Genomic DNA, 72,089 nt, shown 5'->3' with positions numbered 1-72,089 from the left:
ACCCGGGATCGAATCCCACATCGGGCTTCGGGTGCATGGAGCCTGCTTCTCCCTCTGCCTATGTCTCTGCCTCTCTCTTTCTCTCTCTGTGACTATCATAAATAAATAAACATTTAAAAAAAAAAAAAGATTTGTAGAGGTTCATTATTACCTAGAAATGGGGAGAAGGCAATGATCAGAAAGTTCTTTAAAATCACCACAAGAGGGTGGTAAGGAATTATGCTTTACATGTGCACAACAGCAGCATGGTTGTCTTTTTCTTCACCCACCCACAAAAAATATTATAAGATGGAGCACTGACTTTTTTTTTCTTTCTCATTTACATTCGTTAATCATATTTAACATAGCATTGTTTGGCGTCCTCGGAGTGTGTTGGCTGACAGCTGGACATCTTCAATGCAGAGAACAAGGCTTATAAGCACATATCTCCATCTTCCATGTGTGCTTGTACACACTTAAAATGCAACAGCTTCATACATAAATTATGAGCACCTCGTCACTGTCAAACTTCTAATCTGTGATGATGAATTAAATAGAATTTTAAATGGATAAATCTCTATTTTAAATCCATCTCCTCTTCTTGTTTATGAAATGAAATATTGAAGTGAATTGAAGGGAGTGGTCCTGTGGTTCATGCTTGAATGTTGGTTAGTCAAGCTCCTACTGTTTACTGTTCCCAGTGACCTTGATCAAATTGCTCAACTCAGCTGGGAACTCAGTTGTGTGTTTAAAGGATTAAGCAGTGCTCCCCGACATTTGGGAGTCAGACACACCTACCATTCTTGCTATGGCATTAACACTGTGTCCCTTTCGGATTAAAGTAAGAATCTCCGTTCTGCAAAGGGAAGGTCTCAGGGGCTTGAAACCATGTTTACTCCATCCTTCTTGTGTTGATTTCCCTTTTCTTTCTTCATTTCTCTTTTTTAAACTTAAAAATTTCCAGTTATTAATAGACATGTATTTAATTTCTCTAGAATTTTCTGATTGTTGTTCTGTGCCCCCGTGTGGGTGACTGTATTGGTATGTGGGTCTGTGAGAACGTGTGCATGTGAGTATATACATATGTGTGCGTATGTGATGTGTATGTGGGTGCTTGCTTAACACATGTGTGTGCATCTGTGTTAGCATTTTTCCATGTGTCTGCGTGTGTGAATTATGTAAGTGTGAATATTTCATGCATGAGTGTGTATGTGTGCCTATATGAAGTGTGTGTGTGTGCATGTGTATGCACATGCATGGATATGCATTGTGTGGTATTCACCAGTATACCTGTATTTATATGTGCGAGCATGGGATATGCAATACAATGAGCTTATGGGTGATGTGTGTGCATGTGGTACCTGTGTTTGTACATATGCATGTTCTTGATGTGTATGTGTGTGTGCCTATCTGTGTATTTGTGGCATTTGGGTGGGTAGGTAAGAAGACTGCAAGTTGTGTTTGTGTGTGTGTGTCTGTACATAAAGATAAGGAGCTAGACAAATTGTCTATTGTTATAAGAACACAGTTTGCAGTTAGATATTTTTCTGAGCCAAGAGAAGGCAGTGTGCTGCTGGCACTAATCTTTGAGTTCAACAAGAAAAAGCTCTGAAATCTAATGACCTGTTATTGCTTTGCCTCTTCCTCTGTCTCCCGCATAGCATTTCATTTTACTGTATTGTGTGAGAATCCATTTTAAGTCTCACCAACCCTACCCTCAATTTTCATTTCACCTGTGTGAAAGCCTTGTACTTGAAATTAAGAGCACTTCAGAATAAGAATACAAGTGATTTATCAGGGTATGAAAGCAATGATTCATGTATTTGTTTCTGTCACTTCAAAGTCTGACTTCCTTTGATACTTTACAGTTTCTGCTTTTGGGTAACATCATAAAAGACTTTGAGTTTCTGGAGAAAAGAGAGGTGTAAACTATCTTTTCACTAATAATGACCTTTCATTAACCTCAGCAGATTCTTAAAAAGAAATATTTTCAGCTAACCTTTCTAAAGCTCAGTTTATGTCTGTGTTTAACGTAAAACTCAGTAGTTTTTGCCAAAAATGCCAGAATAGACTTTACAAGTTCTTCATCTTTGCTCACCTTTAAGATTTGTCTTGAAAATGTGTCCTCTGGCTTCAGTGCTTGGTACTTACTCATTTATTTTTCCCTCTTCCTTCCTGGTTAAGTTAGTTTTCTAAGTCAGCTTTTTCTAATTTCAGAGTATTGTAAAAAGAGCAATGATGTTGCAATCAGAGAAGCCCAAGATCAAATCTGGGACCATCCACATATCAAGTTAAATTCCTGAACTTTATTTATTATTATTATTATTATTATTATTATTATTGAAGATTTTATTTATTTATTCAAGAAAGACACAGAGAGAGAGAGGCAGAGGCATAGGCAGAGGGAGAAGGCGGTTCCTTGGGGGAGCCCAATGTGGGACTCAATCCCAGGACCCCAAGGATCACCACCTGAGCCAAAGGCAGACGCTTAACCACTGAGCCACCCAGGTGTCCCATTCTTGGACTTTATAACTATTTCTCATCATATCTTCTGAACATCTAAAAAAATTTGGCCTGCACTATAAAATAAAGAGTTAAATCGTGTACTATTTTGCATTTTTCTTTTTTTTTCCACAGAAGTAGCTTTGACTTCTTTTTTACTATATCCTGCCTACCACTAAGTTATATAGTTCAGTTTGCCATATACTCATTGTCAATGAAACTTTATGAAGGAAACTTTTTTAAAACTGACCATTTCAGACAGATTACTTTTGAAATTTGTTAATGTAGTTGATTTTCTGCATAAGAGCCAGAACATTTTAATTACACAAGATCCAAAATAGTGAATTTTGTTCTTCAAAAGAACACTAAAATCTCTGAATTTAAAAGTATATAGACGACATAACAATGTTTAGCAATGTTTTTCCGATAAATAATTATCAGTACTTATTGGCCTCATAAGGGGCAAGATTTGGGTGGTGAGATATGACTTAACCACCAGAAGTTTCTAAAGATGGCCAAGATTCTTATATTACTGTAATTACTCCAGGAGCATAAAAGTTCAGATCTTCTTTTAATTCATTTTCAATAGGAATATGAGCTATCTCTTTGAAGGAGATGCTGGCAGATTATGTTTCTTGATTAACAATGCCAAAACCAAGTGTCAGAAATTCTAATGACATGGTTAGGTCAATTGATCAACAAGATACTTTCATTGTGAACTTGTTTGGTTCTTCTTGATCCACGGCTATTCTCTCTGTTCCTCTGATCTCAATTCAAGATTTATCAATACACATTTCTTACTTTAGATTGATTCATCTTTGATCTCATTGCCTTCTTACCCTACTCTAGCTAACGGACTATGGTGATCTCTACTACCTAAGAAGATTAGGGGACACCACCCTGATCTATATGCATTTTTCAAACTCAGTTCAAGTCAACTGATATTTGAGCATCTTCTTATATGCAAAACAGTTTCAAACTCTAAAGATTCACAAAGACAATGCTCTTTCCTTTATCTAATATAAGCCTGTAGGTGCAGCCAGAAAAAACTAAAAGATATAGGACTTCTTCCTCACCATAAGACTCAGATGCTTAGTGTAGTACAAATGCAAAAATAAAAACAAAGTTTTCTTTTTTTTTTTTAAGATTTTATGTATTTATTCACGAGAGAGACACAGAGAGACAGGCAGAGACACAGGGCGAGGGAGGAAAAGCAGGCACCATGTAGAGAGCCCGATGTGGGACTCAGAACTCCTTCCCAGAACTCCGGGGTCATGCCCTGAGCCAAAGGCTGACTGACGCTCAACCCCTGAGCCACCCAGGCATCCCAAACAAAGTATTTTTAATAAAGAAAAATTTCCAAAAAAAATAAATAAAGGAAAAATTATTCATTTATTTCACTACTCTTGAGATTGCCTATTCCTACTGTTTCATTTTATAGATTGGGTGATCAAAACAAGAGTGAGAGTAAATTAGTCATGTTGTATGTTGTGTTGTTGTTCATCTACCCTTAACTAATTCTATGTAGTCATTACTGCATCCAGATGGGAGCATGACCTTGTGCCATATTGAGTCCAGTTTTTCAAGAGCTATGCAATCTTCTCTAACTCGAATTCACTCTTCTGCTTTAGGAATTGAAAGAACAATGAGAAATTCTATCACAAGATGTAAAAATAAGGGTAGATAGCTTTCCTGATTGCAGAAACACAGTATTACTGATAAGATACGAAGGGCAGCCTGGGTGGCTCAGTGATTTAGTGCCTGCCTTTGGCCCAGGGTGCAATCCTGGAGTCCTGGGATTGAGTTCCACATCAGGCTCCCTGCATGGAGCCTGCTTCTCCCTCTGCCTGTGTTTCTGCCTCTCTTTCTCTCTCTCTGTGTCTCTCATGAATAAATAAATAAAATCTTTTAAAAAATAAATAAATAAGATAAGGAGAAAAGTGTAGATACAGAAGAGACCCATGGCTTATTACACAGGCACCTTACCTGGGCTTTTCTTCCCTTCTTTCTGACCTATTTCAGCCTTATTCTCTTTATACCATTAATCTTCAAGCAATTTTATTTAGTAAACATCTGTTGACCAACTATGAAATCCCAGAAGCTGTAAGTTTAAGGCATCAGCTAACAGTCTGGTAAACAGTAATATGTAATAAATAGTCGAGCTCAACGACTGAATAAAAAGCTAAATGAAAGAATGCAGAATTTTTCCTACATAGAGATATTCTCCTTTTTCACTTTCACTGATTTCTGGGTATAACAAACATCGGTGGGCCCACCGGACCTTTCACTGATGGTGCTATTTATGCTTGTTGACTCAGGACCCTCTCTGCCTATGCAGCACTTGCTGCCTGCCCACTGCCCCTTCTGCTTAGCTGGAATTCCACGCCACAATCTTACTGACCAAATGATTGTGTAGTCTCCAAAGTTTTCAAATTTAGTGCGCAATGCAAAAAGGACTGAACCACTCATTTATTCATTCTTACATTCTAGAAAAACAATGAACATCTACCAAATTCTAGGCCATGCTACACAAAGAGGATCCCACATTCAATAAACAGCATTTCCTACCCAGAAAATACACAGAATGACAAAGAATCTGATAATTACCAAAAGACAGACCAGCTTGAGCACTAAAAACCTATATTATGTAAAAACCCATTCTTAAAGTCTCCAAAATGGCCAAAGTTTGGAAAGTGCCCAATGAAAATTTTTTTTGATATGACATGTCAGTGGGCACTTGCCAAAGACCATTCTATTTTTTAGATTAACAGAAATCCATTGTATTAAGTCAATATAGAATAAATTGCATCAAACAAAGGGATGATATTGACTGGAATTACAAGAATAAAAACAAAATGATCATTTATAACATAAATTAACTAAACTAAGCTAATAGCCCTGGTAAGTAGAAAGTTCTAGAAGACCTGCTTAAAAGGGGAGCAACTTATTTTTCTAATTAGTTTATCAGCCTTTAAAATTGTGCCTCTAAAGTGGTTACACATGCTTTTAAAGAGTCTGCTTTCCTCAATTGCTTTTACAGAACTCTTGGTAGGTAGGTAGTACCCTGTTAAAGGTCACTACAGCTATTGCCACATGATCATAAACTCCAAATGAATGCCTTCTAAATGAATGAAATTTTACTGCAAAATAATTCTACTCATTTCTGCCAGGCTCCATAAATGCTTTGAAAAATTTCAGGAACCCAATCCTCATAAGCTACTAGGAACTCAACTTCACTATGCAGTTATGGTCACCAATTTTTCCCAGAAATGACATATAAAACCTCTCATCTGAGCAAAACGAGGCAGATTAATGTTGCATAAAACATATACAGTCTGGATTACAAAATCACAAAAGCTATCTCTTGGATAGAAAAGCCAGCCCTCTTTAGATGTCTGTAATTACAAGACAAATTTCCCTATAGCCTAATATTTCTTACTCTTTCAAAGAGAAAATTCTACATAAGAGAAATAAGCCTTGGTATAGGGAAATTTTAGTAAACTTTACTTGCTGGCTAGGAGACATAAATAAGAATTGTCATTGTTGAGACACCCGGGTGGCTCAGCGGCTGAGTTGCAGGTTGTGATCCCGGGGTCCAGGATCCAATCCTATATCGGGCTCCTTGCAGGGAGCCTGGTTCTTCCTCTGCCCAAGATCACAACCTGAGCCAATGGCAGATGCTCAACCACGGAGCCACCCAGGTGTCCCTCCCCACCGATCCCCTTTGAATTGAGTTTTTATCCTGTGACTCTCCTACTAAAACTGTTTCAACCCTACTGAAAGGGTATATTCTGAGCTTCTTCTGCTTATGTGCTTAAACATCTTTCTGAGGAGAGAATTGGTCTGTATGGCCAACCATTCAGGGATGAAAAGCCTAAGTATAGGCAGTAAGGGGCTGCATCTTATTTAGAAGCCACACATACTGACAAGCTACTGCAACCTTAGCTTTCCAATTCCAGGATAGCAGGGAGGATCACTGGAGGGCGTGCTGAACAATGGCAGTTACAGCGCCCTCCCCCCTCTCAACTCCATCTCTGGGGAGGTGCTAACAAGCATGTAAATGCTCCCTGCAGGCAAGAAGCTGTAGGGGGCTGAAGAGGCTGCAAGTCTTCAAAAAACCCACAAATTGGATTATCAATTCCTAAATAATCAGGAGCTGGTCATTTTAACAAAACATGCCTCAAGGCATAGAGTTCAAATGCCACTCAAAGCAGAAGTGAAGAAAATATTTCACAAGCATTCCTTTTGAGGGGCGGCAGTAGGTACACAGTGCTGAGAGCATAGACGGTGTTAGCACACTGTTTGGGTTTGCGTCTCAGGTACCACTTGAGCTAGCAGTCTGGCCCTGGACAAGTTATTTAAATTCTCTACCTTTTAGTTTCCTCATCTATTTAATGTGAATAATAATGGTAGCTATATCATAGTGAATATATAAAAGGCTTAGAACAAAGCCTGGCACATACTGAGCAGTACATAATTATTTGATATTGTTGGAAAATATTTGTTCAACACACACATTATTACAAGCACTGAGCTAGAAACTGGGGAGAAATTCAGATTTTCTTCCTAAAGATTTCTACGGTAATTAGACACAGTACAAGATGGGAGACACTGTGCTTCAGGAGGTGGGCACAGGATGCTATGGAAGCTCAGTGATGCTGAAAGGAGGTTACTGGGAAGAGGAAAGTGGGAAAGGACCACTTGAATGTGACTTGGAGGGACAGGCAAATTTGCCATGATGCTAAGGAAGCTTCAGCTCTCCAGCGCCTCCCTTGAGAAGGTTCCTAGGAAGGCTGGGGTTGTACAAGGGGGGGTGGGGGGTGGGGAGGGGAAGCCAAGACACAACAGGATATCATTTCCCTTTGAACATTACTAAATTCTCTAAGATCTTGGAAGAGGGTGGCTTCAATATCAAGCCTGCAATAATTTGTTTGACTACTCCTCCTTAATCATTGTTTACTTCCAATATACCTTTTGTATTTGTAATTTTATATATTTTTTCTTAAAGTAAGCCCCAATCTATATAAGCTTCAGACCCCACAAAATCTGACCTATATAAACTTCAGACCCCACTTCTATTCAAAAGATAATTGGGATTTAGCTAAGGTAAGGGTCCCACGGGTTCAAGTTGGTAAATAAGCAGTAGAAGAAGAGATAACCAGCTTGAGTAAAAGTTCCTAGGTGAAATAGCCCCAACCTCGAGTAATCCCAAAGAATTTCACAGAGCGTCTGCAGTAGGGCATTTGAAGTTTCTTCCTTTCCTTTGCTCCCATTCAGTTGTGTAAGAACTTAATTGTACAGAGATTTGGACCTTTCTTTTAATTAATGTTCAAGTCACCATATCTTGGCCTCTTTTCTTTCACTTTTGGAAGACTCATACAGGAAAAGTAGGTTCAGTCTGTGGCTCTATGTTTTATGCAATGGAATCTTAAATAAGTAGCACAGAACCTTAAAAAAAAAGAGGGCAGGGATCCCTGGGTGGCGCAGCGGTTTGGCGCCTGCCTTTGGCCCAGGGCGCGATCCTGGAGACCTGGAATCGAATCCCACGTCGGGCTCCCGATGCATGGAGCCTGCTTCTCCCTCTGCCTGTGTCTCTGCCTCTCTCTCTCTCTCTGTGTGTGACTATCATAAATAAATAAAAATTAAAAAAAAAAAAAAGAGAGCATAAGGAAGTCTCCCCGTAGACATCAACTAAACAAAAAGTCCTCTCCAGCTTTTTATGTTGAACACAGTAACAAATGGATATATGTATGCATATACAATTATATACAGTGGTGTACATATAATAATACTTCTGAGCCTAAGTATTTGTTTATCTTATTTTTCTAAGATTTTATTTATTTATGTATTTGAAAGAGAAAGAGAGAGAGAGCGATGGGGAGAGGGAGAAGTAGAGTCCCTGCTGAGCAGGAAGCCCACTGGGGGGCTTGACCCCAGACTCTGGGATCATGACCTGAGCCAGAGGCAGATGTTTAACCCACTGAGCCACCCAGGAGCCCCTAAGTAGTTTCTTAAGTAGACCAGAGTGAAATAATAGAAAAGCTTGTTGTTCATATGGATCCATTAGTCTTGTTTATGTTTGTCAAGGCTTTTTAAATATGGGAGATTTGGATGCATGCATGTTAGTAATACTACCTGATATATATATATATATATATATATATATATATATATATAATTACTTTTTAAGGAAACAAGGAAAAATAATATGCAAATACTAAATCTTTGTAAGGGGTAAACTTCAAAAGGAGAAACCCAGCATATTAAACGTGAACCCTTTCAGAACAATATGTTGTGGTCACAGATGTTACACATTTCATTTTCCTAAGAAGGAAAAAGAAAAGGAATGAGAAAAACAAACTAACAAATGTCATGACATTAAAAATCAATAGAGGTTAGTATGTTCTGTGCTTTTAAACCTCTAGTTACTCCACTGGATTATAACAGAGCATTTTTGCACTAGTGTAGCCTGAAATAAGCCACAGAGACAGGTCAGAGTCAGGTGCACTCAGAGGCCATACACATTCTCAATTGATTACAGAGAGACCAAACAACTTCTTCCCTTTCAAATGAGCTTGAGAAAAATTGGGTTGTTTTCCCAAAATGGAGGAAGTAGATGAGAATTGCTCATTCTCTGAAAAGGAATCAAGTTAATGAAATGACAAAGAGAGCTTTGTTCATTTAAATACCATAAGGTCCATCAGAATTGGTAATAGAGCACATAATTGTCTCTTTTATATCTCAGTCAAATCTTTGCAAAGGGGCTGGTCTCTCCAGTCCTAAAGAGAAAGAAAACTGGAAGGGACTCAGTTTCATATTTAAAATCCTCCCCAAGGGCACTCAGGCTTCATAACAACCACAAAAATCAATTACAAGATTAATATAATTCTTTGAATTGTAAAGCAAACAAATAGAAATAACAGAAATAACAAATATATATCAGCAAAATATTTTGCTTAATAAAAAAAACAATGTTTATCTTACTTAACTGTAGTTTTCCAATTAGTTTGCCATGACTATGTAATATTAATTGGTTAATTACTTTTTTAATGAATGTGTTATCAATTCATCCAATCCCATGTAATGTTTGACTACATCTCTGTCGATCTATATGCAGAAATAGAATGAAAAATCATACTCATATTTCTGTGTATTGAAATTTTTATCTTTTCCATAATTTGTACATTTTCCATAATGATATTTTGTTTGTGGGATAGCTAGCTCTGATTTAACTTTAAAATCTAGAACATCATTAATATTATTTATCAAAATATATACCAGGATAAAAGTCATTTTTAGCAGAATATTCCTAAGTGCTGTTTCATTACATAAAATGTAACCTGGGCATGAGAAGGTTTGCCCAGGTTATTTTTTTAATTATCTAACCACAGGGTGAATGTGGCTCATGAAAATTAATTGGGAGCACCTGTTCCTAGGTACCTTTCTGACAGAGGAACATTAATCTTCCCATTGTATGTAATTCTTCTTCTAAAGAGACAAAAAATATCTCTTTTTTGGTGAAGTCAACATATCTGGTCATGGAACCAGGCCTTTCTTTCCAATAGCCTCCTCTAGTGCTTCTAGCTTCATGTGACAAAGGGATGGGTCGATCAAAGTATTTTTAAATGTGAATCAACTGGGCAGCATTGTTGAGGAAATCCATTCAGAATCTGCAGTTGTATTCTCCTGCATTTGAAGTGGGCCTGCGGGATTCAGATGTGATAATGGCAAAGTGGATAAATGACAGCTCTGGGCATCAGTTTCAAGGAAGTGTTTCACTGAATATAGAAATCAAATGGAAGAAAACAAATAGCACTTTGTGGATCCTCTTCTCCCAAGCTTGAATTGTTCCTTGCTGTTCTATGCTTCCCGAAAGAAGGCAAAAGGTCAACTGGTAACCTTCTATTGCCCTCGGCGTTGGGTGATATTCTTCTCAGTTTATACACACACACAATCTCTCCCATACTATATGCACACAGCTCTAAAAGGCTTGTTTATCATTCCAAAAATACCTGGTCATTTCACTGGGGCTGAATTGTTGTTTGCCACTTCACCCATGAGCAGAATTTTTAAAAAGAAATACAGCTCAATTCTTCGGAAAACTGATTTGAAATCCCCGTCTGGCTAATGAGCTTTTTAACTTCATGTCCAGCTTACTCATTTGCAGAATGAGATCACAGAACTAGAATCTTTCTAAAACCCTCGTAGTTCTCCATTTTAGAAGATGCATTTGTGACTAAGATAGTGTGATTACACAAATTCCGCTAGATAGAGACATCATTATAGTATGAGAAGGCAGAGAAGTGGGCTCCAATTCTGACTTTTCCACTTAGCTGTGTGAGGGGACAATTTATTTATTTATTTATTTTTAAAGATTTTATTTATTCTTGAGAGACACAGAGAGAGAGGCAGAGACATAGGTAGAGGTAGGAGCAGGCTCTCTTTGGGGAGCTTGATGTGGGACTCCATCCCAGGACTCTGGTGTCACACCCTCAACCGAAGCAGATGTTCAGCCACTGAGCCACCCAGGCGTCCCAAGATGGGGCAATTTATTTAAGTTTCCTCATCTGTTAATCAAGATAGCACTTCTCATTTCATGGGGTCATTGTAAGAATAAAATAAAATAAAGTAAAATGACAGCATAAGAGAACTGTTCAACGGATAATTTATTATTATTATTATTATTATTATTATTATTATGTCATCATATCATTGATTCTTAACTTTGCTAAGTATCAATTTCCTTGTCTATAAAGTGAGAAAAATCATGATTTTCTCCTATGGTTATTTGACAATTAAATTAAATGATCTAATTCTATATACTAAGTACTGTTTTGTATTTTTATTGGGACTATTATTTGAAGACTTTCAAACCAGCATTTCCCACAGTTTGCTCTATGTGCTATCATTTGTTTATAGAAGGAAAAATCTAGTGAATCTAAATATTAATAGTGCCATACTTATATTACATATGTGAAATGAAAAATGACTGCCAAAAAAAATACCTGTATAATCAAATTTTCTGTTGTAACACACTTATTTAATTAAAAGAGGTGAGTCACTTTGGACAAACAGATATAAGAAAATAATGGTTCCAGAGGGACTCATTCTTTCATCCATTTTCTAAGTGCCAACAATGTGCCAAGCACTGTGCCATTGCTATGTCTGAGAACTTGTCTGCCTGACTGTTGTATTTACCACCTCAAACCTGCATACTGGATTTCACACAATAGCACGAGAATCCTTAGTGTGCAAGCTGAACTGATCATTTTATTGCCATAACAGCACACACCCTGCTAACAAAGCTGAAATTGCCAATTAGTAGATTTCCAACATCATATTCTAATAAAGATCAAAGTGAAAGAATATGACCAATATTCCTCACTTTTCTACAATCTGGTGCTATAGGGAAACACAGAATTATTACAATGCAAACAAATCCAATCCAATCAGTGTATCAGAAATGCAGAGCCGACTTCCACACAAGGGAAGGTTTAGAATATTATGGCACTTGGCCAGGGTAGCCTTATGATCTTTGTCACCACTGTGTTTGGCTTACTGTCTAGGGGAAACGAAAGAGTTAAGATGAAAGAAAATGCTATCCTAATATTAGACAAGGGAGTTTCACTAAGGAAAACAATACACGGGGTAGTTATAATTGCTTTTGGCTTCAGTGAAAGGTAAGCCTTAGCATGTTTTTTTTTTCCTTAAAGAAATGAATTACAATTACCTATCATTATAAGAGTAAACAGGGTGGGCTTGGTTTTGCACATCATTTGTGAATAAATAGACAAGAACTAGAGCAAAGACTTGTAGCCTTTCTCTTTCCAGCTCCTTTGTCTGAAAGAGCACTGCACAGCACAGCTTGTCTTATGCAGAATGACACAGAAGCAGAGGAAAGCTCTTACCAAAAATGCAGACTTCAGTTACAGTGTCATTTGATTTTGCTTCTCAAGATACTCTTTTTGAAAATGTCCTTGCAGTTCAGTCCCGCATCAGTAAAAGAAAATCCTGTACACAAAAGCCAAATCTATATCCAGGCAGCTATATGTGTAGCTGTGAAAAATTGCTAAATGTGTTAAAAAAAATCTTGATGTAAATTAACCTAAACTTCCTCCATGGATATTATCAATTATTCATGGCATAAATTATGCAACAGAGCTGACAGTTAGTACTTGATAGAATATACAGAATGAGATATGTGTATACATACATACACAAATATACATGCATACATATATGTGTTAATGCACACACATTCACATACAAATATTCATGAATATATATGCATAATTATGCATATGCACATACACATACATAAATCAATAAGGTGATAGAGTACAAGAGCACTGAGATATGAGTCTGGAGACCTAGATTTGAGCCATTTAATGTGAGTCACTCACTCCTGCTCTCAGCATTTTTGGACTCATTTTGGACCAATGGCCCTTTTAATTATAAAATTATTTCATTATGTATCCCAAGCTCCTGTCCTACCAAATGTGGTACAGATGTCCTACTGAGGACATGAGTCATGGTTGTTAAGTTTGGGCACTTGTAAATGTTGATTTGGAGGAGTGAAAAAAGCTGTCCCCTCAACTCACTAGTACCTGTTCACATTTCAGACCTTCTCTCTGCCATCTCTGTGGCCTTTTTTATTATATCTTGTTGGTATGGTTTTCTTAAATGCTAAAAAAGTGATCCCAGTTCTTTTGTGTGAATTGAGCTTCTATTTTAAGGCCCACCCAGTAGAAAATGTTCAGCTCATTTGATTTAAGTGGAAATAGAAGACCGAGTAGTTAATTATTTTATGAAGTGTAAAAGAATAAAATTAATTGCTTATTATGTTTCTATTATACTTTTTATTTTTTTTAATTTTTTTATTTTTTAATTTTTTTAATTTTTATTTATTTATGATAGGCACACAGTGAGAGAGAGAGAGAGGCAGAGACACAGGCAGAGGGAGAAGCAGGCTCCATGCACCGGGAGCCTGACGTGGGATTTGATCCTGGGTCTCCAGGATCGCGCCCTGGGCCAAAGGCAGGCGCTAAACCGCTGCGCCACCCAGAGATCCCTCTATTATACTTTTTAATTTTCACTATACTCAAAACATTAACAAAAGGCTTAACTGGAACTTTCCAACAGAAGTCTTCTTTTTTATGACCTAACCTAAGAGCAAATGCTTCCATTTCTCTATTTTTTTTTACTGACTATTTTGTCTTTATTATTACTAGTTTTTTGAATAATACTGAGTATTTGGAGGGGAGACAAATTTTGTATTTAGTCACCTAATTTGCATAGCTAACCTGTTATTAGTGTCTCAGTTTTAGAAATGAGGAAGCTTAGGCATAGACATGTTGAGTAACAAGGTCACACAGCTAGTGTGTGCTGGAGCTGAGATCCCAATTGGAGAAATTTGGCTCCAGACGTTGTATTAGTAGCCAATGCATGATACTGCCACCACCGAAATATTTGCCAGTAGGACTATGATGGACACAGGGAATTCTATCTCAAACATCTATAGTATCTTTAATTACAAGGTCATCTTTTAATACTATATTTCTATACACTGAGACTTCTTGCCAAGAATAACTAGCTGTGTGACCTTGCACTAATTATTTAGTTCTTTCTACTTCCATTTCTTCAATCAGAAATGGTTCTGACAATAGTCATTTATCTCATAAAGTTGTTGTAAGAATTGTATGAGACAGATCACATAAAATACTTGTAACTTTGCCTATCATATAGTTAGTGCTCAATCAAGGTCAGTTAGCAATAGTCAGTAGTAGTCATAGTAGTAGTAGAAATAGAATGCAGCTGCCATTGGTCCAGATTTTGAATTGTAAAGCAGATTTTGAATTGTAGCAGTCATACCTCAGAGAAAATTTAGATTTGGATATTAGGGGCAGCTGGGTGACTCAGTGGTTGAGCATCTGCCTATGGGTCAGGTTGTGATCCCAGGGTCCTGGGATCAAGTCCCACATCAGGCTTCCCACAGGGATCCTGCTTCTCCCTCTGCCTATGTCTCTGCCTCTCTCTCTGTGTCTCTCACGAATAAATAAATAAAATTTGTTAAAAAGATTTGATATTAGAGAGGATTGAATTTGAGTTTCGGATTTATCACACGTATATTTCAATTACCTCTATAGCCTTGCTGGTATAATGTTTCCTGTTTTGGTGATTATTATATATATATTATATCTATGATATTTCTATAAAACCAATATAAAACCCTATTTTACATATGCAAATAAATATGTATAAAATAACATTTTGTGTGTTTTAATATAACATTGCACATATGTACATATAATAATTCTACAAAATATGTATGCATATACTTGTATATTTTTATATGTATGTGTATGTATGGGTATGTGTATAATACACACAGATACATGCATTAAAGAGGAGAAAAAGATAGGGAGAAAACATTGAAAAACTGCTTGGTCTCCCTTACCTCCTCACTGGAAACTGAGGCATCCAATTTATATGCATAGAAAGTAGAAGTACAAACATGTTGGTCAGATGAATGATTAATTATACAAGGGTAAAATAGGAAACAACCAAAATACTCAGTAATAGAGGCTTGTTAAATCAACAATAATGCACCAGTATGAGTGAAAACTGTCCAACCACTAAAATCAGGTTTTGGAGGAATATTTAATTACCCCAAAAATCTTTATATAGCAGGTTTTTAAGTGAAGAAATCAGGCACCAGGGCAGACTGTGTATCAAAATCCTAAGATGAAGATGATATGAAAAAAATCCCAAGGTAGTATAAAAAAAGTCCCAAGATAGTATACACGTGTAAAAATAGGTATGAATAAATGCATACAATAGGGAGGACTCAGAATTAACTAACAGTGGTTATTTCTGCAAGGTCATTACTAGCAATCTTTATTCTCTATGTGTCCACTTGTGTGTTTGTGTGATTTATATCATATTTTACATCAACATGGATTATGTTTTAAATAATAATACTAAAAATGATACTTTCATCAACGATATTCAATAAAGTAAAAAAAAAAACAAAAAATGACTCAGTGTTTTGGAGAAAATCTCCTATTTACCTTCCTCTCCTATCCAGTTTGTTCTACCCAGAAAACCCCCAGATACATGTGCAGCTTTGTCATTGCTGCCACTTGCTTGTCCTTTTCTGTCTGTCCAACCACATATTTCTACTGAAGGTTCTGTCTATGCTGGCTTTCCAAAGTAGCTTCTCCCATCTCAGGTCATTCTTGATATTTGTCCTTCTACTTGCTGATATGTCCTTTCCAAAACCAGTGTTTAATTTTTCTATCAATCCAAGGTGATGCCCGTTCCGAGAGGCCTGCTCATGCCCCTCTTCATGTTACTTTTCCTCTTCAGGAAAGTAACAACTTAGAATAAAATCTGGCATGCCTTCAGTTGCTGGCGGGGAGATTTCTGTTTCCTTGGCCTCCCTTTGGCTGCCGAAACGCATTTTGGTCCCTTCTGGATTGATTGTGGCCTCTTCTCATTCACATGCTGACATGTCCTCTCTCCTGATCTAGGCCAGAGGCGTAGATTTCTTTAGTCATCAACTATGATCTTCCTACCAACAGGGAAAACTCTATCCACAGAATAGGTTGTGGTGGATGGTTTGGCCCTACAGGCGTGGCTCTTAACTTGGAGACATTGAGTCCTCCTACAACAGCTCCACTGAGGAGACACCCCTTCAGTGTTGCTGACCTGCTACCTAGCCCTATTCAGGATTCAGTCTGGGGGGGTTGAAGAGGAGTAGGACAGAGGAGGGAAGGGAGCCAAGGGATGGACATCTTGTCATTTTTTTCTTTGAATAAATGCCAGTTTGATGCAAAGTAATAATACTTTTTCTGTAACATGTGTTTAAATGTACATAAGCTTCAAAGATATTATTTTAGGAGACGACTACATCTCCTTTCCATTGTTTCTCTTGTTGGTACTTCATAGAGTGCTTGAGACCAAGATGTTGTTCAGCGGACTAATGACTGGCCAGCCTGGTTTTCTTCATCTATCTAGACTCCTAGATCTAAATCTTTCACAGTATTGGAAATGTGTAACAAAGCAGTCATCCCTTCTCCCTACCACCCCCGCCCTTACTGCTTGAATTTAATGCTGCTATCAGGCAACAATGAATCTTTCACCTGGGGCAGAGAATGAGGATTCATGGACATTTGTAATCCAAAAATCAATGCTACCTTACAATATATCTACTTGTGATTGAGTCATTTTCTTTACTGGTTATTCTTAAAGTGTATTGGATGCCCATAAAGGAGAACAGGAATGTATTATGATGGAATCTGTAACCATTTTTATGTATATGTATCTTTTTCTTTTTTTAGCAATCATGTCATCTCCTGAAGTACAATAGCCACATTGAGGTGGTATAGAATATTTATAAGGTTTCTGCACCTAGAGACAAGAAACTTGCTATAAGACTTTGAGGGTGTTACACCATCTCTGATTTTTTATTTCTTTGTCTTTAAAGTGGAAATACAATGAATTATTTAAGTTATCTTTTTTTAAGGACTAAATGAAATAAAGTTTTAAAATGTTTAAATACAGGGATGCCTGGATGGCTCAGCAGTTGAGCTCTGCTTTCAGCTCAGAGCGTGATGCTGGAGTTCAGGGATTGAGTCTAGCATTGGGCTCCCTGAGGGGAACCTGCTTCTCCCTCTGCCTGTGTCTCTGTCTCTGTGTCTCTCATGAATAAATAAAAAAAAATTTTTTTTTGATTAAAATAAAATAAAATAAAAATAAAAATACTTACCACACACTACTTCTCAGCCTTTTGGCTAAGATCAAGTATAAAATACTCACCACAGTGTCTGGCATACATAGTAAGGTATCATTGACTGCTAACTCTTGACTGCCAAAAAATACCCCCCCCCCCCATATGTCCATGTCTTAACCCTTGGAACTTGTAAATGCTACCTTTATGAAAGAAGAGTGAATATTATTTTATAGGGCAAAAGATGTCATTACGTTCAGGACGTTGAGAGGGGACATTTACCCTTGATTATCTGGGTGGGCCTAAATGTAAACACATGGAACCTTATAAGGTTGAGGGAGCTTGGACACAGACACACAGGAAAAAAAAAAAAAAAAAAAGACAGAAGAAGAGAAAGTGATATGAAGGTGGAGATGGAGATTGGACTGAGGAAGCCCAGGAGTCCCTGTAGCCACCAGAAGCTCAAGAGGCAAAAAACAGATTCTCCCTAGAACCTCCAGAGGGAACACAGTCCAGCTGACTGCTTCATTTCAGCTCAGTGGAATTGATTTTGGATTTCTGACCTTCAGAGCTGTAAGAGAAGGGAGGGGAGGAAATCTGTTGTTTTAAGCCTCTAAGTGTGTGCAATTTGCTACAGTGGCAATAAGAAACTAAAACAGACTTTTTATAACTGCTATAATAAATTCCTAAAGGCAAAAATATGTCTTTGGAATAGGGTACTGAAGAGTGGCAAGAAGAATTTGGGGAAGTATGGTAGCAAGTGTCTAGATTTCCTTGAGCAAACTGTTGGCAGAAATTTGACTTTAAAGGAGATTCTGGTAAGAGCTCAGAAGGTGGTGAGGAGCGTGGCAGAGAAATCTATAGTTTCAGAGAAAAAAAATATAGTCATAAATGAGATGCTGTCAGAAATATGAACACTAAAGGCACTGTTGGTGAGGGTTCAGAAGGAAATGAGGAATATGTTATTAGAAAATGATGGACAGAGTATCTTTGTTATACAGGAACAGAAAATTTGGCTGAATTGTGTTCTAAAGTTGTTTCTAGAGTAGAACTTAAAAGCAATGACTTGGATATTTAGCTGAGGAGATTTCCAAGCAAAATGTTAATGATGCAGACTGATTTCTTCTTACTGCTAGTGGTAAAAATCCAAGAGGAAGGAAACAAATTTAAGAAGGTATTGCTAAGCAGGAAGGAACCAGAATTAAATAATTTCAGACATTCACAGTCCATCCAGATTGCCAAAAAAAAAAAAAAAACAAAGCTAAGAGAGGAGCTTATTGTTAGAAAAGCATGTTTTTAAAGAATGCGAAGGATATGGCTGGACAACAGTTTGATAAAAGGACTTTGGGTGTATGACTCATGGGTGCATTCATGCAAGTCAGCAGAAGTTAGGAATAGAGATTGGGTTATCTGGGAAAGATCAGTGAGGGCACTCTGCCTAATGGTGTGACAACCCATGACAAACATGGAAGACCCACAAGGTTTTTGAGAATTTTATAGGAGCAGAAACAGAAACACTGCCGGACTGGAAAGAAAGGGGCAGAGATGAGACAAAATGCAGGAAGACTGTTAAGAATTCTAGGGTTCTACAGACAGGAGACAGTGATAGAGTTCTTAGCTTCAAATATGTGCTACCCTTCTATAAGAAAGAGGGATGAGGGCAGCCCAGGTGGCTCAGCAGTTTAGCGCCTGCCTTTGGCCCAGGGCATGATCCTGGAGACCCGGGATCGAGTCCCACATCAGGCTCCCTGTGTAGAGCCTGCTTCTCCCTCTGCCTGTGTCTCTGTCTCTCTGTCTCTCTCTCTGTGTTGTTTCTCATGAATAATAAATAAAAATCTTAAAAAAAAAAAAAAAAAAAGAAGAGAAGAAGGAGGGATGACTCTGAGGGCAAAGACCCCAATACCAATTGGGCGCAGAGGGCAGAGTTGCAGGCCTGTAAGCAACATAAGATGACTATCAGGCCTTGAAACCTAATGAAATATGCTTGCTGGATTTTAAACTTGCGTGGGTTGAGTGAGCCCATTATTTCTTCCATCACCTCCATTTCAGAATGGGAATGCCTATAATTGTTATCTCATGCCCATTCCACAGTTGTATTTTGGAGGCAGGTAACATTTTTTTTTTTTCCCTAGGTTTCACGGGTCCACAGAGAAAGAGGAATTTTCCTCAGGATGAATCATACTCAGAGTTTGAACTATGCCTGATTTAGATGATGAGGCATGGAGTTTTTGGGCTGATGATGTTTAGATGACTTTGGACTTTGGTTGATGGTGTAATGGGTTGAAACTTTGGGGGATGTTGGGATGGGGAGCATATATTTTACTTGTAGAGGCCAGAGGGCAGACTCTGATTGGCTGGAAAATGACCCCTCTCCCCAAAACAGTCATGACATGTCCTAATCCCCAGAACCTAAAGACTTCACTTTATGTGGCAAGACTGTGAATATTACCTCACTGGTTAATTAATTTATGTGATTAAGCCAGGAATCTTGAGAAGAGGCACTTGTCTTTTATTATCTAAGTGGACTTGAAATACAATCACATGTATTCCTATGAAAGAAAGCAAGAGGGAGTTGGAGATAGACATACATAAGAGAAGATGCACACAGAAGGAAAAGCTGAAGAACGAGACAAATTGGCATGATGTGACTATAAGCAAAGGAATGCCAAGGGCTGGTAGCATCTACCAGGAGCTAGGAAATAGGCATCAAACAGATTCCCCCCAAGAGCTTCTGGAGGGATTGTGGCCCTGCCAACACCTTGATTTCAGATTTCCTGCCTCCAGAATTGTGAGAGAGTAGGTTTGTGTTGTTTTAAGCCACCAGATTTGTGGTAATTTGTTACAGCAGCATAGGAACCAAATAATAGCTGTTTTACTACTTTTCAGTCACCAAGGTGGAAAAGGTATTAGCCCAGAATAAGCATAAAGCCTTTTTGATAGTATCTTTATGTCCTTATGGTATAATTCATTTCTGAGGATATTGTGTATGTGCCATAAACGCTTTTTGATTTAAACGAGTGTCCTCAAAATGTACGAATAGATTTCATGGAACTTTCCAAAATAGTCTCAAAGGCCGTATTTCAAAAGGTCACTCTTTTTCCAAACACTCTTGTAAACACTCATTTCAAGTAAACAACACTCCAAAAACAAGTTTTAAAATGCAATTTGACTGCCGCTCACCAGCAGCAAAGAAGTACTTTCCAGACCACATATTTACATGGTCAATACCCAAATTAAACATGAGATTTCCCTGAAGTCATTCTACGAATTTGTTAAAACGAAAGGCACTTTTACACTCCATTTCGGGGAAGGAGATCACCCAACCCCCAAAATACATCTCAGATTATTTAAGGCATGAAAAAATTCTTTGTTTCGCTTGGTTAGGCTTGATTCAGAATTACTGTAAACCTCTTGCGCAGTGGCAGAATGTTGACTGAAGCTCTCTGCCTTCCACCAGAGGGGAGAAGAATGCCCTATCAATACCCACAAGGAATCTTTTTCTTGTTTTTAATCATCTCAAACACTGCTGACTATTTTATCTCTCAGAGGAGCTGCTTTCTTTGTTCCAACTGTTATGAAGTGAAGGGGGGTGTGGAGGGAGGGGAGCAGTCTGCTCTCAGCCAGAAGCAAATGGCAGTTTTGCAAGATAACCAGGGGAGGTGAGACTTCTGCTTTCTTAGTTCTTTGTATAACTCGTGAAACACTGTGTCTGGGGAATGGCTCCACCCAACAAGGCGTGTTGCTTTCACCTAACTCTGTGCCAACGCCCCTAATAAGCCTTAATGGGTAACCCAAAACCCAAAACCAAGTGGAGCAAATGACTGAAATCCAGGAGGAGTTGATGTATGAAGCCCAATTAGGTAACCTAAATGTTGCATCCAAATGGTGACTAAGCCAAGACTTGAAAAACATCAGCATGAATTAGAAGGGTGTGAAAGGTAAAACTGACAAGGTATAGACAGAATGCAATGCAAATAGTCAAAATATTAAGAACATATTTTCCAGAAAGAGAGCAGATGGCTGTGACACCAAACCTGACTTGGTAAAATGTTAGTATCTCTCTCTTTTAAGTTTGTAGATTTTGGCTGGTAGTCTGTGGTTAAAATGCATGGATAATTTATGAAGTATGTACTACTAAGTTTTTAGCAGGTACTGCCTTAAATATTTTATATTTGTTTCTAGTATCCCTACAGAATGAAGTCAGAAGTAGAAATTAAAAAAGAAAAAATTAAGAGACTTGCTGCAAACCACTCAGCTCATAACTGTTGGAGCCAAGATAGGATTCACGTTCACCATCTTTCCATTAGACCATGCAGCTATTACTCTTTAGTCAAATTCTCTGAATTCTGCTCTTCCCAAACACTATCTCTCCCCCTTTAATGTTACAGATATGATTGAGACTTCTTAGCAGCACTCTTCAGATGTAGGTGGAGTGAAATAATATGGCAGTTAAGCAAGGTTTCATATAGGATTTTAAGAGAGATTCTCTCAGTACCTATAATCTAGTTACCTCCTTCAGCTTTTTATTCTATTTTTTCCTCCAGTTTTTTAAGGAGGATTGTTCGTTCTGTTTACCACAGGTCTAGAGAAAGTGAGATGCTCGGATGCCCGGGTGGCTCAGAGGTTTAGCATCTGCCTTCCACCAAAGTCATGATCCTGGAGTCCTGGGATCGAGTCCCACGTCGGGTTCCCTGCATGGAGCCTGCTTCTCCCTCTGCCTGTGTCTCTGCCTCTCTCTCTCTCTCTCTTTTTCTCTCTTTCTGTGTATCTCTCATGAATAAATGAATAAAATCTAAAAAAAAAAAAAAGAAAGAAAGAAAGAAAGTAAAGTGCTTATAAATGAAAGTGGAAGGTGGGTTGTCAATTTATTGAGAAACTGCAACATGCTTAGTTCTCTCTTGGTATACCTTGGGAACTGCACAAGGAATGTATAGATTAATAAAAGCTCTACCCTCAAAGATCTTATTATCAAGAGGGAAAGAGTAGCACTTCATGAACTTATCAGGCAGTACAGCCCCAAACTCAGTTCAGGACAGAGACTTCCCTCCTTCTGATCCTACTTCCTATTGTGTTGTAATATCTTCACTGTTACCATCTGGAGAGGAAACATACACTGTTTCTCATCCAATAACAGGCCGTTTGGATTTATAACAGATCATTTCTCTTTATCTGCTCTGGCATCACCCTCTCTTCATCAGGCAGTATGGCACTTGCAGAATCCTTTACATTGTGACAAAATATCATAAATTAATTATTGACAATTAAGGAAATTTAAAAGATTACACTTCAAAATGAACATGGTATAGGATTTGCTAAATATAAGGAATGAAGAAGACTAAGAGGCAGAGTCCTTGAGATGATTGGACCAAGTCAAAGACATTCATTCATTTATTCATTCAAAACATAGCTGACAGGGACACCTGGGTGACTCAGTGTTTGAGCATCTGCCTTTGGCTCAGGTCATGATCCCGAGGTCCTGCTTCTGCATCTGCCTGTGTCTCTCTTTACCTCTCTCTCTCTCTGTGTCTCTCATGAATAAATAAATAAATTAATTAATTAATTAATTAATTAATTAAAAAAAAAACCATAGGTGACATAGAGGAAAAATCTATTAATGCAAGACCAGCCCTTCTTCTCCTATTCCTTCCCTTGCCTGGTAAATAGAATCTTATCATTGGCCTTCCTCTTTTGCTGCTGCCTGTGTGTGTTTCCTTGACTTCTGTACACTTTGAGTAACAAGAGAAAGAGAGGCAAGAGGGATGGGGAATGGTGGAAAAGAGTAAGTGTTTACAGGAAAGTTTAAGGTGGGGAGCTGAGAAAGAATGGGAGCTATAAAATGGCAGATTAGGAGGAAGATAATTTTATAAAGTATTCATTTGAACTTTTTTTTTTTTTTTTTAAAGATTTATTTATTTATTCATTCAGAGAGAGCGAGAGAGAGGCAGAGACACAGGCAGAGAGAGAAGCAGGCCCCATGCAGGAAGCCCGATGTGGGACTCGATCCTGGGTCCCCAGGATCACACCTCAGGCTGCAGGAGGCACTAAACCACTGCGCCACCAGGGCTGCCCCTCATTTGAACTTTGAATTAAGTTTGTCTTCTCTAAGAAATGCAAGTTTGTGGGTATGTGACAATTTGAACTGCTTCTGGTTCCTGGGCCAGGTGCATTTGACCAGAATACTACTCAGAAACTGTGCCACATGGGAGCCAGCTTATGTTCAGGTTACATTTATTTTGTGCCTTCCACGTGGGGGCATCAGGCTAGGCAGCAGGACACAGTAATCAAGACTGGCATAGCCTTCAGCACCCAAAGAACTTCCTTTCCAGTGAAAAGGCCAAGATACAGAAATGATCACAGGAGAACGATAGTTTGTGAGGACATATGGTGCCTTTTATACACAGTACCATTTATTCAGTTCAATCCCATGAGATAGTATTATCAGTTCCATCTAATCATGAGAGAACAGAGCTCAGGGAGTCCAAGATCTCTTCAAAGATAATATATATAATTGATAGCAGAGCTGGGATGGAAAATATAGGTTTGTCTGATTCCAAAGCCTTTATCTCAACAGTGGAAGATATTGAATGGTTAATATGGGAAAGAACTGAAACCTTGGAACTAACCTTTGGGAGAGGCCAGTGGTCATGGATTGAAAGAGGAAAAGCTCATGGAGAACTATGTGAAGTATTCAGGATGTGAGGGAGATGAAAGACAAGCTTATAATATAAGGGGGGTATAATCTTTCTGAAAGTCAAAGAATATTAAATTGATGATATCAAGTAATAAGGAAAAATAAAGGAAAAAGGTGGTCAACAACCCATTATTTTTGGAAATGCTAGTATTAAGGAAATGGATTTCAGGAAGATGTTGAAGCTCCCTGCCTGAATCCTCTCCCCTCCCCCCTCCCACCCCGCCCCAAATTTAGGCTCTGCAAAGGCAATGTGTTTTGAGAAAAGGATATGCAACAGTGATCCTTTATCCAGTTTAAAAAAATAAGATATTGCAAGAATAATTACTTAAAAAGGCAGTAATTTCTAAATACTCAAACAATGAGCTTATTGGTAAGGATTTGAAGGAGGAAAGAAAAAGCCAGTTGAGATGAAACTATTAAACAATGCCACTTGGCAGCATTATTCCGGGGGCCTCATTCATTTTGAGTTTCAAGTTATGCTTTAGGAAATGCCTTGTTTATAGTTCACACTATGAATGGTGCCCTCTAGAGTTGTGCAATGGGGCAACCCTGAAACTATGTTACTTTGGGAGCAATGTCCCATAAAAGCTGGCATGAAAGAGCTTGCATGGTATTTAGAAATGTCACTGTGTGCCCTTGTGTAATTTTTAAAAATTATCTGCATCTTGATGTATATAAAATTAAGAGATTGAACCAGGTCAGTTTTGTGATAATATCTAAGAACATTAATTCACATTTGTTTTTATAAATCTTTTTTCACAAACACAACCTCATTTAGTCTTAATAATATATATAATGAAGTGTTATGAAACCAATCTTAGAGTTTCAGGTAGCCCTGGTGGCGCAGGGGTTTAGCGCCGCCTGCGGCCTGGGGTGTGATCCTGGGGCCACAGGATTGAGTCCCACGTCGGGCTTCCTGCATGGAGCTTGCTTCTCCCTCTGCCTGTGTCTCTGCCTCTCTCTCGCTCTCTCTCTCTGAATGAATAAGTAAATAAATCTTAAAAAAAAAAAAAATCTTAGAGTTTCATAATCTTTTTTCTCAAATGAAAAAAACACTAAAGTTCAGCAAATTTTTTTTTTTTAATTTTTTTTTTTTTTTTTTTTTTTTTTTATTTACTTATGATAGTCACAGAGAGAGAGAGAGAGGCAGAGACACAGGCAGAGGGAGAAGCAGGCTCCATGCACCGGGAGCCTGATATGGGATTCGATCCTGCGTCTCCAGGATTACGCCCTGGGCCAAAGGCAGGTGCCAAACCGCTGCGCCACCCAGGGATCCCAGCAAATTTAACCTTCTCATCTCTAATCAGACAACTAGTAACTAGAGGTGGCCAAAATAAAAATCCCAATGTCAGATCCTATGCAGAAGGAAATGGTATTTAGAAAACAGAATTGATGGGGCATTTACATGTTCTTTCCATGACCTGTTTGAAGATATAGTCTAGGGACATTCCTGTTTACTGATATAGAGAAATACTCTTATTCATTAACCATGAAGGATTTTTTTTAAAGGCCTATGAGTTATTGCTGTTGAAATGTTTGTAAGCGAAGTTATAATTGGATTTCTGTTGTCCCTGCATCCATAAGGATTTTATAATGACATAAACAACAAAAACACAAATGTAAATACTTAGTAAAAATATCAAAACAATTAAAATAGAAAAACATACCTTAAAATGTACTTTTCAGTTTTCTTTTGATATATCAACTTATGAATGATAACATTTGGAAGCCATCTGAAACAGGTCAAATGCTTACACAAGTAGGCAGTCTTAGTTGAAAGAACACAAGCATTTATAGCTGCCGTATCTTCATTGAGCATTGCTTCATTGAAGATATCTTCATTGAAGATTGCTAGAAAGCCCTTAAACATTTGTGGGTTTTTGAAAGAGTGAATTGGCCCTTCTGTGTCTTGGTTTCTTCAGCCTTGAATTGGAGATGATACCTAACTCATACAATTGTGATGATTACATGGGATAAATGTGTGGAGTAACTGATAGAGCATGGTAAATGGTGGTCTCTGAACTAAGAATAGTCATTTTTGTTAATATTAAGGGTTCTATAAGGAGATCTTTAAACACACGTGTTCGACAATTATATTTCAAATTAATTTAAAACACTTCAGTTTGGCATTTATGATAATAAAAGCATGTTTCCCTTGTGACTACATATAATGTAGACCAAGTGTTACATATTGCAGGTTATTCTTGTAAAAATATGAGACAGCTCATTTAAATCCATACTATTGATTATGGATATGGAGACAAGGTTTATTAAAATTAAGTAATTGATTTGATTATATCAATTTGTGTTTAGGGACTTGTGGTCGATAAATTAGATCCACTGTTTCTTCTCTTCCATTGAATTTTATGGGCTTTGATCAATAATTCGGAAGCAGCTTTTCTTTAACATGCCTACACGCAACATAAACGGAACTGAATGACCTGGACATTAATAAAACGTTCCTGGCTTTCCAAGCTGTGATTTTATTATAAAATGAATGAACATAAATGTCATCTCATTTGCCAAATATGATTTAATCATGCAGTATATTATGGTTAGTGAAAAATATGCATTCAGGGAAGATGCTTTGGGCTTAAATCCCAGTTTTGCTATTTATTGGTTGTGTGTGCTGACAAAAGTTGCATAGCCTCCAAGCTTTAGACTGCTCACTGGGATAGTAGTCAGTAGTAACACCTAAATTGTAACTTTGTTTGGAAGATTAAATGACATAAATAATAGTTTCATTTAAAAAAATAGCACAGTATCTGGCATGTAGTAATGCCTCAATATTTGTTACTTTTTTATTTTATTTTTTTTAAAGATTTATTTATTTATTTATTTATTTGTGAGAGACACAGAGAGAGAGAGAGAGAGAGAGGCAGAGACACAGGCAGAAGGAGAAGCAGGCTCCATGCAGGGAGCCCGATGTGGGACTCTATCCTGGGTCTCCAGGATCACGTCCTGGGCCAAAGGCAGGCACTAAACCGCTGAGCCACCCAGGGATCCCCTTGTTACTTTTTTAAAGATGTATTTATTTATTTGTGTGTGAGAGAGAGAGCATGCAACTGAGGGGAGAAACAGAGGGAGAGGATCTCAGACTCCAGGCTGAGTTCAGAGCCCAACACAGGCTCCATCTCAGGACCCGTAAGATCAGGACGGATCCCAAATCACTAGCTGGATTCTTAACCGACTGAGCCACCCAGGTGCCTCAATAATTATTGCCTTCATTATGGTTATTATTTTATATATTGTTCCGTGGGTTGGAAACATTTAGCTAACGTTTTTAGAAAATTTCTGAAAAGATGTCTTCTACTTAAGATTTTTATATTCTAGATAATAAACTTTTATGTTCAAGTATATTTTTTAGAGTACATAAAATTAAAATGGTAGTTTTTAATTTCTTTTTTTTTTAGCTTAGGATACAACCAACACCTGCAAACAGAATGATCAAAGCCAAAATAGTGTCATAAATTCATAAAAAATAGGTGCCACATTCTTTAAAACATTTTATTGAAATAAAATAAAATAAAATAAAATAAAATTATGTTTTCTAACAAATCATCATGAAGACAGTGGCAAAGCCATCAGGCAGATGAAAAGATATGAGTGCTTTGTAAACTACTGCTTCCCCAATTAATAGAGGAAAACTAGAGTTTACTAAGAGCAGAAATTAAAGGCATATAATGTTGATGACATGACTCATGTCGGCAGCTTTTGGATTTCAAAATGCTTCTCATATCCTTGGCTGAGAGGATGAGGCAAGAGTGCATTGAAATTATGAAATTAGAGTTTTTCATACAAATGTAAGGAATTTGCTGAGGGCAAGTGAGGAGAAGGCTGGTTCCAACTGTGCCAATCCTCTGGCCACCCAGCTTCAACAAATAAGAACAAGCAAAAGCACAGGAAGTCATTTCTCTAGCACAAGGATAATTGCCCTGAAAGAGAACTTGTGTTTTCAGCAGCTCATGCCAGTAGTTCTGAGGGTAAATAGAATCAATAATACTAGCAACATAGTAAGTGCTAAATGAGCACTTAATGAATTGAAAACAGACTAGAAAGCCAGCTATCAAGACACAGTTGAGAACCAGGGAGGGAAGGAGAAAATAAAATCCTATCACCAATGAAGCACAAGTTGCTATTATATTTCTTTAGTTGACTTGACATCCAATTTATTTTTTAAATTATAATGCAGTGTATTTCCACAGTGTGAAATTGGAAAATGCAGAAAAGAAAATAAAATGATTTAAAAGATAGTAGTATATAATTTTTTTACTGTAAAATATGATTCAAAAGGTAGTAGTATGTAATTTCTCACTTGGTGAGGACATTTTCTAGACTTGTGACCTTAAGGACTTAATTAAGCCTTCTTAAGCCTCCATTTACTCATATGTACAATTATAGCCCCTTCTTGTTAGTGTTTTGTTGGGGGTAAATGAGATGATATATAGGCTTAACACAACACCTGGAACATAATAATGGAGTATTAAAACCGGTAGCTTTAATATTGAAATACTGTATTTTACAAATGGCATCTAGTCTTTTTTTTCCCATTGTATGGCTGACAACAGTGTTTAGAATTAATTTCTTGGGTATAAACTTGTATATCTTGCTTTCCCATGTTTATCATAAGAACTTTCAAACATCAACAAAACTTCTTCATAAATATCACACTGAATAGCCACATAATACCCCATCATAAGAATTTACCAACTTTTCATGAATTACCTTCTACTGATAAAAATTGAGGTTGTTTCTTCTCACTCTGGCATAAATAAGGCTATGTGAAGATTTGTCCGAAAACTTTCCAGTAGTGATTCTTCCAATACCCTGAACCTTGCCCCTGTAACTTCCTCTGCATTTTAGCATCCTTTGCATTTTAGCCACATGTCATGGCTTTTTTTTTTTTTTTAAGATTTTATTTATTCATGAAAGACACACAGAGGGAGGCAGAGACATAGGCAGAGAAGCAGGCTTCTTGTGGGGAGCCTGATGTGGGACTCAATCCCAGGACCCCAGGATCATGCCCTGAGCCAAAGGTTAACGCTCAATCACTGAACCACCCAGGTGCCCCCGTGTCATAGCTTTAAACACTTAATTGGAGAGGGGAAGGGCATGGTACATGATGAAGTTTTGGAATATAGGTGAGGTCTGGAGTAAACAACCAAGAAAGAACTCTGGAGAAGTCTTAGGTGCAAAATGGTGGTTTTATTAAAGCACAGGAACAGGACCTGTGGGCAGGTAGAGCTGCTGCCCCAGGGTTGTGAGGAGTGGCTGATTATATACCCAGGAGGTATTATATACCCAGGAGGTTGGGTGAGGTAGGGAAAATGGAGATTTTGAAAGGATTTTCATATGGTAAGGAGGACATAGAAAATACTGGAGGCCTTGCCATTGTCAAGTTAAAGATGGTTTTTCCCTCTAGCAAGGCATTAACATTAAGACAACTGGAAGCTTCCTGAGGAATGCCACACTTATCCTGCACTGGGGGAGTGTGGGATGGGGATGGGTGAGGGGTGTCATTTGTGGGATATCAGTTTGTGCTTTGTCCTCAGTTAGCCCTCTGTTCCCCATCAGTAGATTCAGTTTTTAGTCCTGCCTCTGAATGTCATTTGACCTCAACGGCCCTGATGTCTCTAGATCACTCCCATTCCTACCATTCTATTAATTTTATGTTTTGAAATGTTTCTGTAGGTAAAATAAAAGATCATTAGCTTTCAAGTCACCAATTCCACTTATTACTGCCCCTCATTCATGTGACTAGATGACAATACCTTGACCAGATGGCCTTCTGAGGGTCACTTACCCATTTATTGATGTGCCCTGTTGACTCTTTGGGATCCCCATCCCCATCCCCACTCCTCTTGGTCAGTGAAATTCCAAGGCTAATGGTCATCCAGATGCTAGTCCCACTGAATCACAGCCTACAGCCTGGAGTGATCTGGTCCCTGCTTTCATCTTTGACCTCTGTGCAAGCTGTCCTCCTCCAGCTAAGCATACTCTAACCACATTGCTGTCTTTTGGGGTTTTTGATATGACAACTCCTTTCTTATCACAAGACTTTTTATATCTCTTTCCTGTATCAGTCTCCTCAAAATTAAAAAAAAAAATGATTATTTTTAGATAGGGAGAGAGAGAGGGAGAGGGAGAATGCACATGTGCAGTGAGGAGGAGCAGAGGCAGATAGAGAGTCCCATGCAGTCTCCTTGGCTCTGGGTTCTGTAACTTAGCCTTTTATTAGTTTAGTCACTTCATAACAATGATCACAGTTTGAATTTATTTATTTACCTACCTATTCATTCATTCATGTGTATTTTTCTTTTTCTTTTTTTGTCTCTCCCACTGTTATACAAACTCCATGAGGGCAGAGTATACAGCTGTCTTATTCATGACTATATCACTAGCCTCTACCTTCCCCTATGTCTGGTACATTTTTTTTTTTTTGCCCTCAATAAATATTTTTTAAAAATATTTAATCTTTATTTTTAAAGAGTTTTTACATTTTATTTATTTTATTTATTTTTAAGATTATTTATTTATTTATTCATGACAGACACAGAGAGAAGGCAGAAACATAGAGGGAGGGGGAGAAGCAGGCTCTCCGCAGGGAACCTGATGAGGGACTCGATCCCAGGTCCCAGGATCATGCCCTGGACTGAAGGCAGCCAGCCACTCAATCCCTGAGCCACCCAGGCGTCCCAAATTTTATTTTTTTATTTTTTTATTTATTTTTATTTTATTTTTTTTAAGATTTTATTTATTTATTCATGATAGACCCAGAGAGAGAGAGAGGCAGAGACAAAGGCAGAGGGAGAAGCAGGCTCCATGCACCGGGAGCCCAACGTGGGATTCGATCCCGTGTCTCCAGGATCGTGCCCTGGGTCAAAGGCAGGCGCTAAACCGCTGCGCCACCCAGGGATCCCAAATTTTATTTTTTTAAAGAGAGAAAGAGAGAGAGGGCACAAGCAGGGGGAGCAGCAGGCAGAAAGAGGGAGAATGGGCTCCCTGCCTAGCAGGGAGCCAGAGGAGAGGCTTGATATCAGGACCTGGGGATCATGACCTGAGCTGAAGGCAGGTGCTTAACTGACTCAGCCACCCAGGCACCCCAATAAATATTTTTTAAATAAATGAAGAAATATTAATTGGCCAGATTTCTAGTGAAGCTCTGCAAGGAAACCAATAAACAAGAAAACAAAATAATGAGAAAACACCCCATCTCAGCCTTGTTCGAACCTGAATAAAATAAATATCAAGAGTGTTTTAATAAATGTTAGTTTACTTTCTACACAGCCCTCACCATCTTGCTTATGGCCAGAACACCTAGTAAATCAGCCTTCCACTTGATAGAAGATCAACTAGAGAGAATGGATTTCAACAGAGATGAAGTGAGGATGATCATAGCAATCTTCAGAGTAGTGAGGTGATTTATAGGTACAGACTTCTTCTAGATTGCCTGCCACCCAATTTCAACTGGGACTCTTATAATATTCCTGCATGAGAAAAACACCACAGCTCTGGATGCACTGTCAATATTGAATGCCACGCAGAAATGTGGCTTTGAAAAATGTACACATCTTCAACATTAACAATGCAGGTAGCTACATCAAGAGAATTGCCTTTTTCCACTCAGTCCTGCTTTTCTTGAATAAAACACAACTGTTTTATGTGTACATTGGGACCCTCCTTTTCTCTTTCCTCCCCTCCACCCCCAATTTAGGTTTAGCTATCTCTGCCAAAGAATGACTTTTTGCAAGTTGCAATATTGCATTGATTTTGATTGGTTTCCTTCTGTTATTAATAGTAACTTAAAAGAGACAAAAATCGTTATGGAACATTGGCCATTGCCAAACCACCATCTAATTGTCCACATCATTAAAATCAGACCACAGAGACTATAATGGACTCTAGCTTCAGGAGTTTACCATCAGGCAAGGAAGTGCTTTTGTTCAAGGTCAAAAAATTTCATTCATGCTGCAAATAACTCTGCTTCCAGCCACTGTGCAAAAAAGGCTGTGTATGTTTATCAAGGATTTTTGGATGGCTCCTGCTATCTGTTTATGTGCCAGAATCTTTGAAGAGAGCATTGTTCTTGTGCAGTGAATTCCAGTTCAGGAGGGAGAACATTCCTCCTCAAAATAACCCCTTTACCCCTTTAGAACCAAGCTCTGAGTACTATTCATATACTGAGATTGAGCTTTCTTATGCACCTGTGTGTGTGTGTGTATGTGTGTGTGTGTGTGTGTGTGTCTTCTTCCTAAGTTTTGCCACTATGTTCCCAAGAGAACCTCTTCCCTTGCTCACGGGAAAATATGTTGTGGTTTCAAAGCTTCCCGTCTTTCTAAGACAGTATGTTCCTCCGGTCCCCCCTCTCTGTTGTTTTCATCCAGAGTGCCTCAAGCTGGGTGCCAATTAAAATGGAAAGGACATTATAAGGTTCAGAGAGGCAACAATTTTCACCACTTTTGTAAACACATGTCATTTTCATTGAACATGGAAAAGCTCAGAGGCCACTTTCCACCGGACCATCCGGAAGGGGCTGTCCGGCTTGCTCAGCCACGGATTTTACAGTTGCCACCAATAAGGAAATCATTTTGTGATGTCTCCAGAATTTGAAACCCTCTGCCACTTTGAATCCGGCTTTTAAATCTCCTTTTGCAATGCTTGCCAAGAGCGAGTTTGTGTTTAGAGAGCTAGTGTTTCATTTGCAATTGAAAGAGACAACCCTATCATTGAATGTGGTCTTTTAAGGGAAGGGAAAGAGCAAAAGGATCGGTCAAAAGTTGGAAGGGAAGGAACTCAAGAAGAGACCCTTTAGCTCTGACTAGATACTGTGAATGACTTTTCTGGAAATTGCTACTGTTCCTTAATTCTCCACTTAGTGCCCGTCATGGACCACTTGGCTTATGATTGTAGGTGGCTGGAAGTCAAAGTTGTAAACCAGGTCACTTAAACTCAGAATTTAGCCAGTGGCTCTTTCACATTTGTAAGCAAGAATATTGCTAGCCTCCCCACTGAGCCAGCATGAGGATTGACCTTTCGTGGATCGCAGGAAGGAAATCTGGCTTCTCAAAGAAGTCAAACTGGTTTTGACAGAAAAGACTTTACCAGCAAAACTCTGGGCAGAAGCAGGGATACTCAACAGCAGGAGAAAGCAGAGTGTATGCCAATGGTAGAAATACAAGGATCTTGAAGGTAGGAAAGGGGATTGGGGGTGGCTAGGTACAGGATAGGGGAAGGCACAGAAGAAGCCAGGCTAAGAAAATCAAAGCATAGAGCAGATGGATTCCCCTCCATCAGAAGTGACATGTTGTCTTTTTCCAAATGTGTAGGTAGGAAGGGCGGGCTTTCCAACAGTTTTTAAGGTTATGTATTTTTAAGGCTTTCATCATCATAAAAGGATATTGGCCAGAAGACGGACAGTAAGACATGTACAGGAGGTACTGCAGGGAAGCACATTTTTTAAAAAAGTAGTTCAATCACCACCAACCGGCTGAGTTGGTGCATGTTTGGCCCTGCCCCTAATTACCTTGAGGTTAGAACCTGATTGTTAAGGGAGGTGGTCCATTTAGGTAATGTGCATATGAAAACACTGGGCTGAGGAGGCAGGTGGACACCTGCAGAGGGGGACTGCCAACTTCACCTTCAGGACCTTGGGATCCTTGCCTCCTGAGAAATGTGGTATGGTGGAAAGAAAGCTTTGAGGTTCTTTCCAACTATAAGTCAGACCAATTGGATTAACGTCCTGACTCATACTCTCAACAGCTGTGTGATCACAGGTGGATGTTTCAACTCTCTGAACCCAATTTCCTCCTCTTTGGAGGAAGATAATAAATGCCTGCTTTACAGGAATGGGTGGGACGAATTGAAAAGGAATTAGCAGTGTCTGGCACGAGGTGGGGGCTACGTAAATGATAGTTATTATCTGTCTAATGAAGGGCTGAATGGCTTCTGTGATTCTTTCAAGCCCCTGGAACTTTCTCATTTCATGGATCATTGTAAATGATTTAAAATTTTTGAATATGTGCATAGGCACTATAATTATATAGCACAGACTTATTTCTTTATATCTTTCGTAAGACTGTTTTCCTTTTGCTGTTTTCATGGGTCTATTTCAAAAAGAGAGAAAGAATAGACTCATTGGGCCCCATTAAGTAATTTGCCATGAGAGAAGTTAGTTCTCTAATGGGAACTTTCCAGAGTATTTTCCCTGTGTGTTTGCATCTTCACATTTGATCTAAGACAAAGTGTCTTGTATCCTTCTTGGGCTGTGACTTTACAATCCAATGATGTCTGCAGTCAGGACTTCATTTCTAGTCAAAATTCACCTTAATTTCAGCTTGTGCCGTGCTCAGTAATTTACTTTTCTCTTTGATTCATTTGATATATGAAGGCACATGTACCAAGCCAGCTTTCGTTCTTCTCTATGTGTGTGCAACCCGTTGCAGGTGCTTCTTGAATCAATAGCTTCCCTATCAAAAATATACACGTAGTTTTCCTTTCAGCATTTGTTACCCTCCTTTGCACTGAGAATGTATGGATTAACTAGATGCAACTAACACAATACACAACTGAACTTTTTGAATTTTAGGCTTTGAAGAACAAAACAAAATGTGATAAAAATCTGAGACACAAGGAGATCATGTAAAAGAACAAAGTTCACCTTGGTATCAGTAAAGCCATAGAATATACATAGTCCCTGGTGGCTCAAGCAGCACCAGGACCACTTCTATCCACATTTATAAAAGATACTCTAAGATCCTGCAAGATTGAGGCAAAAAACATAATAAATAAATAAAGAGTAAACCACATTTACTCTACTGCGTCTCTCAGTATTGGAAGAAGGCTAAAACAACTTGGGAATAACTTTTAATACCAGGGTGGGAATTAAAGCACTTTTTGCTCTGATTTTTCTGGTTGATTTCCAGTTAACTGAAATGATTTTTTTCCTGAATACTTAATTTGTACTATTTCGGTTTTTCTAGATGTATCAGTCAGGATTCTTCTGGTCCCAATGACAACTGTAAAAGGAACAAAAAATAAGAAAAATTATTATTTTATATAATAGGAAGTTGAGAGATGGGACAGGCTTCAGGCTTAATGGGGCATATGACTCAACAGTGCCCTCAGAGACTTTGGTTTTTAACATCTCCCTGTGTTGGTTAGATGGTCTGAAGCGATTCAAGGCATCCCATCCCCAAAAAGGCAATGTCAGGAAGAAAAAGGGAGATTATCTCTCTTAGCAGCAAGCAGATTTTCACAAAAAACTTCTGAAGTCTTGTTGACCTGAGCTGGGTCCTACGACTGTTTCTGAACCAATAACTAGTGAGGGACATAGAAGTACCTTAAAACCAGTCAGACTCAGCCCTGTTTTTGTCTCTGTTGGGGAGGGGTGGACAACTTAACTGTACTATAGTTGTGTCAAGAAAAGAATTGGGGAATGTATATTGGGTAGACATCCAACAGCGTCTGATGTAATAGTAATCTTTGAATTTTAACTTGATACCCTCACCAGAAACATAAAAATAAATGATGCTTTGCATATCTATGGCCTGTGGATATCCGAATTGTTTGGAAGCGGTCTGGTTTGTGAAGTATCTAGTACTTTTCTTGCTCTTATTGTCTGTCATTGCTGAGTTTTTTGTTTATTGCCCTTTTCTTTTTCCGTTTTCTTTCTTTTTTTAAACTAGAATTCACTAAGCTTGTTATTTAAAAAGTTCTCCAATATCGTTGAATACAAGCAGAGTGTCAGGCGTGTACTTCTGCAGTAAGTCAGAGTACCTGGAATGTAGGCTGCGTGACAGCTTATATAAATTCCTTCAGGAAGTGTTATGGAAAGGACAGAGCACCGTAGGTTCCATGCTCCAGGATCATGTTTAGAGAGTTGTGGTTTGACTTCATTCCCTGAAATAAGATTCTTAGTTATGATTTGGTAGAGTGTAGACACAGGAAATGACAGCTTGTACCCCGGGAAGGGATTTGAGTGGGTATGCTTTCCTCCATCCTGGGGAAGTGTTTATATTTTCCTTCTAATAGAAATATCAGGCGTTAGGGGCAGCTGGCAGTTCATTTGGTTGAGCGCCTGACTCTTGGTTTCAGCTCAGGTCATGACCTCAGGGTTGAGAGAGCAGGAGTCCATGCTCAGCCAGGAGTCTGGGATTCCCTCCCTCTGCCTCTGCCCCTCTTCCCCACTTGCATGCACTCTTGCACTCTCTCTCTCTCTCAAATAAATAAAATCTTAAAAAAAAAAAAAAAGAAGAAGTAGTATCAGAGGATATTCACTGTTACATCACCACTGCCTTTTCCCAGGTTCAGTGTATATGTTGATATTGGACATGTGCTTTCACTGTTTTCTAAACTTAATGAACCCATGGCCCTTCATCATTACCTATTTTTTGCTGTTGAACTGTCAGCTTTTTCTTCACACGGTCAGACAATAAGACAAAATGTACATCAAAGCCATTGGTAATTTTGTGAACAGATCTGAAATTATTCTTGAGAATGAAATACTAGGTCTATTATAGTATGACAACTCCAGATACCTGAAATATGATGTTGTGCTATTCTCATATATTTGAAAGAGAAAAGGAAGACATTTATTAAAACAGTTAATGTGGACTAGGCTCGGTGTCAGGCATTTTGAAAACAACAATCCTACATTATCCATTGATTCTCAGAGTTAGTATCAGACACTCCTTGTGGCCCATCAAAGTCAGTCTTCCCTAGTTCTTTTCTAACAAAACCCACGTGCCCAGCTAAGAGCATCTGCTTTCCAAACTCTTCTGTGTCTAGGTGGCAATGGTGGTAGAGAACTTGCCAGACAATGGGAAATCTGCTAGAAGGTTTTTAAAAAACTATTGGTTTCCTGATGGAAGCCTTTTCTCTTCTAGCTCCTTTTATGTCCATTTACCTTTTCCCGTTTGTGATAGAATTGTCTTAAATGTTTCCTCTGTCCACATTTAGATTCATAACAGGTAGTGTCACAACTATTCTTTCAACCAGCAAACATACTTAAGGAAACTTGGTATGATGAGAAAAAAATTTTAAATGGAAACCTGAGCATTTTTACAGTATTTCATAAGAACTTGGGTCTTATTTAAACCTTCTACTTCAGGATGCCTGGGTGGCTCAGCGGTTAAGCGCCTGCCTTTGGCCTAGGGCATGATCCTGGAATCCCAGGATCGAGTCCCACGTCAGGCTCCCTGCATGGAACCTGCCTATGTCTCTGCCTCTCTCTCTCTCTCTCTCATAAATAAATACAAATCTTTTAAAAAATAAAATAAAATAAACCTTCTGCTTTAGCTGACATCCTCTGACATCACTCCGGCATGTCCTGGAGGAAGAGAACATTGTTTCATTACTATTGAGTGGAGGCAGAAGTTCAAACTTCCCGCTCAGTTTTTGTTAACACCAAAGGGGTAGAGTTCGCCATTACTAGATTGAGATGGGAGATCTGATTTCTCATGTACTTTCCACTGATGCTGTAGAGGCAGGAACCTGATTATTTGCCTCTAGGGATGAAAGTCCCAGGTCCCTAGTTAGTTTTTTGATATTACCCAGCAGTTGTGGCAGGGAGCTTCATTATATCATTGCGTGGGTAGAAGCTGGGGTTGCTCTCTTGTCTCTTGCTGTTGGGGATGGGGCTACATTTCTTTTTTTTTTTTTTTTAAGATTTTATTTTTTTCATGAGAGGCAGAGAGAGAGAGAAAGAAAGAGAGAGAGAGAGAGGCAGAGACACAGGCAGAGAGAGAAGCAGGCTCCATGCAGGGAGCCTGATGTGGGACTCAATCCCAGGACTCCAGGATCACTCCCTGGGCGGAAGGCAGGCGCTAAACCACTGACCCACCCAGGGATCCTAAGGGGCTACATTTCTTGTAATGTTTGGTTCGAGTAGAGTGGGAATTGTATGAAGTTTTCAATCTTGTTAGGCTGGCCCTTTACTGAAACTTTGTTTAAAGCAAATAAGCTTTTGTTGTTTTTGTTGTGGTGGTGGTTTGTGGGTTTTGTGTGTGTGTGTGTGTATGTGTCTGTGTGTCTACATTTATTGGTATTTCCAAGTTGCCAGCTTCTTTAACTCTAGCTGTTGGGTATGTGAGAAACCCCAAGAAACTCACAAAAAGGTCATCCTTTGGGTCTTAGAGTCCCTAGACAATCTGTATTCTTCAGTTTTTATGTGTTTGTTTTATATATAATATCCATGCTTTATTTTTTTTTTTTTAATTTTTTTCTTTATTTATGATAGTCACAGAGAGAGAGAGAGAGAGAGAGGCAGAGACACAGGCAGAGGGAGAAGCAGGCTCCATGCACCGGGAGCCTGATGTGGGATTCGATCCCGGGTCTCCAGGATCACGCCTTGGGCCAAAGGCAGGCGCCAAACCGCTGCGCCACCCAGGGATCCCAATATCCATGCTTTAAAAAAAAAAAATCCATGCTTTTAAGTTGTACTTAGTAGGAGAGACAGGGAAAATTATTTCTACTCTACATTCCTAGAAGCAGAAATTACTCAAGAATCTACATTTTTCATAAGCATCTAAGGTGATTCTGAAGCAAGTCAGGATCCGGCCACACTTTGAGGTACATTTTATAGATAATGGAACTGAGCCCAGAGAGACTAACCCCAAGGTGCAGATGTCAAATACTTGAGTTGCACACACAAAGTCTGAACTAGGACCCGTGTGTCCCAGCTTCCATTTCAAAGTCGTTTCCCCCTCTTGGCACTAAATAAAACTACTAAGAATATCACAACAAATTAAAGTACCAGTTTTCCTGATATCTGTACTAAGATCAAATAGTTTGCCTAAAGGTAATACATGGGCTTAAAGAAGAGTAGAGGCAGGATCTTTCTAATTTATTTGCTTCCCACATTCTACAATGTAATTTCTACTGAGGAATATTCCAGGTAATTGTTCCAAGATGAGGCATTTTTGCACATGAAAGAGTTGTTCTTGGAAATGGAAGTCTATGCAGTCTACTGAGGGTGCTGCACACAGCCTGGAGAATGCGACTCCTACACAGTGAAGCTTTTCCAGTTATGTTAATACTCATTTGGCAGCTGCCTCTATAATTGCCTAAGTCAGTTGGTAGACATGAAGGAAATGTTAATTCTCTGCAAATATAGTTATTCATAACTTAGTGTCAATCGTATCACCCTCAATAGAGACAGCTCTTCAGATGTCACTGGCATTGAGGGTGGGAGGTCTGTATTTAGTCAGCTTTGGGGAGCCCTTGAACTCCCTAAAGGGAAGTCTGGAGGGACAGGAAATGCCGTGAGACTGAAGGCAGCACACAAATACATCTAATAAAATACGGGCATCCTTCATTTGACTGGCCCTGTGCACAGGTTGTACCAGATGGCACTCTCATGGTTTCCATCAATGTGGAAATGTGATGAAGAAGGGGAGGAGAAAAATGGATGAGAAAAATAACACCAATCTGTACAGCTGAAAATAATTATGATTACGTAGCTAATGACCCAGGGAATTAGACAAAGCCAAACTCATTGGAACTCAGGCCACATGCAGGCAGATGTCACAACTTAATGACAAAAGATGGATTGCTTTATCTCCTACACAGTAACTCATGATAAGGAGTCGTGATTCTCTTTTTTTAATTGAAATACAATTGACATACAATATCTTATTAGTTACAGGTATACATAGAGTATCATTTTTTGGTGTTTTTATGCACTATGAAAATGATCACTACAATGTCAGTTATCAACTGTCACCATACAAAGTTATTGAAATGTTATTGATTTATTCCCCATGGTGTACATTTCATCCCTATGACTTACTTATTTTGTAACTGGAAGTGTGTGTCTCCTAATCCCTTTCACCTAGTTTGCCTGCCTCCTAATCCCTCCCCACTTTGGTAACCAACACTTTGTTTCCTGTGTCTGTGAATCTGTTTCTATTTTATTTTGTTCATTTGTTTTGTTTTATAGATTCTACATTTAAGTGAAACTCTATGCTATTTGTCCTCCCTGGTCTGATTTCACTCAGCATAATACCTTCTAGGACCATCAGTGTTGCTGCAAATGGCAAGATTTCATTCTTTTCTATGGTTCAGTAATATTTCATTATAAATTATATAAAATCATTCCATTATATATATTACATATATACATCACATATATTTCACATCTTCTTTATCCATTCACCTATGAATGGACATTTGGGTTATTTTCGTACCTTTGCTATTGTAAATAATGCTGCAGTAAACGTAGGGGTGCATATAGCTCTTCCAGTTGGTGTTTTCATTTCTTTGGGTAAACACCCTGAAGTGGAATTGCTGAATCATATGGTAGTTCTATTTTTGATTTTCTGAGGAACTTCCATACTGTTTTCCATAGTGACTGCACCAATATGCATTTTCACAAACTGTGCAAGGGTTCCTTTTTCTCCACATCTTTGCCAACACTTGTTATTTTTTGACTTTTTGATAATAGCCAATCTGACAGGTGTGAAGTGATACTTCATTGTGGCTTTGATTTGCATTTCCCTGATGATTACTGATGTTGGACATCTTTTCATCTGCCTGTTGGCCATCTGTATATATATTCTTTAGAAAAATGTCTATTCAAGTCTTCTGCTCATTTTTTAATTTGTTAGGTTTTTTTATATTAAGTTGTGGAAGTTCTATATATATTTTGGATACTAATCTCTTATTAGATGTATGATCTGCAAATATATTCTCCCATTCAGTAGTTCTCCTTTTTCATTTTGTTGATGTCTTTTCTTGCTGTGCAGGAGCTTCTTATTTTGATATCCCATTTGTTTATTTTAGCTTTGGTTGTCCTTTGTGAGGAGACTGGTCCAAAAATATTGCTAAGACTGATGTCTAAGAGTTTATTGCCTATGTTTTCTCATAGGAGTTTTATGGTTTTAGGTCTTAGATTCAAGTCTTTAAGCCATTTTGAATTTATTTTTGTATATGGTGTCAAATATTGGTCCAGTTACATTCTTTTGCATGTAGCTGTCCAGTTTTCCTGATACTACTTACTAAAGAGACTGTCTTTCCCCACTGTATTTTCTTTTTGTTGTTGTTGTTGTTGTTTTTAAAGATTTTTTTTTTTTCATGAGAGACACACAGAGAGAGAGGCAGAAACACAGGCAGAGGGAGAAGCAGGCCCCCTGCTCAGGATCACGCCTTGAGCCGAAGGCAGATGCTCAACTGCTAAGCCACCGAGGCATTCCCCCATTGTATTTTCTTGCTCCTTTGTCATAGATTAATTGACCATATATGCATGAGTTATTTCTGTGCTTTTTATTCTATTCCATTGATCTCTGTGTCTGTTTTCATAGTAACATAGCGTTATAATTACTGTAGCTTTGTAATATAGTTTGAAATCAGGGAGTGTGATATATCCAGCTTTGTTTTTCTTCCTTAAGGTTGCTTTGGGTATTTGGGGTCTTTTGTGGTTCCATACAAATTTTAGGACTTTATCTACTTCTGTGAAAAATTATTGCTATTTTGATGAAAGTTGTGTTGAATCTGTAGATTGCTTTGAATAGTATGGACATTTTAACAATATTAATTCTTCCAATCCTTGAGCATGGAATATCTTGCCATTCATTTGCATTATCTTTAGTTTCTTTCATCAAAGTCTTATAGTTTTCAGACCGTAGGTCTTTCACCTGGTTAAATTTATTCCTGGATATGTTATTCTTTTTGATGCAAAGAAATTGTGATTCCTCTTTCCAAATCCCTACCTTAGAATAAAGTCATTAGGAGACCCATGTCTTGAGTATCTTCAGTTTGAAAAGGAATTTAAATGGGGCACCTGGGTGGCTCAGTCAGTTAAGTGTCTGCCTTTGTCTCAGGTTATGAACCCAGGTCCTGGGGTCAAGCCCCACATGACTCCCTGCTCAGCAGAGAGTCTACTCCTCCCTCTCCTTCTGCCTCTTTCCCTCTACCCTTCACCCACTGTTTATATTCTCTCTCTCTAGTAAATAAACAAAATCTTAAAAAAAAAAAAAAAAAAAAAAAGAGGGCAGTCCCGGTGGCACAGTGGTTTAACGCTGCCTGCAGCCCAGGGTGTGATCTTAGAGACCCAGGATCAAGTCCCATGTCGGGCTCCCTGCAGGGAGCCTGCTTCTCCCTCTGCCTGTGTCTCTGCCCCTCTCTCTCTCTCTCTGAATAAATAAATAAAATCTTAAAAAAAAAAAAAAAAAGAAAAGAAAAGGAATTAACTAGCAACAGTTTTGGACTCTTAAAGGAAGTCAAGACATCTTAGTAAATATTATATTGGTATTTATTTTTACCTATCAGAGTAGTAAGCAGCACTCCACAGGATGTTGGAGATAGTCTCTCTCCCACCGAAACATAGATTATGCATTCCTGGAAGAAAGGGTCAATCTTACATGTTTTTTTGTTTGTTTGTTTTTTGTTTTTTTGTTTTTTTGTTGTTGTTTGTGGCTACTTAAAAGCATTTATTGAGATTCTGGTATGTTTGTGCCTCTGCTTAACAACTTGTCTTGGAAAGATGAAAGGGATACTACCTTTGTCCCCTGCTGCAGTTTTGCTCATTGTAGTGTATACTTTGTAAATATTGATTCGTGGTGGATGATTGATTGCTATTCCCTACGTATACCCTGCTGAGGTTACTGAAATTCTCACTGCCTTCCATTAAAGCTGTGACAACTAATATTCAAATGCTGGCAGTTGGAGTATTCATTCTTTTATTCACTTAGTCATTCAGCAAGTCTCTGTTGAATACCTATTATGTTTCAGGCACTGTGTTTGGACCTAGGTTTAAGCTGGTGAATACAATATTAATATATCATATGTCAATATATGATATATTAAGCCATGATCTATTTTAAAAAATTAAGAAGAGTAGCAGTCTTATTGAAATCATTGGTGCAATTATTTATGGCTCAAAAGGTTTATGACCATGAGATAGTAGTATGAGTGTCTCAACTAATGTATCGGCCAGTTAGGGGAAAAATGTAAAGCATATGCCATTAATATATTGAGTCTTAAATATTTTGTTTATAAAAAAAATGTATTTGGGGAGCAGATATCTCAGAAGTTTGGCAGTGAAAGACCAAACATTTTAAATCCATGTAATTGGTTGAAATCCAGCCAAAATTGATAACAAATCCAACTCTTCCCCATCTGCTGGTTTATGTTAATGAGTTGGTGATCTCATTTAGTTTGCTAGGAGACAGGTGTCTATATTGCTAAAGCAGCTACTCAGTTGGCACCTAGCCCTAGTCTCAGGCAAAGTCTTGAATTTAACTGTGGTGTAGGACTTAGCTTACAATATGGTCCTAAAAATCCCAAGACAAGAGAGTAAGGCTAAAACTGAAAATGACTGTAGGTCTTAACCCAGTCTGTCCGAGAACTGACTCAGCCATGGCAGATAAGATTCCAATCTGCTGTGTGTACATTCTCTCTGAATCCTGCAGAGTTGAAAATCTGCCAAGCAGAGAGTGCTGTTAGAAAATTTTTGCTAGATACTACCAAACCCAAATACCAATACTAACCTGGTTGGATCGTACCTTATTTCCTTCTGGAACTTTTGTGATTTTCCAGAAAACAGGAGGATGCAAGTATTTTTTTTAAAGGCTTGTAGGGATAAAATATCACAGATAGAATATCACAGTTAGGAAAACTCCTAACCTGTAATGAACACCTGTTATTGGTAAACAGAAAGTGGAGAAGAGTATAGACTATTAAACTAAAGAAGATCTTCATTCCAAATCTTCTTATGGTCACTTATTTGTGTAACTCTAGGAAAGTTACTTAACCTTTCTCATTTCTTCATGCATAAAATGGAGATGATAGAATTATCAAGTTCATAGAAGATTACTATGAGGATCGAGTTAAAGCGTGTAATATATTTATTTTTTTTATATTTTATTTATTTATTCATGAGAGACACACAGAGAGAGAGAAGCAGAGACACAGGCAGAGGGAGAAGCGGGTTCCATGCAGGAAACCCAACATGGGACTCGATCCCAGGTCTCCAGGATCACACCCCAGGCTGCAGGCGGCACCAAACCACTGCGCCACCGGGGCTGCCCGCGTGCAATATATTTAGAACAGTACCTGGCATATAGTGTTTTGTACAAGTTATCCCATGCTACTGTGTGCCAAGAACTGGCTAGTCACTGGAAAAAAGAACCCTCACATTATTTTTTTTAAAGATTTTTATTTATTTATTCATGAGAGACACAGATTGAGAGAGAGGGAGGGAGAGACACAGGCAGAGGGAGAAGAAGGCTCTATGCAGAGACCCTGACATGGGACTCGATCCCAGGTCTCCAGGTTCATGCCCTGGGCCAAAGGCGGCACTAAACCACTGAGCCACCCGGGATGCCTGAACCCTCACATACTGAAGTCTGACATCAGGTATTATGTGTTGCCACTTTACAGATGAGGACACTAAATTTCAGAATGCTTAATGGTAGGGAAGAATTAAGGTGGTTTGTCGAGTCTTTCAAATGCCAAACCAAGGTCTTTTTTTTATAGTTAGGTGCTTGAGATTGCTCAGCAAGAGGAGAATAGGGATTGTATCCCTAGCTTCCTGGTTCTCAGTTGAATACACTGTTTATGCATTTTGTGAACCATAATTAGAGAAATATAGTAATTTCCAGTTTCTTATTTTACTAGTACAAGAGAAAAATATGTACAACTTAGTAAGGAATGCTTAAATTTTATTATTTTAAAAAAGACTTCAGGGATCCCCGGGTGGCGCAGCGGTTTAGCGCCTGCCTTTGGCCCAGGGCGTGATCCTGGAGACCCGGGATCAAATCCCACATTGGGCTCCTGGTGCATGGAGCCTGCTTCTCCCTCTGCCTATGTCTCTGCCTCTCTCTCTCTCTCTCTGTGTGACTATCATAAATAAATAAAAATTAAAAAAAAAATAATAAAAAAAAAAAAAAAAAAAAAGACTTCATTTATTTATTTGAAAGAGCAGAGCAAGAGAGAGAGCAGCAGAGAGTATGTGCGAGGAGTGGGGAGAGGTAGGGAGAAGCAGGTTACCCGCTGAGCTGGGCTGGATCCCAGGACCCTAGGATCATGACCTGAGCCCAAGGCAGATGCTTAACTGACTGAGCCTTCGATATGCCCCTAATTTTGTTTTTTTTTTTTTTTTTAAATAATGACTAAGGGCCAAGGGAACTTATTTTTAAAAAGTATTCATTGCTACACATAACAAGTATCATGCTTAATTCAGGGGTCATGGAGCAAACAGTGCAGATAAAATGATTCCTTTTTTTTTTTTTTTGATAAAATGATTCCTAAAAAATGTCTAATCAATTCCAATTACTCAGATTATTTTTTTTCTTTCACTACATTCTTTCACCATTTTTACTAAATTGAAAACTGCTTCTGATTCTATAGGCTTTTACTTGTTTATTTTTTATTTTTTATTTTTTATTATTTATTTATTTATTTTTAAGATTTTATCTATTTATTCATGAGAGACAGAGAGAGAGAAAGAGGTAGAGACACAGACAGAGGCAGAAGCAGGCTCCATGCAGGGAGCCCAACATGGGACTCGATCCCCGGTCTCCAGGATCAGGCCCTGGGCTGAAGGCGGCACTAAACCACTGAGCCACCAGGGTTGCCCTATAGGCTTTTACTTGTAAACAAAAAATTATACTTGCCCATAACAATTTCACAGCAACTATAACCATAATCTGTAAAAAAATTATCATCAGGCACTTAAAGGAAGAGATTATTTTACTTATTACTCTATTGACTTAGCTCATTAAGATTTTTACATATTCATGATCCACTCAAATAAGTGGACTACCTAGTGGTGCTAGGATGATATCTCCATGACTTTAAGAGTTTCCAAAAGAGGTAGACCATAATGAAGGCATTTGTTAGAGGTCTATGAACCAGGGAGGTGGCACACATTGAAGTTCCTGCATCATCATTCATACTGATCTGATTAACTCTCCCAGTCTCATTTCCAGAGTGCAAGGATCAGGAATTTTGGCAACCATCTGGGTAGCAGAAGTCCCTCCCCAAGGATCTTGTAAATTTCTGCCCATATGTTCCCTGTAAAATTGCATTGCCTACGGCTTCCTTCCCACAGCTCATGTCTGCAAAGATGACCAACCAACCAGATCTTCTGACAGGGCCCTTCAGCCTTCCAGGAATATGCTAGTGTTTTCATTCCTCACTTGGACATCTACATGATTTTTATTGATAATGTGAGTATTGTGAATAGTAGCAAATACATTGGACATGGGAAGATGTCTGATACTAAACTTACAATATGTAGAGCCATTATAAAAGGACTTTGTATATAAGATGCACCAAAATATAGTGTCCCTTCTTATAGTTCAACACCTGGGAAGCAACTTTTAGGAAAATGGAGTCTGATGTAATTCTTTTCAACTGGGGAAACTGCCAGGGAGAGAGATACAACATTGATTTATTTGGATTATCTCACAGATGCCATTTTAACAACTTTAAACTAAGGCTTGATTCATAGAATTATGATTATTAAAATGATAGCAATCCTGGGCAGGGTTTCTCTTATCTGATTTCCCTAAATCCCAAAACAGCCCTTGGTAGAAATGTCTTATACTTGTCAGCAGTTTTCATCAACTGAATAATAAATGAGAGTTTCCTTCTTCTGAATAACTCAAAGGAGCATGTGCTTAGTGATTGTACATGCTTCCCTTTTCTCTCGTTTTCAGTCTGAGCTAGAATATTTATCTCTCTGCATTCATCAGAAGATATCTACTTGAAGAATGTTCGATCATGGCAGTAAACATTGAATATTTAGCTCATTTTTGAGGGCTGAAGAAAAAGATACAGACTTCTCTCTAAGAATATTCTTATTCATCTAAAGATTTCATTTAGAGCCCTGCTATTGAAAGGGAGAAAGAACCACACGAGTATCCATCTCCTGTTCTCAGACAACCAGAAACCAATGTGTAACAACATGAGAATGGGCAAAACTTGACCTTCTCACACCTTGATCCCTTGATGAGAAAACATGTCATAAAAACTAGATTGTTTTTGCTGTAGCAAACCTGTCCTAAACTATTAAAATTCCCCTCCAGATAGTATCTAAAATTACTCTAAGGAATGCATAGATATCAGATTGTGTAATTTTCTTGTTGGGGCCCTAGGCCCAACCACACTCCTATGGGGTGGGTGGGGCTTACTTAAAAAATAGTTGGTTCCATTGGCAATCAACCCCATAGGACAGGACATAAACTCATTCAACTTTAGAATTTCATGAGTTACAATCTTCTCTACTTTGTGAAGTTATAGGTTATTGTGGTCCAGCCCTCAGGACCTAGAGATAAACAGAGTGATTCCAATGGTGGGTATAAACCACCTCTTGACAAGTAGGCATGTTGGAATAAAACAAGACTGTGGCTGTGTGAGGGATTCTGAAGTTCTGTTGGAGTCTACACAAAAACTGTGCACAAACTCTGTTAATCAAACTCCACTTAATTTATCAGTTTTGCTAGTGCTCTGCTGTAAAGCATATTCACTGACACCCATAGGATGAGCAACCAACAGGGTTTGCCCAAATCTATCCTGGTTTTAGCACTGAGAGTCCTGAATCCCAGGAAACCATCAGTGCTAGAAAAATCCAGATTGGTCACCTTATTCATTGTGCACTGAGTGTGAATACCTAGAATGAAATTCTATAGTGACTTATATACTTTTGTTCCCACCAATTAAATTGAACGTCTACCAAGAATTTGTTATGTCATTTGTTCCCAAACCTGTTTAAGTTATTTACTTGTTATAATTACATAATTTAATTAAATATAATATAAACTGATGATATATCTGTGTGAAAATGAAGTGTGTATCACTGTGGAAACGAATTTGAATGTTTTAGAAAGACCCAATAAAGAAAAGTTGCTAAAGAAATTTTGCTTAAGTATATGTGACAACTGCAAATGATTCAGGAAAAGATATATATCACAAATATCTTTAAGTTCTCATTCCTTGTTATAGAAACTGAAAATGGAAATTATAGATAATCCATTATGAGTGTGGTTTACATAAGGAAGATGACAGGGAATACTGAGCAGATGATCCTTGCATAAAGACAAGATGTTGGCCTTACATTAAAAGATTAGTGTTGCAATTTCTATGTTCCAAACTAAAAATAAAATGTGTAAGACATGTATAATTCAATTTTTTTTATCCCCCACTCTAACAAACTTCTTCCATTAGCTGACCGCTTGTCTTAAAAGTTAAAAAAAAAAAAAAGGTTTTCTATGGCATTTGTAACTATTCCTCATGATCATGTGTTGTGCTTTTCTTCTATTATGGCCAAACTTTATTTTTTAAAAGATTTTATTTATTTATTCATGAGAGACATAGAGAGAGAGAGAGAGGCACAGACAGAGGCAGAGGGAGAAGCAGGCTCCCTCTGGGGAGCCTGATGTGGAACTCCATCCCAGGATCCCAGGATCACGACTTGAGCTGAAGGCAGATGCCCAACCACTGAGCCACCTAGGTGTCCCTATGCTCAAACTTTCAGTAAGATCCTGTGATCTTATTATTCTCCATCGGCCACTGTGTGTTGATGCCTGGCATCGTGTAACAGAGAGAAATAGAGACCCATGAACACAAATTGTAAACTTTGTCTGCCAAGGACCAGATCTGTTTTATTCCCTATTGCCAAGCACCTTCTTTGCTACCAGGAAAATACTAAGAGCTCCCTGTATGAAGAATGTTTTATAAATGAACAATGAATGAAAGAATGAGTGAACATCTTTCAAGAACCCTATAGTTGACCTGAGAGAATTAAGTGTTAAATTATTAAAAATTAGCATGTATATTACTTATTTAATCATTCCTTTTTCCTGAGAAAAAGAATAGGCAGGCATCTGATTATGATACTGTTCTAAGTATCAGAAAGATTGTAAAGATGGATAAGCTACAAATATGCAAAAAGTACAGGCATGCACATATTCAAAATTTAATGATTGATTCAGCATTGGCATAAAACAATTAGAGCAGAGGACTGGATAATCAGAAAAGATGTCATCATCATCCAGTAGTGATACATGCGGACTGAATAATTGGACTTGAGTTTAAGGAAAAAAGTATTCAATTCTGAGTTAGCCTTAGAGCTCATTACGAGTAAAGGCCTTACAGGATACAAAATCAATGCCCAGAAATCAGTGGCATTTCTATACACTAACAATGAGAATGAAGAAAGAGAAATTAAGGAGTCAACCCCATTTACAATTGCACCCAAAAGCATAAGATACCTAGGAATAAACCTAACCAAAGATGTAAAGGATCTATACCCTCAAAACTATAGAACACTTCTGAAAGAAATTGAGGAAGACACAAAGAGATGGAAAAATATTCCATGCTCATGGATTGGCAGAATTAATATTGTGAAAATGTCTATGTTACCCAGGGCAATATACACGTTTAATGCAATCCCTATCAAAATACCATGGACTTTCTTCAGAGAGGTAGAACAAATTATTTTAAGATTTGTGTGGAATCCGAAAAGACCCCGAATAGCCAGGGGAATTTTAAAAAAGAAAACCATAGCTGGGGGCATCACAATGCCAGATTTCAGGTTGTACTACAAAGCTGTGGTCATCAAGACAGTGTGGTACTGGCACAAAAACAGACACATAGATCAGTGGAACAGAATAGAGAATCCAGAAGTGGACCCTGAACTTTATGGTCAACTAATATTCGATAAAGGAGGAAAGACTATCCATTGGAAGAAAGACAGTCTCTTCAATAAATGGTGCTGGGAAAATTGGACATCCACATGCAGAAGAATGAAACTAGACCACTCTCTTGCACCATACACAAAGATAAACTCAAAATGGATGAAAGATCTAAATGTGAGACAAGATTCCATCAAAATCCTAGAGAAGAACACAGGCAACACCCTTTTTGAACTCGGCCATAGTAACTTCTTGCAAGATACATCCACGAAGGCAAAAGAAACAAAAGCAAAAATGAACTATTGGGACTTCATCAAGATAAGAAGCTTTTGCACAGCAAAGGATACAGTCAACAAAACTCAAAGACAACCTACAGAATGGGAGAAGATATTTGCAAATGACATATCAGATAAAGGGCTAGTTTCCAAGATCTATAAAGACCTTATTAAACTCAACACCAAAGAAACAAACAATCCAATCATGAAATGGGCAAAAGACATGAAGAGAAATCTCACAGAGGAAGACATAGACATGGCCAACATGCACATGAGAAAATGCTCTGCATCACTTGCCATCAGGGAAATACAAATCAAAACCACAATGAGATACCACCTCACACCAGTGAGAATGGGGAAAATTAACAAGGCAGGAAACCACAAATGTTGGAGAGGATGCGGAGAAAAGGGAACCCTCTTACACTGTTGGTGGGAATGTGAACTGGTGCAGCCACTCTGGAAAACTGTGTGGAGGTTCCTCAAAGAGTTAAAAATAGACCTGCCCTACGACCCAGCAATTGCACTGTTGGGGATTTACCCCAAAGATACAAATGCAATGAAACGCCGGGACACCTGCACCCCGATGTTTATAGCAGCAATGGCCACGATAGCCAAACTGTGGAAGGAGCCTCGGTGTCCAACGAAAGATGAATGGATAAAGAAGATGTGGTTTATGTATACAATGGAATATTACTCAGCTATTAGAAATGACAAATACCCACCATTTGCTTCAACGTGGATGGAACTGGAGGGTATTATGCTGAGTGAAGTAAGTCAGTCGGAGAAGGACAAACATTATATGTTCTCATTCATGTGGGGAATATAAATAATAGTGAAAGGGAATATAAGGGAAGGGAGAAGAAATGTGTGGGACATATCAGAAAGGGAGACAGAACGTAAAGACTGCTAACTCTGGGAAACGAACTAGGGGTGTTGGAAGGGGAGGAGGGCGGGGGGTGGGAGTGAATGGGTGACGGGCACTGGGGGTTATTCTGTATGTTAGTAAATTGAACACCAATAAAAAATAAATTAAAAATAAAAAAGAAACTGAGGCAGAAAAAAAAAACATGAAAAAACAAAAAAACAAAAAAAAAAACAACAACAAGTAAAGGCCTTAGAATCAAACAGACCTGAATTAAAGTAAGAATCTCACACTTAGAACTGTTTGCACTTGGGTAATTTACTTAACTCCTCTCAGCTTCACTTTTCTCATCTATACAATGGGCATAATGATGCTTAAGTAGTTACAAGGGTCAAATGCAGTAATATGTTTACATACATTGTACTTATGCACTATTTATGACCCATGGCAAGCACTTTGCGCCTATCGGCTATTATTCAGAGAAATAGGCTGTAAATTTTGAGAAGATTTTAGGACAAAACTAGCATTTGAGCTTCTAAAATGAGGATAAAGGGCAGCCCTGGTGGCGCAGCGGTTTGGCGCCGCCTGCAGCCTGGGGTGTGATCCTGGAGACCCGGGATCGAGTTCCGCATCGGGCTCCCTGCATGGGGCCTGCTTCTCCCTCTGTCTGTGTCTCTGCCTCTCTCTCTCTCTGTATCTATGAATAAATAAATAAAATCTTTAAAAAAATAAAAAATAAAATGAGGATAAATTTGGATATGGGTAGGGAGGGGTGTAGGGAGGACAATAGAATTTTCAGGTACAAGAACAGCAGGAGCAGTACATTCAGGGAATGCTGATAAATGACAAGAAGAGCAAGGTTGGAGCATCAGAAGAAAGGGGAGTGTTGGGATCCCTGGGTGGCTCAGTGGTTTAGCGCCTGCCTTCAGCCCAGGGCATGATCCTGGAGACCCAGGAAGGATTGAGTCCCACATCAGGCTCCTTGCATGGAGCCTGCTTCTCCCTCTTCCTGTGTCTGCCTCTCTCTGTGTGTCTCTCATGAATAAATAAATAAAATCTTAAAAAAAAAAAAAAAAAGAAAGGGGAGTGTTTACCTAACTTTGAACACTCTAATTGCTTTAGACATTTTGGGAACAAGACACTTACTGCAGCCTGGGATATATGGCCAGTCTGTTGCAGAGGGTGAACTCCTAAATGAAAGAGAAAGAGACCCAATATCAAGCAGTCTGTCCCTTGCAAAGGTAAGGACCCTTTGAAAATTGCTTATGAAGAAAAAAAAAGAAAAAAGAAAATTTCTTATGCAACCATGGGATGGTGAAAAAAAGGAGAAAAGGCAGCCATGGAAGTGATCCAATCTCACATCTTTCTACTTGCAGGAGTGTTAGTGAACTGTCCACAAGTGCCTACATTATGACATTGGCAATAGAAAATTTCTTCCTCATCTCTCCTTTTGATTCTGGTATAGAGTTTGCAGTACTTAAGTAATTTGATTTGAAATAGTCTTTCTTCCTTATGTGATGTGCTTTCAGCTACCTCATTAATTTTGATTTTATGGTCAATAAAGTTTCTGTTATTTCTGCAAATTTCATATCTGGTTAGTCTCCAGGATTTCTTGCCTTTTTATCTTGTTTTCACAAGTACCGATCCTTATCTCAGTGTTCATCCATTTCCTCCTTCAACCAGAGTCTTATTCTTCCCGCAGATCTTTCCTGTCCATGCCAACCCATGTATTTTTCATGCTCTGATCTCCCATGGACCTTATTAACGATGTTTGTCATTGACCTTTATATCTCATACAATAATTCTTAGATTTTAGGTGAATAAATATATCATGTACCCTTCCATTCCACTAAATCATAATTCACCACCCCCCAACATGCTATTTTTTCTACAAATATAAACTGAGCGTGTCCTTTGTATAAGACACTACAGTGGGGCTATAGATAGAACAGTAAACAGTAATACTCCCTGCTATCATAGACCTCAGGTACAGTAAGAAAGATAACAGAAATGTGATGTACTAAATGAAATAATTTCTGATAATGATAAATCTTCAAAGAAAATAATGGGAGTAGACTGCAGTGATCTCACAACTGATTCTTTTGGATAGAAAGCACAAGTACAAAAGCCCTGAGGCAAGGCCAGGTTGAGGAACGCAAAAATGGTATGTAAGGCTGGAACCTAGTAAGCCAGCAGGCAGTGGTGCAGAGGTAGAAGGGAGCTAGACCCTGTAGGTCCAGGCAGTGTAAACAGAGTTTGGATTTTACAGTGGGTGAAATGGAAAGTCAGGGGAAACTTTCAAGCAGAAGATATACATAATCAGACTTGAGTGTTTAAAAGATCCCATTAGAAAAAAAAAAATGTTACTATGTCATTGCTGAAGTCCAGCTGAGAATTGATTTTGCCTTGCCCTAGGATTGCAACAGTGGTGTCACACAGAGGGAAGTGTGTGGATTTGCAACACCTGTTGAAGGTAACACAGGTAGCCATGACAGGAGTTGCTATTGAAGTGAATGTCTGAGTAAGAAGAGACAAATTAAGAATGAATCCTCCTTTTTTGTCCCAAGCATTTGAGTGGATTATGATATATTGCTGAAAAACCAAGGTGTTTTTTTTTTAATTTTAATTTATTGATTTGTTCTCATTTAAGAAAATGTTTTTCTCACTGAAACTAATAATAGTCCTTTTTATGCTTTTTTAATTTATTTTAATTTATTTTTATTTTTTATTTATTTATTTTTAAAGATTTATTTATTTATTCAGAGAGAGAGAGAGAGAGAGAGAGGCAGAGACACAGGCAGAGGGAGAAGCGGGCTCCATGCAGGAAGCCCAACATGGGACTCGATCCCAGGTCTCCAGGATCACACCCCAAGCTGCAGGCCGCACTAAACCTCTGTGCCACCGGGGCTGCCCCTGATAGTCCTTTTTAAAAGGTAACTTTTAAAACAACTTTTCCAAGTTAATGCTGATGGCTAACCCAATATCTTTCCAACTTACTTTTTTTTTTTTTTAACAATTCCTATAATATATATTAGAAGTTGGCTGACTATGGGATCCCTGGGTGGCGCAGCGGTTTGGCGCCTGCCTTTGGCCCAGGGCGCGATCCTGGAGACCCCGGATCGAATCCCACGTCAGGCTCCCGGTGCATGGAGCCTGCTTCTCCCTCTGCCTATGTCTCTGCCTCTCTCTCTCTCTATGTGACTATCATAAATAAATAAAATTAAAAAAAAATTTAAAAAAAAAAAAAAAAGAAGTTGGCAAACTTTTTCTGTAAAGGACTAGTTAGTAAGTAATTCAGGCCCTGTGGGCCATACTGTCTTCAGCCGTAAGCATTTTATAAGTACCATTTTATTTACAAAAAAACAGATGGTAGCTGTAGTTTGCCTACCCCTCTTATATATGGTCACAGAATGATAATTCATACTACTCTTCAAAAACATATTCAGCTTAAGAACGGAGCCTTCAAAAGAACACAAAACCAGACTTATTTTTTTAAAGAGCCATTTTATTTTCCTTATTAAGAATTCCAGTAAGTGTCTATGATCAAATACTCATCCCTGAATGTGCAAGGTATTAAACTGGAAATCTGATATGAACATTTGATTAAAGGGTATCTCTGTTTTCAAACCTCAACAGAAAAATGGAGGTTAAAAGGCCTTTTAAAATTGAGTGGCAGAAGTGGGATATTTATTGTTCTTTTTAATTCAGTTCAATTATTCCAAGTGGCTTTTCATTCTTCTAATTTCTTTTTTAAAGTACCCATCCTTGAAGGGTGTCATCTGAATTCAACAATTACTTCCCCTTTGTAGGGGTCAGAGCTAGTTACTGCCTGTATCTCATAGAAAGATACAGTCCCTATGTTCTAAAGGTTATTAATATTTACTCCAAATTGTGATGTATTGAAGTCACAGCTTTTATCTCACCTCTGAGGTCCTGATAACAAAAAAGACAGGAAGATCAATAGCCACATGATGGGTAACTAATTGCTTTTGCTTCAACCTGCAACCTTCCATCCCTCTCAGAGCTCATTCCAAAGTCCATTTGACAATCTCAGATATTGTTTTCAACCTTGGCTCTCAGTAGCCTGGATTCCAAACTGAGTCAGAAAAATACATTAAAACTTTTTCATTCAAGATGCTTTGCACAAATGTACTCCTCAGTACTATCCATACAGAAAATTTATTAGAGGTAATTAGCAAGATGATTATCAAGAAATGGAACTTTTGTTTGCTGAGAGTGATTACTAAATTATATTTAATTATTTTTTTGTTATATTTGTAATGGTTTAGTCACTATTACCAAGTCAAACTTCTCATTTAAAAATCATTTATTTAGTGCTTATTTAGTACCACTGTTTTTAGCTAACACGTTTTCATCAGTAATTAGAGGCCCTATTCTCATCCAAAGGCTTAACAAAATAACTTACTGAATCTTTACAGCTCCACAGGGTAGGTTCTCCTATTTTCTAAATTCAGATCCGGAAGTACCTCTAGCTTTATGGTAAAAAAAAAAATGAAAAAAATAAAAATAAAAATAAATTCTGAATTTCCTGCTTGTCAAATTTGTGATCTTGGGCACATTTATTAATCTCTTTGTGTCTCAGTTTTCTCATCTATAGATTGGGAATCACAGTAATGCCTTCCTCATTGGGTTGTAAAGTAAGTTAATATTTTAAAGTACCTGGAAGCACTCCTGGCATATGTTAAGAATTTTTAACTAAGATAAAGCTAACTTGTTCAAAGTCACAAAGCTAGTAATAGCCTGGCCATTATTTGCAAGATTCTATGAAGGATACAGAGATGAACTAACAAACTGGAAGATCTGACATGAATACATCCTAAAGGATGAGAACCTTTTTTTAAAAGATTTTTATTTATTTATTCTTGACACACACACACACACACACACACACACACACACACACACACACAGAGAAAGAGAGAGAGAGAGCCCGAGACACCGGCAGAGGGAGAAGCAGGCTCCATGCAGGGAGCCTGACGTGGGACTCAATTCCGGGTCTCCAGGGTCAGGCCTGGGCTGAAGGCGGCGCTAAACCACTGAGCCACCCGGGCTGCCCTGGATAAGAACATTTTAATGGCATCCAGTCTGGTTTTGCCTTTTAGCATCATATTTTTATTTTATGAATAGGAAATATATCTCCACCCATGCAAAGTGAGGGATATGTTGTGGCTTTGCCCATCAGTTTATATCTACTGGTAGGAAATACTCATCTTTGAGCTAAGAGGTAAACAATTAAACTGAATACAGCAGATCCCTTCTTATCCAAGGTTTCACTTTCTGCGGATTCACTTAACCCTCAGTCACCTGTGGTCTGGAAGCAGGTAATCCTTCTGATTATGTCAGAAAGTCAGCAGTAACATAACACCACCTCACAACACCAACATCATTCACCTCACCTCATCTTCTCACATAGGCATTTTATCATCTCACATCATCACAGGAAGAAGGGTGAGGACAGCACAATAAGATTTTTGAGAGAGAAACACACTGCATTCCCATAACTTTGATTATAGTATGTTAGAATTGTTCAATTTTATTACTAGTTATTGTTGTTACTCTCTAACTGTGGCTAAATTATGGTATGAACATATAGGGAAAAAAACAGAATTTATTGGGTTTGGTACTATCTACAGTTTCAGGCATCCATCAGAGATCTTAGAAAGTATTCCCGTGGATAAGGGGAGGTACTATATATGATGAGTTCATTCTTGTTTATGTTGTTTTCAATGCTTATATTGATTCTCAACTGCATTTACACCTTCCTGTTGAGAATTTTCTGGGTGGAACAATTGTAGGGAGTAGTTTTTCCAATAAATAAAATACTTAGCATTTTTCTATTAAAATGCTGATAACAAAAAAAAAATAAAATAAAATGCTGATAACATTTTTTGTTATTAACTTTTAAAATTATAATAATCTCTTACCAAACACTGAGTATTAACAGTATAGTTATCCGTAATTAAGAGTTTTTGAAAAAAAAAAAAAAAAGAGTTTTTGAAGGCCATTTCCATTTCTGTGGCTATAGATATATTTCTTCCTAACCCACATCCTCCAATACTGTGCATTTTGATGAGTGATCAATTTTAAAGATGACTGAGGTAACTTTTGCAAGACTGTGGATTCATTCTTTTCTGCTCATCTTGCTCAATGGCTGCCCTCAATTTTAATCAGAGATAACCTTGTCGCTTTTTCTTCTTAACTAGCAGTGTTTTAATATTTCATCATCTTAATTTAAACACTTGATTTATTCCCTTTCAATACGAGCTTAAAGTTATTTCCTAGCTAGATGAGAAATTTAAAAAGGAGATAAAAGAAAAGCTTTCAAAATATTCAGATCTCTTTCCTCTTCCTCTTGATATATCACTTGTTTTGGATAATATCCTTAAGAAAGAATCCCAGCCAATCTGATGAATGAAGCAAGAAGTGTTGAGTTTGCATCTATGTCAGGAATCAGTCTTCTTTGGCTGATTAGCCTTCTATGCCTAGGCTGCAGTACTATGCTACTTGAGAATATTTCTTTACCAAAGTACTAACACAGAAAGCCAACCAAAAGCCTCTTAAAGATTTCTTGCTTAAGTCCATAAAATCCCATCCTCAAATGTGGACAAATTGATGGGGGTGGTGTTGGAAGTACAGCCTAAAAGATTTAGTTAAGTCAGGAGATACTCTCTACATAGAATGACATGGCCCTATATATTGAGAACCGAGTATTTGATATAGCCCTTGCCTTAGAATCATTCCCTTGGTGTTGCAAGTCCTTTAAAAGCTTTTCCGAATAAAGCCGATTTGCTTTCTTGGAGTCTTGTACTTTTAATGGGCTTCATGCTGTTACAGATACTCAGAAAGGACTTCCCTTTCAGTTCCCTGAAATGCTAGATTGAGACAATTAAATTCCCTTTGTGAATCTTTTGGAAGTAATCTTGAACTAAGGCAGTGGGGAAATAAATTGCTGTAGATCAGTGAGTCTCTCTAAATGTGGTCTCCTAAGCAGAAGCATTAGCATCTCCTGCTAATTGTTAGAATTATGAATTTGCAGCCTGAGCCCAGCCCTACTAATTCCGAAATGCATGAAGGTGAGGTCCAGCAATCTGATGCACTCAAGTCATAGACACTTAACGAAGAAATGCATGCTCTTCCATGAAGTTTGTGAAAATGCCATTGTATGTGGTTCTGATTTTTTTACTCTTTAGCATGTTTCCAGAATGAGCCATTATTTTAATAAGTACTACTCTCTCCAAGCCAATCATCCTGTCAGCATAAAACCTGCCTAGCATTGTCCTACATTATTTTTTATGTGATATGACCACTACCTATGTACCTATCAAATTTTGTCAGTGATTGTCTCTTACTTCCATCAAAATATAACCCCTGTTTCACATCTCCTTACAACATCCATAAAAACTCTCAACACTTCATTCATTCATTCATTGCTTTAAAAAATATTTTAAAATTTACTTTTAGAGAGAAAGAGAGAGAGAGTAAGGGGAGAGGCAGAGACAGAGGAAGAGAGAGAATCCAGACTAGGCTCCATATTGAGCTCAGAGCCCAACACAGGGCTTGATATCACGAACCTGAGATCATGACCTGAGCCAAAATCAAGAGTTAGACATTTAACCGAATGAGCCACCCAGGTGCCCCATTTCATTCTTTCTAATACGTTCTTGTAAATGCGGTTTCTCCCATTAGGTAGAGAGCTTATGGATTTGTTGGGCTATATTTTATTCCCATCCCTGCTCTGCAGGGCAAGTGCATTAAGCCCTCTTGGCTTCAGTGTATTACCTTTAAAGTGGAGATGCTAATTTCTGTTGTTAAGCGCTTGCATATTGTTTATTATATTGTCAGACATCTGTTTTGAGCCTTGATATGAACTAATCAACAAATTCTCACCACTGCCCTATAAGATAAGCATCATTTTTATCCCAATTTTGCAGATGAGAAAAATTGAGTCAGAGAAATAATAATTCACCCAAAGTTCTGGTACTATATATGATGAAGTTGATAACCCAGCAGTCTTGGGCCCAGTACCAGACACTGAATCCCAATGCCCACTGCTCTGTGATCTGATATTGTAGGTAATGCATATACTTGGACAGGGCCTGATGTGGACACTTTGGTTGTTACTTTTGACTAATTTAAGAAACATGCAGTTCTGTGGAAGGAGAAAGACATGGAAATAAAATCAATAAAATGTTATGGGTGTGTATTGGTTTCCTATTACAAAATATAACAAATTAGCACACACTGGCTTAAACCAACACAAATTTATTTTCTTGCCATTCTGGAAGTCAGAAGTATGAAATAGGTCTCAATGGGTTAAATACAGGGTTTTAACAGGGCTGCATTTCTTCTGGAAGCTTTAGGGGAAAACACGTTTCTCTGCCTTTTCCCTTTTCGAGATGCTACCTGCTTTCCTTGTCTTTTGGCCCTCCTACATCCTCAAAGCTAGCAATGACATCACTTCGACCTCTTCTTCCATTGTCATACCTTCCCTAACTGCAACACTCCCACAGCCTGCCTTCCACTTTCAAGGACGCTCATGATTACCTTGGATAATCCAGGCTAATTTCCCCATCTCAAGATCTGAAACTTAATCATACCTGCAAATACCCTTTAGCAATGCAAGATAATTCGTTCATAGGTTCTGGGAAGAAGGATGTAAACATCTTTGGGGAGCCTTTCTTATGCCTACCACAATGCATTTTACAGAAGTATGTTCACATACATATACACATACACGAACACATATTTATATACAAGTCGCAAAGGACAGAGTGACAAAAGTCAGGAAAAGCTTTTTGAAGCAGTAGTGCTTGAATGTAATGCTTAATTATGAATAGTTTTTTCATTAGTCAGTTGAGGAGGAAGGAAAGGTGTTTTCAAAGACCCTCCAATCCTGAAACACTCATGGCACAGTCAGGTTGCCAGTGTAGCTCTAGTGACTGAAGGATCATGTTCCAGGGGTAGCAATGTGTGGAGCTGAAGCCAAAATGGTAAGTAGGGGTCAGACAATTGATGTTATTGAATTACAAGCTAAGTAAAGCATTTGGCTTTTATTGACTGACAGTGGGCTTCTTTTTCCTATGAGACCTAGTAAGGTACACATGGCTAATACTCAGTAAATACCATTGATTCACAAACTATGCATTTAAATAAATACAGAGGTTATTACAAAGTTTGGTCAGGAAAAATAAACCTACTGATAACTTCTTCTCTGTTCTGAATGCAGTATCTGATTTAAGCATTTCATTGATCTCCCTTATGTTCCACTGGAACATGAGCTGTGGAAGGCAGCCTTCATAACACACTCTGGCTAGGAGACTACTTTGATTTAGAGGAGTTCTTGGTCTGCCAGGCCAAACTGTGCTGTCTGTTGGTGGGGTACAGTAGTCAGTTTGGAATTCAGCGTATATGATGCACATTCCACCCTACACCTTCATTCACATTCCCAGAATAATGTAAGTTAGTCTTTGATCCAAAAGTAAACAGGACTTTGTGAGGCTGAGAAGAGGGTGTGCACCAACCCCCTCTTCTCAGATGTGTGATGTTTGTTCCCAGGGTTCACTCAGTATTAAAATCACATTCTATCACCTGTCTGTTCATATGCTTATCTGAGTGCAAGCTGTGCCCTATAGCTACAGAAGCAATAAGCAAAATCATTGATTTGATAGCTTCTTCCTACAACAGGCTCCAAGTTCTGCACTTGTCTCATCATTACAGCTTGAAGCCTCAGGAGAGAGATGGACAGGCATTATCAGTCATGCCCCAGAGAAAGGAAAGAGGACCCATGAAACAGAGCTGTGACTTCTCCAGGAACTCCCTCCTATAGGTTCCTTGCATTTGCTCTCTCCACTTGAGAATGTCTGAACACATTAGCATTCTTATATTTTGTCTCTTGTCCATAATTGTTCCCCTTGGTAGAATCAAGCAGTGTAGTGGAATTTTTTTCTTAAAGATTTTATTTATTTATTCATGAGAGACACAGAGAGAAAGAGAGAGAGGCAGAGACACAGGCAGAGGGAGAAGCAGGCTCCATGCAGGGAGCCCGACGTGGGACTCTATCCTGGGTCTCCAGGATCACGCCCTGGGCTGAAGGCGGCGCTAAACCGCTGAGCCTCCGGGGCTGCCCTGTAGTGGAATTTCTAAAGTTGAAATCACCCTAGCTTCAGGTTTCTGCCTTAGTCTCTATAAATAAAGCAGAGAGAGGGGCTGCCCTTTTCAAAGAAAATAGCCATTCTCTATTCATTTCTCTATTCACTGACGACATACTAGCTGAGTTCCTACTCTATAGCTGGCACTTTGCAAAGTACCATTAATATTGCAATGCCCAGGATAGAAGTGCTATGCCTGCTTTCATGGAATATGTCCAGTTAACAGGGAAGATAGACCTTGGCAAAACAAATAAATGAATCGAATAGTGATTGCTCACTGAGTGCTAACTCCAGAGCTGGCACTCAGAATGCTTTGTTCTCTGTAGATCCCCACAACTCATTGAAATATAGATGATAATGTCATATTTCAACCAAATTGTCAAAAGTCATTGATTTCCTACGTGCTGGAGCCTGGATCCTGCTTCTGTGGCCTACCCTCTCCTGATCAGTGCTCAGAAGAAAAGCACTGGGTGCCCAGGGAGCCTGCCATCAATTAAGATTGGACACTTCCCCAGAAAACCACAAACCCGCAGCCAAAATCATGGCAACCGACTCTGAAACCAGGCTGCATGTTGCATCTCATCACCATGGTAATGAGATGCATTTCTCACTAACCTCTCCCCAGACCTCCCGAAATCTCCCACCCCCCAGGGGAGCTCCTTGAAGATCATTTATGAAAATCAGCAGTAAGCACCAGTGGCCTTTCGAAACCTCTCAGTGAGTGCTTAATGCAGTAATTGTTTACTCTGATTCGTAATGAGAGAGAATAACGTGGTGATGTCAGTGACTGATTAATTTTCCTGTACGTATTCCAGAGCAGAAGGCACCTTGAAGAGCAAGACTCATTTTCTCCCCCTGCGGATCACCCTGTCTTGATTCATGCAGCCGTACCGTACCCCACTGGCACACCTCAAAGCACAGCTTGCCTTGGATTTGCATAATGTGAAATTGCTAAGCTAAGTTATTACCACATGTAGGATCCGTTATCACTTTCTTATTTCCGAACTGGTGAAAACGTTGCCACAGAACCACTGATATAAAGGAAGCAGTCCACGGGTTTCCTAGTTCATTCAGAGGATCTGCAGTTTCATTTCTCCCCTTTACAACAGACACACAGAGAGCAGCTAGTATTTACAGGGCTCAGAGTGGCCACTTTGAAATTGCTGAGAAAGAACATAAACACTGAACAAGTGCAGCAGGCATAGAATAAACAAGAAAATGATGCTTCAGTGAAATAAAGCAAGTGTGTTTGAGTGAAGAGGAATTTCTCAGATGTGTCTATGTGTCTTCATACTCGGAAACGGCTTGTTTATACCAACTGGGCTTTTGTTACAGGGCAGCATGTGTGTTGCTGGGGAACTGAGGCCTTGTAAATTGGCCCTTACCAGCTGCTTTGTCTTGTCTTCTAAATTGCTTGAAAACCTATTAAGATATATGACCCACATAAAAGTAGGACCAGAGGGTTTCTGTATCATGGCCCCTGGGATCAGATTTTCCTTTATCGCCCATTAATGCAGAAGGGATTTCATCAGCCGGCTTACCCTCTCCCACCCCCAGGGGTTATAAAAATCCCAAAGATTAGCCTCTGTAGGATATTAGCGAAGATGTGAATACCCAGACAGCTGTTTGACAGACAGATACGCAGGGACTAAAGGGATAGATGAAGCGTGGGCCATGGGGTAGAGATACTCTAAGTTTGTGGAGAGTCCGTTGGCAAGAAAGGGCCTCAAAATATTAGACAATTAGCCTCTTAATTAGAAAGACGCAAACAGATCTTTGTTATTGGCTTTCTAATGAGATAGCTGGTCCTTTGCTCTTCTTACAAAGAAAGAAGATGGTCCCACATCCTCCGGGCATCCTCTCCAAGGCATCTTGGCTTCCTGTCTTGGCTTTCTGTGGCCTGGATCACGCTGCTGTCACAGCCTCTTAACCAGGTTTACAAGTTGTGCGTTCAGAGTGAAGCACAGTGGCATGATGCTTCACATGATGAAGGGAAGCTGAGGCTTGCTGTATCCCTTCAGGCAGGAGAAAGGAGAGGTTGGAAGCATGAGCTGGTCTATTTCATCAAGTTAGCCAAACGGCCCGAAACGGTAGCCCATTGGCTGGATTGGACCTAAAACATGCTTTATTTGGCTCACACTATCTTTTAAAACTATTCAATTTCCAGGGCATATAAATTGGGAGATTCGCCACAAAGAACCGGTTTTCTACATGCACGTAGGATAGTCTTCACTGTCCCCTGTGATTATGCACCCTCCTGCTTCGTTCCTTTGTATTACTTCCTGGCACCAGTGAACATTTCAGTTTTTTATACTAGAGTGTGCCAACTGCATCATTCTAGCTTTTTCTCCATGGTCATGTCTGAAAAGTGGCGATGGGTCTGTCAATCCTCTAGTTTATTCTTACCCTGCTCACTGGGATCACCCTCACCCCAACCCCCAGGCTTCCTTGTGCCTCAGTCTCCCAATTTCTACTGCAGTCTTGGTCTCACTTTCTTTCCCAAGGACACCATGGAGACTTAAGAGAAAGGGTTTGCAAGGTGCTCTAAACTTACCGCGACAAATGTACCACTCAGGCCAAACACATTGTGTTTTTTTCTGTTTGTACTGGCAATTTCCATCTTGCCTCTGAAAGCCAGTCGGGGGCTTCTTCCTGCTTTGGCTGTGTTGTGTGCTATGGGATCAGAGGAGATGCAAAGCACCATTGCTCCCTCCACCCCCTTCTTTCCCCATCACACAAGATTGGCAGTCCTGTCTCCGCAGCCTTGCATTATTAGTCGGGAGATGACTGCCTCCGTTTATCTGTGACTGGGCTTTGCTTAAAGAGGGTGGCTTCCTGCCAAAATGAGATGCATGCCTAATGAACTTGAATGCTCAGAAGGCTGGGTCTCACAGAATCTCTCCACGCTAGCCTGCAGCCACTGGAAAAATGAAGAAGATTCCAGAAGGTTGATATTGATTGAGTTACCCTCTTGAATTAATTTTCCATGCACATAACTCCACTCACAGAACTGCAAATTCTTATTTTATTTTCTAAAAACCATGCACTAGGAATTAAAATGGGTGCTTGTTAGTCTCACCTTTTCTAGTAGAATCATAGTTTTTGTTTTTTGGTTCTCTCTCTCTTTTTTTTTTTCCCTTGAGAAAAAGACAAGTCTGAGTGTGTGTAGATATGTGGCAGCAGTGGGGGAGAGTGTTATATTCACTTTTAATCTTGAAGCAATTCTTCTTTTGTAAGGAGGGAAATAAAGCTATTTGAGTTTCTAATCTGAAAGTGAATGCTGGGTTCAGAGTCCACAGTGGTGTCTGTATCAAAGTAGGAAATTGGAAAAACAGAGAAATAATGACTGCATAGATTTTTGAGCTCACCTTGGCTTCTCAATCCCATGGAAAATTAGGTGGTAGGAGCAGAATGAGTCCTAAGATTGAGTGATTTCAGGCTGTGTAATACCATGTTGTGGGCTTTGTGGAAACACAACTGATGGTTTGCAAAATACAGTGGCTGCTAAACCCGAATGTCTGTAAGATGACAGATCGCAGCCCGTCCAGTGGTGACCCTGAAACCACAAAGCCAGAGCAGCCACCCGGCCCCATTGTTAACTCTTTGATTTACATGTGGGAAGCTTGGGCTCATCTCATTGGCAATAAAGTCGCGATAATGTGGTCCCTGACCTCACAGGCACACCCAATAAGCCCCATTCCCCCCGTGCATTAGCCACACACCAGGAGGAAAATTAGTGCACTGAAGCAGGGATTTGCCAAATGTGTTCCCTGGGGAGTAGAAAGAGTTAATGCAATTTTCCAACCTGCCTAATTTACTCCAAGAGGGTATTATGTCCTCTGAGAGAATCCTAGTCAATGTGTGCCTACAGAGAAAGGAGGGAGGGGGAGCAAAGTTAAGGAAAATACATAAATGACACCCACCCCTTTCCCAGTATCACATTACAATATATTTGCATATGACTTTTCTTAGCCGACAAGTGCTTTGACATTCCGACAGTCTTTCAAAATAGATTCTTTTTTTTTTTTTTTTCCTATTTGCAACTGCCTGTGGGGCGTAGAATGAAGAGCACCGACAATCAGCAGACCCTGGTTTCTGTCTTAGCTGTGCTGCTATCTTGCTTGCTGTCCCTGAGCCGGTCACTCCTCAGCTTTTTCAACTGTAATGTACACATTTTGAGTTAGATGTTTTCTAAGGGTCATTATGCTTTATGATTTAGTGGTTTAGATGTTTGCAAATATTAATGCTGAGAGCACCTCTTTGTCACAACATTTTTAAAATTCATGTAGCATCTTTTCTCCTCACTACTCAAGGCACCACCTAAAACAAATGTATGCGTTCCTCCCTCATAGAAGACTTAAGAACAAATGAAGCTGGCGGGACTGCCAGGTCACTCTTACCAGCAGCACACACAGCGTAATTGCTGCCACCGTTAACTGCAACACATTTGAACTCTAAGAGGTTTGCAGACCACAGATCTGGTCACTCGTGACTTCCTAACTCTTTTCATCTCTCACCCTATTCTGAGTAGTGACCCCAGTGCTTGTTAGAAATACTTGCGATTTCAATATATCCAGGCAGGGAGGTAGGATCTTTAAAGCCTGGCTGTGGGGAAAAAAAAAAAAAAGGCAGAGGTGGGGTGGTGGCTATAACTGTAGCACACAACGCTGTCTCTCCAAAGTGGAAAAGTCCATAAGCATTTCCAGTTGTGTGGGTGAGAGTAGGATAAACAAGGAACCAAAAAAAGGGGAGACATTTATTTATTTTGTTTTGCAAAAAAAGGAGTAGTGCTTTCTGGCCACAAGCCATGTGTGGGCATTTAAATTTAAGCAAATCAAATTTATGTAAATTTGAAATCTAGGTTCTCAGTCATACTACTCATTTCAAGTGCTCGATAGTCACATGTGACTGGTGGCTACCATATGGGACAGTGCAAATATGTATATATATATAATTCCCACATTACATTAAGTGATACACAGTACTGAAAGAAAGTGGATGAATGGGGTCACCTGGATGATCTGCCTTTGGCTCAGGTCTTGATCGCGGGGTCCTGGAATAAAGTCCCACATCAGGCTCCCCGCGGGGAGCTTGCTTCTCCCTCTGCCTGTGTCTCTGCCTCTCTTTGAGTCTCTTATGAATAAATAAATAAAATCTTTAAAAAAGAGAAGAAAGTGGATGAATGGTTAAACCTTCAGGAACTGTTTGTTATGTTTTTCTTTTTACTTTTCCCATTTAATCACTCCTTCAAAATATATTAGTTTAAAGGCAGTGTGCTAATGCCAAAAACATTATCCATCTTCTGAACATTTATTGTAGTTTAGGTTTTATGCGAAGTCCTTCTAATATGTTACCTGTATTTGAAGCAGGTACATTATATCTATTTTACTGAAGAGAAATCACACAGTTGGTCTGAGCAGAGCTGGGATGCATAAACCATCTTTCAGATTCGAAAGCCTGTGTTCATTGGAGATAAAAATGGCTTCTGGAATATTTTCCATAAAAAAACTTGAATTTCCTGACTAAATCAGCAGCACCAACAGCATTCGTGAGAAATGATTGAGCTTTCTTTCGGAGCTTTCTTTCTTTCTTTCTTTCTTTCTTTCTTTCTTTCTTTCTTTCTTTCTTTTAATTTTGGAAAAGATTTTCTTTTATACGAAGAACCTAGGATTTTAATGGATGGGTCACCTCAAAGTCACATTAAGACAGAGCAAGGGATACAAAGAGAAAAGGAAAGAAACAAAAGAAAAAAACAAAGGGTCAGCCTCCATTAGTAACTCAAATATTTGAATTTTGTGGTGGATTTGTAATCGTTTTGTTTGGAGCTGCTGTCGACTCCAGTTTCATGGCCTGGAGCAGAGAGCATCCTTCCGGGCCTCCCAGGTAGAAGGAAGTGTTAGCTACTTGATATGCAGTGTGCTTCTTCCCTGTGAAGCAATTCAGCTGAGAAGCGAGGAATTGCACTTCAGACTTTATACATTTTATCCCTTGGCAACCCACTGCAGTGATATTACAAACACTGAGACTGTTAGACTAATGGAGGTAAATATTGTAAAAGCTGTGAAAGACGCTGTAAGATATTCTCACTCATTCGTGCAAGAACAATTTACTGAGCACCCACTCTGTGCTAGGCACTGTGCTATAGACAAGCTCTGAAGAGAAAGATGTCATTATAACATAATCCCTGCACTTGAGGAGCTCTCCCTTAAATTTGACATGGACTATTATTAAGTCAGTAACTATAAAATAATACAACATCATCGACAGTGTTGGTAACTGTCTAACCAGACCTTCAAGAAAAATAACCTCATTTGTATCATTTGCAATTGCCATGGTGTAGACAAATACTGCTACCATGACCAGTGCTAAATTACCAACATGATGTCATAGAATCTGGAGTTGGGAAGAGATTGGTTATTGCAAGCAAGACATGTCAGCCCTAACTGTCCATATATGTGTTGTACTATATTGTTATGTGAATACACTATAACATATCATGCATAGATCATGCCCTGTAAATATACATGCACATGTATATAAATACATGTATATATTAAAAATGTAATAAATGCAACATAATACAAAATCATATAAGATAACGCCATGTTAACACGATATAAACTACTAGTTAAAACTTTAGGTTTGGGGCACCCGGGTGGCTCAGTGGTTGAGCGTCTGCCTTCAGCTCAGGTTGTGATCCCGGGGGCTTGGGATCGAGTCCTACATGGGATTCCCTGCATGGAGCCCGCTTCTCCCTCTGTCTGTGTCTCTGCATCTCTCTGTGTCTCTCATGAATAAATAAATAAATAAATAAGTACATAAATACATAAATACACAAATAAAATCTTGTTTAAAAAAAAAAACACAAACCTTTAGGTTTTAGGATAGGACCGACGTGACCTTAAATTTCAGCTTAACTACTTATTAGCTGTGTGCTTTTAGTAAATTACTTCACCCCTCTCTGCCTCAGTGCTTCCATCTGTTTAACGGGAGAAATGCTGGTACCTATGACATTAGGGCTGTTGTGAAGGAAAGCGTAGAAATCCTCCGTCAGGCCCTGATGTGTGCTAGGCCCTCAGTGAGTTTTTAGTTCATGCATGAAGAAGTGAACGATGATTAGCAGCATCACTGTGTAGGAAATAAATGGTCCTATGGACCTAGAGAAAGGCGAAGTTAAGGTCATTGCAAATCAGCCAAGGCAGCACAAGAAAGTGAAGTGTTTGAAATGGGCCTTGATGGCTAAGTAGGATTTCTGGCAAGGGCACAGAAAGAAAAGAAGCTCAGTCCAGATACAAGTGGCAGGAGCAATTCTATTTGTGGTGGTGGTGGTGGTGGTGGTGGTAGTTCTGTTGGATGGATATTGTGCTTTGAGCTGATAGGCCCTCTTCCCCCCCGCCCCCCCCCCCCCCCCCCCCGCCAAGCTAGGTGCGGCCACACACCTGCTTCTGCTGTTGCTCTAGGAGACCCACAGAGCCACTCAAGATGACAGCCACATATTGCCAATCCTTCCTGAGGACTTTGTGAGTACTTCCATGAATAGCTCGCCCTGCTCTGCCCATAGCCTTTGTTTACTGAAGCCGCCCCCCTGAAACTGGTAAGGGAGATGCATTAATGATGGGGTCAAGTTTCTATTGTGTGTTACTGAAATTTCATTTCAGCTGCAGAAATGCCAAATGCCTGCCAGTGAAACATAATTTCTTGAAGTACCACATATTAAAGGACATCATATTTCATCTCTCCATGCCTGTGGTTTATCCAAACAAAGGAAATGGGTTGTTACCAAGGAAAGCATAACTCAAAATTCTAATTATGACTGTTAAATCACATGTGAAATTACTTTTAATAATTAAAAATAGCTCTCACCATTCTACAGTCCTCACTCAATATTATGTCTGGTGCCATTTTAAGGAAAGCTAATAATCCCTACGAAATCCCAATGACCTTAATTGTCTTCATAGCCACCCTTCAGTGACCTTTATCGCTTAGATGGTTAAAATCTAAAATAAATGATACTAATATATCTGATGTGCAACTGCATCATGTTCATTTATTTTATGCATTTGTTATGTTTCCATGACACTATTTCTCTGATGAGATGAACATGCATCATAGAGAATATTTATTATGTCTATTTCTTAAATTCAAATTTTAAAGCAGGGAGAGGAAAATGTCAATGAGGAAATTGTCATCTGGAGAAGAAGGTAAAACCATATAAGGAAAAGAAACTACAAGGGAATGGAGATTAAAGAAGAGAGTCTAGTCATTATAAACTCCGCTGGCAAAATGCAGATATTGAATTTTAAAAAGGCATAAGAGAGCAGCAGAACCTATTTTCCGAAGCAACAAATTACTGCAAATATTTGCATCTTGTGTAATAATTCCTTTTGCAAAAGATTCTAAGAGAACCTGTAGGTAGCATTGAGGCCAGAATACCTCTTGGCTATCATAGGAGCCAGCTTTTATATCTGTATCTAGGAATATTCTTACAGTCAAATCCATAACTGGTTCTCTAGAGATTTGCATATGCAGTGTAGGCATCACAAATCTCGTGTGTCTCATACTTGAGACAACTGGTATCACTTTCCTATCATTGTTGTCTTCTGCCATTTTGTATAACTGCAAAAGCTGCTCTTCTATTTATTCATTTTTTAAAAGATTTTATTTATTTTTCATGAGAGACACACAGAGAGAGGCAGAGACCCAGGCAGAGGGAGAAGTAGGTTCCCTGCAGGGAGCCCGATGCAGGACTCAATCCCAGGACCCCGAGATCATAACCTGAGCCGAAGGCAGGTGCTCAACCACTGAGCCACCCAGGTATCCCTATTTATTCATTTAATCAGCCATTCATTTATTCATTCAACAAGCATTTCCTGAGCATATATTATGTGCTGGGGCTGTATTTGTATTTTGCTTTAAGCTGCTAAATTTGAGAGTCACTTGATATGCAGCAGCAGATAGATAACTAATATCCATGCACTGCTAACTGTAAGGCCATGCTCTTTTTTTTCTTTTCTTTCTTTAGAAAGAACCTCTCACACAGCAGGCAGTCAACATTTGTTGGACATGTCAGCAGATGGAAGGGTAGTTAAAGAAAATTCCTTAATTTCATTTAAGTCCATTTACAACTAAGAGTAACTATAATTTCCCTGCAAGAATAAAAACAGCCAATTCTTGAAAAGTTTACTTGACACAATGTGGCTGTGATGAACTTGACATGACATACTTGCATACTCGATTCAGGCCACCCCTTCTTTTCTATATAAGTCCCAAGTTTCTTTAGCTCAGCAAAGTAAATGAGCAGGAGGGCATTCGTCTGATTGTCTCTTAAAGATCTTTAACTCCTATTTGCAGGTGTTTTTGCCTTCTAATCTTTTTCTCTTGTTTCCCTAGCCTTTGTCACCATAACAGATGTATGTTTTGTATTCTTTCAAACCAAGCCATTTTGGTTAAGAAGGAAAAAGATTTAAATCAAATTGTGGTTCATTTGTGGTACTCTCCACAGACATTTATAACTGACAACTGAATGCATCAGTTGCTTTAAATAGCCTGACTCTATAGTCATTCATAACAAAAACAAAGGGGCTGACTGATGGGCCGTTCTCTGGAGTGGAGGAAGGTTGGAATACTTTAGATTTCCAATTTAAAGTTTCACAGAAATCTTTGAAACATGTTTACATTCTAGATCCTGGTTCAAATTTGACAGCAGAGGGCAACACCTTTTGGCCCAAGTGGTCAAATGTGACTTCTTTTCAATATGATTTTCCTCTGTGAACATCATTGTTAACATTTCAAACACTTGCTTCTGTCTCTACCAAGGGCTCATTTTTATGAGCAGTGATAAGTAGCCTCCATTTTATCTGTATGAATTTTATGAAAGGCAAAAAAAAAAAAGACACAGCAAACCTTGTTTGAAATTCGTTTCATGTTGGAAGAATTTACTTCATCCTTGTAACCATGTGGATCTTTGGCTGCCAATTTAAAATGGACAGACACTTTGAAAAGCGAGAGTTATTTTGTTTTCATGATATTTTATACTCATGATTCTCATTTTTGTGCAGACAAAATAAGGCATCATTAAGAGTTACGTCGTTGTGATATCTTGCAGTGTTAAATTCTCTAAGCAGAAAATGTTTAAGCTTTGGTAGTGTTTGACCATGAGTTCACATTTTGAAAGAAAATACATTCAGGGTTAGGAGAACAGCAGGTGCAGAGGGAGTTAGAACTGTCTCCTTTCACTATTAGGAGGAAAAATAAAATTGGCAGCAATAAACCTGTTCATCTTCTGCACTTCTATGCTTAATGATAATTGTATGACCAAATGATACACAGTAGCAATGGCAGGGACATCTAACTATATAGCATTATTGGCATCATCCCACAAGTAGAAAGTAGAACTGGAAAAAGAGGCATTAGAGTTATTTATCATTGATGAGGTGTAGCAATGTGAGATCAGCATTTTGCAATGCACAGTCATATTCAAGTCTAATCTAGCACAGGGTTTCTCAACAGCAGCACTTGACATTTTGGGCCGAATGATTCTTTGTTGTGAGGACCTGTCCTGTGCATTGTAGGACCTATGTGTAGCAGTATCCCTGGTTTCTACCCACTGGATGCCAGTGGCACCACCCAGTCCTGACAATCAAAGCTGTCTCCAGTCCTTGCCAAGTGTCCTCTGATGGGCATAACAGCCCTTGTCCCCTCCCCTGAAAACCACTGTTTCAGAGCATCATATGCGTAAAAATACAGGATATGGAGAAGCTTAAGATCCACACTATCTCTACCAGAAATTTCCCCATGAAAGGACAGCCAGTAGCTTGACCAGATAGAAGCAGAGGCTCACACAGCTGGAAGAGGCTTTGGGTGATTTGCAAGCCATCTTAATTTATTGAATTGGGCTCAGAGACTCTGCAAGGGTAGACATTAGCTCAAAGCCACACAGCTAGTTTGGGACAGGCCTGAAACTTTACGTTTTCCTACTTTTCTTCCTACCTGGAGTTAACTCAGCCTTTGTAAAGCTTGGATTTAAATCTTAATTTGGGGTTTGCATCTTACTGGACTGTGTTTGCATTGTCTTAACTCATGGGAATGACCAATAGTGTTAGAAAGAAAAACTACCACCTCCACCTTGAAGAATCATGTGTCCCTTCACTAGAGTGAATAATGAGGGATGCTGATATTGAATTTTGTATTTTCTGTGTTACATTATTCCTATATCTATGCTAATGATACAAGTTTACAGACTAAAA

The 72,089-nt window shown here is 38.8% G+C and overlaps 1 long non-coding RNA gene and 1 other non-coding gene across 2 annotated transcripts; both read left to right on the top strand.

Annotated features, from left to right (window-relative positions):
* The first annotated feature begins 15,783 nt into the window (after positions 1 to 15,783).
* On the top strand, positions 15,784 to 15,941 carry LOC144291322 (small nucleolar RNA SNORA67). The gene has a single exon (XR_013358622.1). It is a non-coding gene; the product is annotated as a small nucleolar RNA SNORA67 (small nucleolar RNA).
* Positions 15,942 to 32,895: 16,954 nt separating this feature from the next.
* LOC144289701 (uncharacterized) lies at positions 32,896 to 62,101 on the top strand. The gene is made up of 2 exons (XR_013357602.1): positions 32,896 to 33,092; positions 61,659 to 62,101. It is a non-coding gene; the product is annotated as an uncharacterized LOC144289701 (long non-coding RNA).
* The last annotated feature ends 9,988 nt before the right edge of the window (positions 62,102 to 72,089 follow it).

This window comes from Canis aureus, chromosome 19, assembly GCF_053574225.1.
Source record: "Canis aureus isolate CA01 chromosome 19, VMU_Caureus_v.1.0, whole genome shotgun sequence".
In the NCBI taxonomy this organism is placed as follows: Eukaryota; Metazoa; Chordata; class Mammalia; order Carnivora; family Canidae; genus Canis; species Canis aureus.
The sequence above is the reverse complement of the archived record's forward strand: the minus strand, read 5'-3'. Positions and strand labels throughout refer to the sequence as shown.